The sequence below is a fragment of the Gobius niger genome (assembly GCF_951799975.1).
Source record: "Gobius niger genome assembly, chromosome: 18".
NCBI classification, from domain to species: Eukaryota; Metazoa; Chordata; class Actinopteri; order Gobiiformes; family Gobiidae; genus Gobius; species Gobius niger.
The window spans coordinates 27486962-27559050 of NC_136869.1; the positions used below are offsets into that span (position 1 = coordinate 27486962).

General features: G+C 44.1%; 1 protein-coding gene across 1 annotated transcript; it reads left to right on the forward strand.

The window, feature by feature from the left end:
* The first annotated feature begins 8759 nt into the window (after window positions 1-8759).
* LOC306977560 (polypyrimidine tract-binding protein 2-like) lies at window positions 8760-31597 on the forward strand. The gene is made up of 14 exons (XM_079575943.1): window positions 8760-8883; window positions 11043-11070; window positions 13922-13973; window positions 14989-15161; window positions 15577-15717; window positions 16399-16554; window positions 17210-17320; window positions 20392-20599; window positions 20692-20804; window positions 24895-24928; window positions 26363-26455; window positions 27106-27322; window positions 27392-27469; window positions 30683-31597. Exons 1-14 carry the CDS (start codon window positions 8876-8878, stop codon window positions 30810-30812), a joined length of 1542 nt encoding a protein of 513 aa, XP_079432069.1. The 5' UTR covers window positions 8760-8875; the 3' UTR covers window positions 30813-31597.
* The last annotated feature ends 40492 nt before the right edge of the window (window positions 31598-72089 follow it).

Here is a 72089-nt window from a genome sequence, read left to right on the forward strand (position 1 = left end):
CATCTGATGGTCTATTTGTTCCAGAAGAAACACTGGACAGCTTTGTCCTGGTTAATGTTAAAAATTAAAGAAGGTTTACTTCGCACATCTCCTTTGTTTTAAAAAGGTGCGTAAGAGAAGGCATAAAGGCCAAATATAGAAAAGGAAAAATCTCTCGCACACTGTATACTTGCAACAACAGTGTTCTTTTATTAATGCGTTTCGGCCAGTGGCCTTCGTCAGGCAAAATGTTTTTTGTGAATGAGAAGCCATCCTTAAATAGGGTGTGGCCTGCTGCATCACAGGAAGCTGTCATAATGGCCTATGGCTAAACATAGGCAGCATCTTTATACAACATACATCCAATCACAGAAAAAACAAAGCCAGGATATAGTGAACAAAGCAGTGAAAAATACATATATACATATATACAGTAAAAATATATATACAGTAAAAACGTTTTGTGGCACATGCAATACATATGGGAAATGGATATATAAGCTCAAAGATGTGCCTAAATATATACAAAACAATATGTACACCAAGGAAGTGGACGCAGCCTGTGAACATGGCATGACACTGGAATCTCTATAGAAAAACATTCAAAACCAGCTCATCATTTAATCCCTTGGGTGTAAGAGTCTGTAAAGTTTCAATCCAGTGGGCTTCTCTTTTCTTCAAAAGTTTGTCATGGTCTCCTCCTCTGTAAGGAGGAGGGACTTGTTCAATGCCACAAAAATGTAGAGCACTTACGTCCTGGTTAATGTTGAAATGCTTGATGAAGCTTTCTCCTCAGTGAGGCCCACCACATGTCTTTTAGACCCGGCCCCGCCGTTTTTTTAAACATTTTATGGATCTTTTAGAGACGAGCTTCTAAACATGACGAATTGCTCTCTTCAGACGGGGGTCTTCCCTGCTGTGTTTAAAGGGGCGGTGGTGAGGCTCCTGTTGAAGAAGAGCAATTTGGACTGTAAAGATTTTAACAATTTCAGACCAGCATCCATGGGTGTCTGGATGGAGGTGCGGTGTTGTCCGGGCACCCTGTGTTGGTCCCTGTGGCTGCAGCCGAGGCGCCGCTCCCGATGCAGACGGCTCCTTGGATGGTGTTTCCTTACCTGGTTTACCTGCACCCAGCCTTATCTTAGCCTTTTGTCCATAATCTCCACTGTTTTACCTTGAGTGTGTGTTGCGTGCTTGTGTGGTGTGTCTCTGGGGAGGTGGGTGGGAGGAGTGTGAATGCGACAATGTGTATTTTTGGAAGGAGGTGGGTGTGAGAGAATGTTTTTAAATCTGTAAAGCACTTTGTGTTACATGACATGTCTGAAAAGCGCTATACAAATAAAATTGATTTGATTTGATTTGATTTGATTACCATTTTTAAGCAAAATCTTAGAAATACTTTATCCAACTTAATGATTTTATTACTGCACATAAATTCCAGTCCGGCTTTAGGGTGAACCACAGCACCGAGACCGCCCTCCTAAAGATTTTAAATGACTTAAGATTAAATTATGACTCACAGAAGGTCACAGTGTTGGTTCTTCTGGATCTGAGCGCTGCCTTTGATACAGTCGACCACATTATTATTTTAACTCGTTTAAAACACATCGGCCTCTCTGGTGCTGTACACAAATGGTTTACTTCCTACCTCACAGACAGGACGTTCATGGTGAGTGTGGATACCTGCTCCTCTAAGGTGCATGGAATTACATGTGGTGTGCCCCAGGGTTCAGTTTTAGGCCCAGTGCTTTTTAATCTGTATATGCTCCCTCTTGGTGATGTCATCAGGAGACATGGAGTCAACTTTCACAGTTATGCTGATGATACACAGTTATACATCTCCATGTCTCCTGATGACACCAGGCCAATAGATGCACTTTTTAACTGCATTTTAGAATCAAATTCTGGATGGCAGAAAACTTTCTCCAGCTTAACCAGGACAAAACTGAAATGTTGATCATTGGCCCTGGGAGAGAAACTTCTACCCAAACTACCGTCACTGTCGTTTAATCCTTCCTCACAGGTGAAGAACCTGGGTGTGATCCTTGACTCTGAGCTGGCGTTTATTCCACACATTAAGAATATCACAAAGATAGGTTTTTACATCTAAAGAACATAGCCAGAGTCGCCCCATTCTCTCTCGGGCCAACACGGAGACGCTCATGCATGCTTTTATCACCAGTCGTATCCACCACTGTAATGCCCTGCTTTCTGCTCTTCCCAAAAAGAGGATCTCAGGTTTACAACTTTTACAAAATTCAGCAGCTCGTGTCCTGACGAAGACCAGGAGGCGGGACCACATTACACCGGTTTTAGAATCGCTGCATTGGCCCCGTGTGTTTCAGGATCGATTTTAAAGTTCTTTTAATGGTTTTTAAATGTCTTAATGGTCTTGGTCCTTCTTATCTTTCAGAGCTGCTTTTACCTTACGAACCTTCACAGCCCCTTCACTCCTCCGGCAGGGCTCTCCTAGTTATTCCTAAAGCGCAAGAGCTCCACCGCCGTGGTCATCGTCTACGGATTTCCCATCAACCAGTGCTCCTCCTGTGACCAAAACAGTGAAGATGGCGGCCGCGACACAACGATCTTTCACCAAAGAAAAAAAAGAGTGGTGCGCACTGAATGGCTGCCGGATGCTCTCTCATCAAATGCAATTTCTCCATCTGTGAGATCAATAAAGTACCATCTTATCTTATCTTAAAGTCAACAAAAAGACTCATGGTGAGGCGTCTTTCCAATATTACGGCTCTCGCCTCTGGAACGACCTGAGGAGGAGCTCAGGGCTGTAGAGAACGAAAATGTTTTTAAGAGCAGCTCAAGACCCACCTTTTTAGCTTAGCTTTTAACTGACTAATCTATTTATTTAATCCTAATATATAAAATATACATATATATTAGGGTGGTCCTTAAATTCTGACTTTCAAAATTTCATCCTCCCACCCTCCCAATAGATTCTCCCTTAGTAGAAACTAGTTGGTACCAAATATCTCCATGATTGGTCAATATTTAGGGTATGCTCAAAGCGACTCAAGTTTCAATAATAGGCAAAATTACAAACATTTTCATGTTTTCATGTTAAAATATAAATTGCTGTTAAACACAAGAATGACAATTAAAGTGCTTGTTAAAGTCATCAGTAATCAACCAATGCCGTCTATAGACGTCAATTGAAATCCGATCGCTGACTGCCAATGGCGTCTATAGACGTCAATTAGGTTTTTCAATGGGAACAGCTGCAGGAAAGCCTTGAGCATGTCTGGAGTTAAAATCTTAGTTGTGCTGCCTAAGTGGCAGCATTGCTCTTTCGTTTTCTCAGCTTTTTGGTCAGAAAACTGCATTTTGGGTGATTTCACCCATTTTCTACGGACGATTACTAAAGAATGGAAAGAGGTACAAACAAACTCTTTTTTTAGATGAAAGAAGAGAGTCGAATCTTTCTTTTGGTGGGTTTTGTTGACATAGACCCAGACCTACATTTTCTGTGGGTCTTGAAAAAACAGTCAAAATCCTGACAAACCTCTGGCAGTGAGAGCTCTCTGATTTGAAAGTGGCTGGCAGTCGATGAGTTAAAGAGCTATAGGTGTTCTCAAGGATTGGCAATGTCATGTCAGTGATAGTTCAATAGAGTGCTTGCGAGATGTTCATAGCTCCACCGCTCTATGTGTCGTTTGATGACGTGGAAGCAAGACCCTTGATCACTGTTGCCTTCATTGACTCGAGATACAGTGTGCGGTGTTTTGTGACGACCTGTAGGACAAACTGTGTCTGTTTCTCATATTTGGTCATCAAGGCATTGTTATCCTGCTTCAGTGCGACTCCTCATTCGGCAGTATCGTTGACAACGCGAAGTTCGCGGACCACTTCTTCAGATAGTCTGCGTTTGATTCCCAAATCTGGACTTGTTGCCAGGAAAGAGTTGGGGAGTAAAGAATCTCAAAGAAGTTGCATGTGTTGCTGGTACCAAAATCCCTCAAGCCTTTTATCATGGATTGTGGACTGGTCGATTGCAATTTGTTTTGCAGGGTCCTTTTGTGCACTGTGACTTAGTTGCTTAATCATAGCCCTTTTCTCAGCTGCAGCGACTTCTGGATCAAAAAAGGCAAGGGCCACCAACTCTTCGCTTAGGTACCAGAGGTGCCCACAAAGTTTCTTAAAGGCACCCAATGACAATGATGAGCCGATTTCGATGAGGAGCTTCAACAGACGCAAGTCACCTGCGGGAGCTGATTTTGGTAGTCGGGATAGGAACCATGACTTGACGTATGCTGATACTCCCAACACGCAGAAGTTGCCAAGTTCTTGTCTTTCTCTGTTGGTCAGTTTGAAGCCAGCATATCTGAAGATAAACATTTTTGGTGTGTAAATCAGCCGTGCCATGAAAGAGCACGGTGTATGGCTCCTGGCTTCATGAACGTTATACCACGTGATGGCACTCCTCCCAGAAACACTATAAACCGTCTTTTCACTTCAAAAAGTATGAAGAAAAGAAAATGCCTTGTACTCATATGTGTATTGGCAAGTACTTAGATCAAAGTACTTGTACTCATCAGTTTTAGAAAAAGTGTTATCGGTGCATCCCATGACCGACATATGCAGGGATAATAATTAAGTAAAATTTAGATTATCACACATAGACTTGACATTCATTTTAAGGCCTGTTAATACAGAGCACGTCGCGTGAAGCATCTTCGTCTTTCTGGATAGAAAGCCTCAATGCATTCCTTGACAGCTGTTTATACTGAGCGCGTACGACGCCACAACACAGTCTTCTTGCATTTCTCTGTTTCTACTAACTTCAACAGGCTTGAGCATACCCTAAATACACTCTGATCTGCAAAATAATTGGTAGGAATTAGTTTCTAATAGGGTAGTACCTGATAGGATGGTGGGAGCAACAAAAAAAACATTTTTATTTTTTTCATTGAGATAAGGACCACCCTAATATATATGGGAGGTTGTGCCAGGCGTATTGTTTTAAATTTTGTAATCTGTAAAGCACTTTGTGAAACCTTTCGGTATGAATAAATAAAGTTTCATTGATTGATTGATTGATTGATTGATTGATTGATTGATTGATTGATTGATCGATCAATGTGTTACGTTAGCATTTTTTAGTTAGTGCGTCTCATACTCCAGAGCGACTTATAGTCCGGAAAACACGGTAGTTTAAAGTTTCTATAGCTTATTTTTGATCTAAATTCTGTGTTCTATGTTTTATGATGCACATCTGCAATGAGGAAAAATCCTTTTGTGAAACTGTTGTACAAACAATGGAAATAAAAACTATTCTGATTCTGATGACATCACCATTGAACTCTACAGTCAGTGTTGGGTAGTTATGGAACACATGTTTTTAGAATATTCATCTTGAGTAACTGTTTCTGGTACAGTGACTCTTCCATTTGACAGTAATTATAATACAGTTACTTTCATTAAATCAAAGGAAATTGTGATACTTGAATGATATCAAGAGAAAAGGTCACAATGACCTGGGTAAAGTTTAGAAATCTCTGCTGATTTTCCGTTGTGCATTTGTTGTTAATTAGTGGTAAATAAGTTCATAACCAGCGGGGCAACAACACACTGTATTTATACATAAACATAATGCAAATGAATACATGTTTTACATCATATATGCCACATGTGTACATTGATCTGCTTTATATCTATGTATTAATACACTCTAGTTGGACAAAGTAATGGAATACGTTACGTTACAACACTGCCTTTAGTAACAGAACATAAGCCTTAGAATGTCAGGGACACGCTCAGTTACAGAGTGTACAGGTACAACCAGTTCTGAGAGATGTTTAAGGATTTGGAGGAGATTCCTGTTCCTGTTCTGGTGCATTTAAATGCATTTACATTTTTATTGCTGGGAATGTTGAAATACAGTTAACAGTAATCATCATAATGATCATCATCATCATACCAATGATAATTGTCATTGATACAATCATTGGTGTGATGATGATAATAATGATGATGATGATGATGATAATCATGATGATGATTCTGATCCCAATATTTGACAAGTCACTGCCCTGCAAGAGAAGTAATAAAGTAATAAAGTAATCCCTCTGGTGTCACAGAGCATCTCCTGTGACTTTGAGAAGGGAACACATTTATTTTGAGGTTGAAAATAAAACACTTTGATCTTTACGACTTAGTAAATCCGTTTTCACTGGTGCTGAAGGATTGTGGAGAGTACAGTGCTGACGCAGGGCTCGCTCCAAGCCACACAAGTCTACATTCATCCATCTATCAAGAGTTCCCCCCCTCATGCTTCAGCACCACGGACAGCAGCCCTCCTGTTCACTGTGTCACCTCTGGTACCTCTGGCCTCATTTCCTAAATGGAAATAGGCACAGGATGCCTGACTTGTTTTTCCTTGATAGTAATAACATTGTAATAAGACTTACAGGTCGTGTCACTCCCCTTTGGTCACTGGTGAACTCATTACAATAAACACACACATGTGTTTCTGAGTCTTAAAGCCGCTCTCAGCTATTCCCGACTGGGTGCTGGTAGATACACCAAAGCGAGCTGTTCCAGCGAGCTAACTTTGTCTTGCAGAAGCAGACGAGCGTCTGTTTGTTTAATAATCCAATATCCACTGGGAGCCGACAGGTCTTTCTTTAATATAAAGCACCGGGCAGTTTGTGAGGCATTCAAGGGTTTTGGGAAATAAAAGCTCTGCACTGTAAATGTAGTTGTAGTTCTTTAGTTTCTAAAGCTTTTACCATTGATGTGTGACAGGTTCATTATTGTATTATTGTATGAAGAGCCTCTGATGTGCTTCACTCCTGTGGTTTAGCCATTTGCTCACCTCAAGCTACTGTGATACTGCAGCGTCTGAAAGTTTGAAATAATAATACAGCAGCCAGATACAAAAATACACACAATTTTCTGCATGAAAGGCCCTCCCATAAATAAAACTGGAAGAAAGTTAGAAAATGTGAAAAATAAATATTATAGTGACATTTGTATTCTTTACTTAACCGTGTGGTCAATTGTATGCATTGCCCATAAGTAGAAAGATGCAGAGTTGAAAAAAAAAAATACATTTGGAACATTTTCATCAGCAGATTTCAGTGTTAATTTAAGGGTATACTTCCTGAACACATTGTGACTGCTACAAAAGCACCAAAACAGAAAATAACATAACATATGTTGTAAATTCAAGGCCTATACAAAAATCTTTTGTATAATTCTTAATTTAACCAAATAACCCATTTTTTCAACAGTGAATGGACCAGCTGAAAACATCAGCAACAAAAATGACATTAAAAGGATAATAAAGACAACGACAATATAAATTCTAAATGAGACAGTATGGATTGTACGTATTGTGCATACCCCTTTATACAAATACACATGTTTTCCCCTCTCCACTGTTCCCTCATTCTTTTCATTTGATTTACTCCATGTAGGGTTGGGCGATTCTGGAAAAAAAAAAATCACGATTATTTTTGATGATTGATATCGATTTTCAATTTGATTTGATTTTTTTCATAATAAATCAAGTACATCTTGCTGCTTCATAAAATTAGATGCATGTTTTATACAATCCTCAGCTCAAACATAAACAAATGCTTTATTAATGTCTCATTTAACACACAAAAGTCTTCCATTGTCTCGTCCAAACTCCCAACTTAGGAACTGTTTGTGCCAAAGAAATGGCTGTAAACTTGTCGATTATAAAGTCCCATGACGATTATTGAGGTTGACCAAAGTAGAGATTTCGATTAATTGCATAGCCCTTGTTCCAAGTATTAGTTTTAGTTATTGTAATTAAAAGTAAAAGTAGAAGTTAAATGGTCACATTTATGTAGCACTTTTCTGCCTTCATTAGGCTCAAAGCGTTTTCCATTCATACACCAGTGTAAATACCAAAGGGAAGGTGGGTGAAGTGTCTTGCCCAAGGACACAATGAAAGTGTGCATCTGCAGGATTCAAACCGTGGACCCTCTGGTCTCAAGTCGATCCACTCTACTCTCTGCGCCACTGTCGCCCTGTAGTTCTGTAGATATGTTTGTTTCAACTACTTTGCCAAACTCTACACTGAAAATATAGCTTCATATATGCTTTTGTTTCAAAAAGGTCATTGACTTCAGTCGGCCTTTGTGTTTAAGAGTAAGCAACACTATCATTTAGAAGAAGAAAAGTAAGAATGTAAGGGTATCTCCAGTATGAAGGTGAAATAGATCCAAATGTAGTACTACAAAGGCTGCCCTGCCGCCCTCTTTATGAGCTACCCTCGTAAAATAATGTTAAATGTTTCTATGAGGTTAATCTATTTGCTAAGAAGGGCCCCCATACAGGCTAACACTAACTATTAACATTATCTGTAATTTCACTTTCCCCAAATTAATTCAGATTTTTTTTTTAAATCAATCAAAGGCAATGAATCTGACTGACTGTCACTAGACTTCCAAAGGGGAGCGCGGGGGCTTTTCCCAGCACTCTCAGCTTCGGCTTCTTCCGCCTGCCCCCGTCACTGCTCGGCTCACTGGCACGTCTGCAGGCTGGAGCACACTGCAAGCAGATTCAGGACCACCGATTTACGGCCCTGGATCATAAACTGTACAAAGTAAATACGACAACAGGCCAAATGAGAGCGTTCAGACCTAAAGACCACTGCAGACAACCCCGTATCCCTCATCGAACCAGACTGACCACCGCGAACATGGAAGAAACGGCCCCGCTCTGTCCCCGCTCCCAAATCTGCAGCGGTCTTGAATGTGCGGCGGCTCCGGTCTGCACGTGTGTGGGTCTCCAGCCGCCTCCATTTTGCTGTTGTGTGTGTTGTGTACGTGGTGCATGCGCGCAGAGACTCTGGAAACTCGAGTCAAAACAAGACTGTACGCTACGAATTTGAGGAAATCCGCTGAATATGGACGGGTAAGGTCCGAAAGGGTTTGACTCGCATCTGTTGATCCTCTCATGGCGGACGGAGAGCGCGTCTGCCGCCGCCAGGAAGTGTTAGCGTTAGCGTTAGCATTAGCATGTGGACTCGCTTGTTCCGAAACGCGCTGCGTCTGTTCGAACGCGGATGTTGTGATATTTCTGGCTCGGTCGCTCTGTTTTCGCGCGGGGCAGGTCGTGTTGGGACAGTTTAGAACTACTTTACCCGCGTGGCTCTGGAGTATGTAGTGTTGTTGGTGCTAGCTCTGCTGCAGGCACACCGAGCAGCATGCACGCATCTCCAAACCACAAAGTCCCCGAACACCCCGAACACCCTGCACGTTTGACTCCCGAAATATAGCAAATGAAAGTTTTGAATCAGGGAACCCGAACCATCGCCGTAGTGTCAGGACAAAGGCTGGACTGTGGATCAGCACGAACACATTGTGGCGTCTCTGGTAAATAATAGAAAAGAATGTGGGGGAAATGTTTCAAGGAGGGCGCACACTTGAACTTTTTGTTAAATAGATTTCTAAACATTTCCCACTGAGGAGTCGGACTGTAGAAAACAACCAAACACCTTTGTTTGTAAGAAAAAATAAATAAATATTGTGTTATACCGTTTGTAAGGTGGCGATTATTGGCGCTCCAATGATTTCAAAGTATGTTTTCATCTGACTAGTTTCTACCATCCATGCCTGGGTTACGGGGCAGAGATGCTCAGACTTTTCTCTCCACACACACTTTTTCTTTTTTTTTTTTTTTTTTTTTTTTTTTTTTTCTCCACACACACTTCCTGCCCCTCCAGCGTTATTATGTGAGGTCACGCATGGGCAGGGGCGGATCTAGGAAACATTCCAGGTTGTTTGCTGCTACTAAACTGTCATGAAAGTCAAAACAAACAAACAGGCCAGTGAGACCCAACTTTCTACTAATGTTCTGCCATGTCAGGCCCGGTGTAAAGATTTTAAACTACCCCCCATTTCAGGCTACCCCCCGGTACTTTGAAATCAGTTTCAAGTTACCCCCGGGGGTGAGATGAACGCGATTTCAAGCTACCCCCCCTGATTTCAGACTACCCCCCTCTCAACTGTTTTCTTCATCCATAAAATACCTTACAGGAACCGCAGTTGGAGCCGTAACCTTAAGGATAGTGGAGTTTACGAACTAAAGCTAACATTACCGTAGCCCTAAACTTAAGGATAGTGGAGTTTACGAGCTAAAGCTAACCTTACCTTAGCCCTAAACTTAAGGATAGTGGAGTTTACGAGCTAAAGCTAACCTTACCTTAGCCCTAAACTTAAGGATAGTGGAGTTTACGAGCTAAAGCTAACCTTACCTTAGCCCTAACCTTAAGGATAGTGGAGTTTACGAACTAAAGCTAACCTTACCGTAGCCCAAACTTAAGGATAGTGGAGTTTACGAGCTAAAGCTAACCTTACCGTAGCCCAAACTTAAGGATAGTGGAGTTTACGAACTAAAGCTAACCTTACCGTAGCCCAAACTTAAGGATAGTGGAGTTTACGAACTAAAGCTAACCTTACCGTAGCCCAAACTTAAGGATAGTGGAGTTTACGAGCTAAAGCTAACCTTACCGTAGCCCAAACTTAAGGATAGTGGAGTTTACGAACTAAAGCTAACCTTACCGTAGCCCTAAACTTAAGGATAGTGGAGTTTACGAACTAAAGCTAACCTTACCAGATGAAAAGTTACGAGAGTTGTAGCTATTATTAGCAATTAACATCCGGGCATTTTCTATTTAACACAGCCATGCCAAACAAACAATACATATTGTGGCGGGGGTAATCTGAAATCAGGGGGGGTAACTTGAAATCAGTTTCAGGTTACCCCCCGGTAGTCTGAAATCAATTTCAAAGTACCGGGGGGTTGAATGGTGAATGGGGGGGTAGTTTGAAATCGCTACACCGGGGGCCAAAACCAGCCCTCCATCATAGAACCTCTGGCCCTTAAGATGATTTTGAGGAATATTACTGCACCACAGATTAGAGATCTAATGCCTGTTTAAGTGCTCTAGAAATGTGAAAAATACTGAAAATGTCTTGTATTTGTAGAAAGTGATTTACTTCCTTGGTCTTTTGGTGACGAAGAAAATGTATTGGACTTGTGCATTAATTGTTTTGTGTTGTGTTTTTCAGCCTGAGTGATGTTGCAGTTGGGGTAAAGGTGAGTCTCTTCATGAACCTGTTAAACATGCTCTGATAGTAACAGACAAAGGCATGCTGTGACTTATCCTGGACTGAAGCCGCACATGTGGGCTGTCTACATGCATGACATCACGAGCCGCCGTCCCCATAGGTCCTTATGTTGATTTCATTTACTTTAGCAATGACGCTAACTGTCTGAAGAGTTGGCCTCCATTGTTTGAACTCGTTGTCAGACTCTCCAATTATATTTTTAAATTGTACACAGCTAGGGCTGCCGTGTTAACCGCATTTATTGCACTTATTTTAGGGCCAGTCAAACCGCATTAAATCTCACCACATGGAGTGTTTTTATTGACATTTTACTGAGTACACTTCAATGTTTATATGCAAATACGCACCAGAGACACTGGACGGGTTCAGAGATTGGAGTCTAGCAGGAAAACACGGGAAAATGCACCTTAAAATCACCTATCGCATTAACACCAAACCGCTACCTTACAGCGTGGAGAAAGAGAAAGCAAAGACACGCGGTCTCAGCTTTTTCATTTACAGACACGCACTGCTCAGATAAACTTCCACAACGTTACTGAAACATGTCCTGCATCTGTGTCTTACATGGTTCAGTAGGCAACAACAGGCCTGGATTTTCAAAACTCTTCCCAACTGAAATGTAAAAAAAAATAAAAATATAAACAATATTATCTAAGACTTTGGCTAATTTGGGCCTGTTTCTTTCTGCTTTAATCTTCATTTCAAAACTGTGGGAAAAGAGTTGACGTATGTGCTGCACTGAGAAAGGCTCACTGTTGGCTTCAGTTACAGCACTTTTGGACTTTCTCTTTGTTGGAGATGTAGCTAATTAAAAAGCTGAAGTTGAACTTTAGATGGGACTTACCAAAACAAACCATGAAGATGTCATTGTCCACCTGTTAGAGCCTTCAACTAAGATGGTTCCGATGATGGATAAGCAACATCACGATACGAGCGATCGCTGTTATTGTTTACTTCCGCAATTTTCGCCGGATGTTTTGGTGAATGGCCGGCAACAGCTGATGCATACAGGCCTCTAACTCGGTTTTATAAAATGATAGATCTGTTACAGCGCAAGAGAAGCAATGCCCTGTTTATGGACATTGTTTTTGCTGATTATAGGATTTTAATAAAATGTTTATCAAATATGAAAATGTAAAATGCCTACCACGGCCAACGGATGTGACGACGCTTGTATGGAGAGCTGCCATCGTGATGCCACGCCCCCTCCTGTCAGAAATACACGCTTATCTTCTGGCGGCCTACTAAATCTAAAAACTTTGCAAGGATTGCACTGTAGATTAAATCATTAATATAACTAATATGCATGCTCGTTTAAATGCCTGCCAGAGACATGACGTTTTCAAATAAAGACGCAGTGCTGTTCTTGTTCTGACCACGTGGGGCTCTCTCTGTTTGACACCGCATGGTTTTGATTTTTTTGCTTTTCGAACGGAAACAGCTTTAAAGCAGTACTAAGTAACGTGTTTACCTTAATAAATCCCTTTCGTATAGTCCCTGGGGGGGTAATACAAGTGTTTATGGGATGATTCGAGGGTCTTTAATCTCCCCCGATGTCTCTGGACAGAAAACCATGTTTGCAACTTGACTGCCACCGGACCGGAGCAACCAAAGCTAACTGCGGGCTAACGTCACTTTAAACAGTATTTACAGCTAAGTTTGAGTGAAAAAAAATATTTCTATTGTATAATTGGATGTAAAATATCCCTCTCTCCCTTCGCCTTTTCTGTCAGCGTAGTATTTACTCCGCGATGTCCCCTTGCTGCTATTTTTATATAAATACTTATCCAATTTCCGTGCATTATATAATGAAATGATCTACACTGCACTTCTCCGCAAACCGTAGTATTGAGGCCCGCAATATCCACTGCAGGTAAATTCATTCACCACGGCAGCCCTAACACAGCAGGGCTCTGACAGTGCGTCTGGATGGAGGAGCATGGAGCAAGGAATGATCTGATGTTGGTGGTAGTTGTGCATGTGTTGATGGAGGTGCATGGTGCGTATGGAGTCGATCCAGTCGTATGCTATTGTTGGTTTTAGCACCTGTATCTTAAATAAATGGGATCGTGGCAGTTCTTTCGACATACAAAGGCTATCGGACAGACACGGTAGATTCTCATCCCTATTGGACAAGCATAAAGCATGTGAGGAGCATTCTCCATAGGCTCAGACTGGGTAAGACTGGATGGAGCTGTTGTACAGTGTTTGTGTAATAGGTCCCCTGCCTGGGCCCGTCACCCATCCGTCATCCTAAAGAGCTCCGAGCCACTGGGACCTGCTGCCGCTGCTGCGGTGGAAGGGGAGGATGTGACACTTGTTGACATGTTAAACTCAGATGAAAGGCTGTGCCAGCCACTCCACTGCTCTATGTCTGCTCCACAGTGTTCCATTAAAGTGTCCTTAGACAGCTCCATTTCATCACTGTCCTCAGGGCCCCTTCTGCCAATACTCTCATCTTCTACTGGTCATTACGCTCATGCACTTCATGAACGTAACATGTGGTAATAACAAAAATCAACCTCCAGCTTCACAACAGATAGATAATATAATGCATTAGTCCTACAGCACTTTTCCAGGCGCTCAAAATCACTTTACAATTTTGTGCTTTATTCATTCACTCCATACTTGGTAGTTATGAGCTACGTTTTGTAGTCACAGCTGCCCTGGGGTAGACTGACGGAAACGGGGCTGCCAATTTGCGTATCGCCTCTGACCACTAGTGAAGCGGGCCTCGAAGCGTGTCAGGGATTGTAGCATTATATATGTGGTAAACCTGGTGTATATGGACAGTGCTAACCTGTGGTTGTCTCCCACAGAGAGGGTCTGAGGAGCTGAGTATGTACAACAGTCCCTGCAGCCTGAGCAGCGGTGAGTATGACCTCTTCATACAGGGACATTTTATATCATTTTATGTAATACAGTAGTCCCTCGCTATAACGCGGTTCACCTTTCGCGGCCCCGCTGTATGAACGCCATACGCGCATTGTGTTCTGCACCCTGATTGACTAGTCGTAAAGTGAGTCTCCTCTCGAGTCACAGCAACACAGGCCAGGCATGAGCGGGTCTGACTCCGTGTTTTACAGGACTTTCTCTGCACCGCTAGCACGTGGAGCTCGCCTCAGCAAAACACTCGCCTGAAACTGCTCCAATTAAACTTTGGTCGTAGCTGCAATTGTCCCTTAGTTTGAACAACCACACATCCCCATGTCTGTAATGTGAATCCAAAAATCTTATTAGACAAAGAAAATCGCACAGGGACCACTGTGTTGAACACAGAACATTGACTTGCAAAGGCTTTTACAGAGCTTACATTCTCTAGCTGATGAGAGATGGATGTTAGAAATGTCAAAGGAACATTGCTTAAAAACTCAAACATCTGAACACACTGGAAGTGTTTTGAAAGATTACATGGTCATGTTCAGTTTTGGTCCACTTGAAGTGAATTCTAATAAATTTGCTGGGAAAGTCTGCTGTTTGTGCAGCAGGTGAGTAGAGACTGACTGCTACGCATCAACAAGTCCCAACCCTTAGGAACTGCAGGAGAAAACAAACTATAATATTGTGTACGAGACGTCAAAACAACTGGACTGTGTTTGTAAAAGTCAGCCGAAGATTAGTGCCCAAGATTAGCTATGTTTAGTCCTAGATTTATTTTGAACACCCCATCAAAAAACAATATAGGTGTCACATCACTATCCGGAGAGTGTTACCTGAGACCCCTACCTAAGACTCTCCATCAGTTTTTGTGAAAGTTGACCATACGGTCCACTTCTGTGTTTCCACCCAACACTGACACACTGCCCCCTTTTGACTAGTCGTGTTATAAGACTTGATAATGCAATAATGTAGCAGGATCTGAGTAGAGTTCTCTCTGGTGTGTCAGACGGAGCGTCCAATGGCAACGACAGTAAGAAGCTGCGAGTGGATGAGCCCACGCCCTCTCGTGTGCTGCACATCAGGAAACTACCCAGCGACGTCACCGACACAGAGGTCATCGCTCTGGGCCTGCCCTTTGGAAAGGTCACCAACATCCTCACGCTCAAGGGCAAGAACCAGGTCAGTGCTAGGTGCCGTTCAAAACAACCTCACTTTTTATTTCAGTGTGTAATAAAGCTGCATTTTATGGTCATTTTCTCATTCCTTATCAAATAATATGGCAATGCTTTATAACAACTGTACTATTACGCATTTATTAATACCTAATCAATTGAATCATTTGCTAGTCACTAGGACCTGAAATGTATAATTATTTGGAAACATAATTGATGTGAAGTTTATTGAGTAAACTCATTTCAGGCTGTTTTATTTCTCTTACTGAAGTCTAAATGATTCGCCTGGCTCAGCAGTTCTTTGTGGTTACTTGCTGTTCCAAGCTGAGGATGGTATCAGTGTTCCGCTGTACATGTGGTTAGTTAGTCATGTTGTTGTCCACTCCTGTTTCACGTGGGTGTGACGCTGCTTGTGCTCGTAGGCCTTTCTGGAGATGGGCTCAGAGGAATCGGCGGTCACCATGATGAACTACTACTCCACAGTTAGTCCTCTCGTGCGCCATTCACCCGTCTTTATCCAGTTCTCCAACCACAAAGAGCTGAAGACCGACTCAACCAATCAGGTCAGTCCACTCCGACCTTCTTTGTCAATGATAGACCAACGCAGTGGTCTGAGGTGTGTCAAGGAGGAATGAGAGGAATGCCTCATTTGAAAGCTAAGAACTACAAAACCTGTCTAAGCTTCTTCCTAGTTATGATTGTCACATGACAAAAGAAGACGTGACAAAAATTTGGCAAAAATACGACAAAAGCATGACAAAAAGCGAAAATGTGATTAAAAAAACAAACAAAGAAGAAGCTTAGATGAGTTTTGTAGGTCTTAGCTTCAAATGAGGCGTTACTCTGGCCTATAGTTTGTAAAGTCCAGTCGAGAAGCTTTAGGTAAAACTGAAGATAATGTGCTCGGTTAAAGCAGGGGTTAAGGGGTTTATAATAAGTTGATTTTGTCCAGTGTTTCTCTATTATCATCGGCCACTGCCCTGTTGGGATGATTTTCTTTTATAACATAGTAGCACTAATCACCAAAAGCAATCGTCTTTCCCAAAGAATTAGCGGAATTCTTTAGAAAGTCATGTTTTCGTAGAAATCCGGTCCATGTTTTCAGTCATATGTCGCCTTCCAAACCCAGTCCATGTTGTTTTATTGCCAGGCCATGTTTTGCACCCTACTCCAGTACACTGATACGATGTGTTGCTCCTGATGTTTGTGGTTATTGTGTTGTGTGTGTGTGTGTGTGTGCGCAGAGGACCCAGGCGGTGCTCCAGGCCGTCTCTGCTGTCCAGTCCAGCTCCTCTCCCACCACTGAGCTGTCAGAACTCCTCAGCGCCCCCTGTAGTCCTGTCCTGAGGATCATCATTGAGAACATGTTCTACCCTGTAACCCTGGACGTGCTGCAGCAGGTACAGACCACACCCACTGGCCTTCTCATCATTAGGTCACCAGTTAGATTCAACTTGATTGAAATCTGAGCATCGTTTAGGTATCGTTAAAGCACTGCTATCAAAACCCATTTACTATTTAGATCCAAGTGTTTTTTGTTTTTGTTTTTTGACAGGCTAGTTTACTTCTGCGTGTTATAATCAGAAACGTATAGAGATCAATTAAAGTTTTCAAAGTGGGGCATTAAAAAGCATGAATTTAAAGCATTAAAATGATGGCCTTAAAAGTAATTAAAAGCATTACATTGTTTCAAACTGGCATTAAATGTACAGATCCCACTCAATGACATTGCCCAACTATTTTTTCTGTACGTTCGTCAGAAATATAAATTGGACCGTTATGTCCAATTTAGTTTTGAATGTAAAAATTCCTCCTGTGTTTTATTGAACGTTTCCAAATCTTGATGAAAGTAGTATTGTTTTGTAGGCCTTAAAATGGCATTAAAAAGCATTAAAGTTGACTTGCTGCCTCCTGCAAAGTGAAAGAAATGGTTTAAAATGGCCAGAGCTGCCATCGTCCCAACAGCAGTCCGTGGTAAACGTTGCCATCTCCATGACAAAAAAGTGTGCCCTCATAGAAAAGAGTGGAGGAAATGACCCGCTCTATTCCTTTCAGATTTTCTCCAAGTTTGGGACCGTCATGAAGATCATTACATTCACCAAGAACAATCAGTTCCAGGCTCTGCTTCAGTTCAGCGAGCCCATCCAGGCCCAGCAAGCCAAACTGGTAGGTTTCTGCCTGTGGTTACGTACGAGACGAAGAAATCATCATCACTTTACATTTTTAATTTAGTAACATTTTAGCCTGTTTTATCCTGACTTGTATTTTTGAGTTTTACGTTTTTAGCTGATGCCGCTGGGCTTCTTCAGTTGGCGATTTTAAGCTGTGTTCATTTTATGAAGGGATCACACTGTAAGGAAAAATACCGTAAATTTACGATATTGCCAAAGTTCTTCAAATAATCGCTGTATAAATGTTACAGTATTCAACCATAAATATTTCTATGTTAACGGGGGTTACCGTCAGATGTTCTGGCATAATTTGAAGGTGAACTTCTCTAATCATATTCAACGGTAAACTAAACTGGTAGAAGTAATGGGGCTTTTCAAAATAAGACTTCAAATGCAATTCCTAGAATCAGTGCTTTATTTACATTTTCAGATGAACAGATATCTGAAAATCAAATGTACTATATCAAAGAAAAGATACACACTTTAACTACAAATCTGCAACTTCAAACATTTAGAAAAACAATATGTTCCAACATTACCAAATGTGTCTGTTCATTAAAAGAAAGTTAGTAAAGCACGTTTAAGAGAAAGTGGAAAATCCCCTTCTATCATCAATAAGGTTTTTAATCAGGGTTGCCACATTGGGATGGACCTTTTTTTTTTTTTATGTTTCCCAGTTTTCTTAAAAATGACATTTCCCTCGACCTGCCTTGGAGTCCTTTTCGGTGTTGATACCGATGAAACGTCTGGCGATAAGTAAACACAAAATGATGAGCAACAATTTTGTTTGATTGCGTTTATCACAGTACCACTCTGCATTTAGATTTTGATATTTTTTGCATACCTCTGAATGAATTTCAAGGTCATAGAGACTTCCTCTTGGTATTCAAAGTTGAAAAGATGCAATGCAGACAGACCACACTTGAGGCTTCGCCTTTGGCAGATCACTTGGCCTCAAGACCCCTTTCGCCAGAGACTGAAATAAAATTGATAATGTAAAAGAATGAATCAGTACTAATTTTAATTCAACCGATAGACAATGCTCCTGTCGACTAATGGAATTCAAGCCAACCACCATCCATCCAGTATTTAGCTGATGTTCGACTGCTGTCAAACAGAAACCCACAAACAATTCTTATCTGATTGGTCGGCACTGTGGCCGAGGAGCCTTTCTGTGCAGTGTTGGGTTGTTTTACCAAGAGAAGTGTACGTTCCACCGGCTACTAAGAAAGGTACAATTGGGTGTTCTTTAGTGTCAGGTGATTGTAGAAATCAGAGGGGTTGTCAATCACACACTTGTTGAACAAACCAAAAAATTAATATAAAATATAATAAAGTAGCTGGGTCAACTATACCGCTTGATTCATGTTCAACTGCCTTGGCTGTCTGAATCAAATTATCATTTCAAAAACATGTACTACATAGAGAAAACATTTACCTTATTTCTCAAGAGGAAAACAATGATCCATGTGAAAATCCCTCTCTGTCAGGTAAAGTAAACTGCAGCTCCAGATGCCTTATAATTGTCCTCAAATGAGTTGAGATCTTCAGACACGAGGAGGCTTGAGTATGTGTCTGTTGGATAGATATTGTATTATACCGTAAAATTTAAACTTAGACTTCCTGAACATACATTTGTGTCATTTCCTGTGCAAATTTATGGTTATCAGCTGTTTCTTAAGAAAATGTTTTATTACTGTAAAATAATAACCATATTTTTACGGTAATTCCTTACAGTGCATCTCATTTGGGATTCAGTAATGCATTTAAATGAGTTTTTTCCAGCTTTGAACATGGTTTATAGTATTTGTGGTGTCTTGATGTGAGGCTAAGCCCCTGTCTGAACCAAATGTCTCCCACGAGAGACGATTAACTCATTTACGCCTATAGATGTCAATTTTGGGTGATTTCACCTATTTTCCACGGACGATTACTAAAGAACGGAAAGAGGTGAAAACAAACATTTTTTTTAGATGAAAGAAGAGTCTAATCTTTCTTTTGGTGGGTTTCGTGTTGACATAGAAAAAACAGTGAAAATCCTGACAAACCTCTGGCAGTGGGGAGCTCTCTGATTTGAAAATGGCTGGCAGTCAATGAGTTATGGTAAAGTTTAGACATTTTTGTTCATATTTGATGTAGTAGACACATTTATTCCTGATCTAAGACATCGTAATGTGGACATAGTTGTACTTGGAAAGTGAAATGTATCATGAGGTGGCATTCGGTGTGAAAAGTTTGCGAATCACTTAGAATCACCGACCAGAAGAGGTTTTTGAACAAGTTAAGAGCAGCTTATTATTATAAAGATTGGTTTGGTATATATTCATCCTGCTACCAAATAAAGATTCAAGATAAAGATTTCTTCATTTGTCGAGAGGGAAACTTGTCTCGGACACAGAGGCGGCCACATACAAAAAATAAATAAATACAATGACTTGATGAGAAGAACGGTGAACCCTTGCAATTGAACACAAAACACAGTTCTGTCACACATGGTTCAGATATCTTTGTTTTTAATTACACCTCTGTTGCGTCATCTGAATGTGAAGAGCTCATGCTGAGTCAGTAACTTTTAATCTCATACCAAAGATTTTTAGTGGCTGTAGTGTTGCAGACATTTCTCTAAGTACTTCAAGTACTTTTGTCAGCAGTGGAAAAGTCCTATATGACTGAAAGCTTACACTAGCATATGATTTAAAGTCTTTTCTTTGGTGCGGTTTCCCCTAAGCCAGGCCACGTTTTCCTGTAGTTAGGACTTGGAGTGCCATTGTGTGCTCTGTCCTCCTCATGCAACAGGGCAGTGCTTTATTCACCATCGGTGGTTTTCTTCACGTTTTACATCGATGGTGACTGGTTGTGCCATAGTTTTTTATGGTATTGGAGAGGCGGGATTTGGAGGAACATATGACTCTTGTCTATTTTTAAGTTGTTCTAAGTACATTTTCTTCTTGCGATGTTTAAAGTGTTAAATAATGTTGTATGTGTGTAATATGCCTCTTTTATATTATGGCATTATTCCAGACGGTTATTGAAAATGTCCATAATCCTCTTTGGTCTGGTCTGCAGACTCTGGACGGACAGAACATATACAACTCCTGCTGTACGCTCCGTATCGACTTCTCCAAACTGGTCAACCTGAACGTCAAGTACAACAATGACAAGAGCCGGGACTACACTCGGCCTGAGCTGCCGGCGGGGGACGGGCAGCCCAGTCTCGACCCTATGGCTGCTGCCTTCACCAAGGACTCCGGCTCCCTGCTCGGTAAGATCCCAGGTATGGTCTTTCACTTTCTCTCATTAGCCAGTGTGTTCTGTTAGTACCTTCCTCTGTGGTCAGTCAGTGGTCAGCGCTGTGTGTGTTTGCAGGAGCCCTGAACCCTCTCAGTGCAGCAGCAGCAGCGGCCGCAGCTGCAGGCAGAATAGCTCTGGGACAGACTGGCTCTAGTGCCGTTCTCCTGGTCAGCAACCTCAACGACGAGGTAAGACGCACCCTGCACTCCCCGTTCTCCACACTTTACTCATGCACACACAGGTCATCCAGCCGTGTCTTTAAAATAGACCCACGTCCTCATGTCAATAACATACCTGGAGATGCATGCTCCCACATGCTTGAGTAATCTCTGAATCTTCCACGGGAAATATTTCAATCCTCTACAATGCTCCTCCTGTTTACCCCGAGTTCTCTCGCAGCCCTACGTAAGACAGAACCTGGCCTACCTTTTTCTTGCAAACGCTGACGCTGTCAGACGAAAAAAAAAAGAGGAGGGACAATTTTTCAGAGAATATGAATAACACAAAAGTTTTTTTTTTCACTCATAGTTAGTGGTTGTGTGAAGCCATTTATGGTCAAACAGAGTTTACTCTTTTTAAATCATAATGATAATTGAAACGGTCAAAATGACGCTGATCAAAAGTTTACATACCCTGGTGATCTTGGCCTGATTCTGTTTACGGTTTCTGAGTCATGATGAAAGTAAAAGATCAAAAGATCTGCAAGAAAAGGTAGTAGAACTGTATAAAATGGGAAAGGTTTATAAAAAGATATCCAAGGTACTGAAAGTATTAATCAGCTGTGTTCAAACTCGAATTAAGAAGTGGATAATGTGGGGTTCTGTTGAAACTAAACCACGGTCAGGTCGGCCAACAAACATTTCAGTAACAACTGGCAGGAAAATTATTCGGGATGCAAAGAAAAACCAACAAGTAGCTAATGCTTCAAGATGCAGAATAAGGAGGCACTTGAGGAAAAATGGGCTGCATGGCCAAGAAAATCATTACTTCTCAAATGCCATTAAGTATCCACAGCACAGAGACAAGGCTCAACATTTCTGAAACAATGTCATTTGGAATGATGGAACCAAAATGGCACTTTTTGGCCATAACCCTAAACGTCACATTTGGAGGATCAACAAGGCCTGTGATGAACGGTGACCATTCCTCCAGTGGAACACAGAGCTGGATCACTGGTGGTTTAGGGATGTGTGAGCTTCAGGGAACTTGGTCAAAATTGATTTCTGTCAATGCAGCCTGTTATTAAAGAATACTAGAGGAAAAGTGTCATCAGCCTGGAAGCTGACTTGGACGTTCCAACAAAACAACGTTCCAAAGCACAAAGCCATGTCCACCTCTCATTGGCTCCAGCAGAATACAGTGATGGTTCTGGAGCGGCCATCTCAGTCTCCTGACCGCAATATCATTGCCCTTTAAAAAGGGCAAACACAGTAGTTTGACCATAAATAGCTTTGCATAACCACTAACTACGAGTGGAAAAAGAAATGTTGTGTTATCATTCATATTCTCTGAAAAATGACCCAAAAGAATTGTCTACAGTTAAACATTTTAATGGCATATTGCAAAATTATTTGGCTCTAAGCATTGAGGCTTTTGGGCTAATATTGTCACACGTCACCTTTTATAAAACTAAAAACTGACAATTTTAGAGATGACAACATGCTGGTCCTTTTCTCTGAGCAGCAGAATTGGCAAGCATTGTTTTTAGTGGCTAATTAAATATGCACAAAATGCTGCCATTGACGCCTCATTCACACCTCTTAAACATTGCAAAGAGGGCCAGTAACATGAATACTGCCATAGCTCTTGGAGAGAATAGACTTTAGGACAAATAACCTAATTGTGATTTTGTTTTTAAGGCAGATATTGCAATTAAATTAGAAATATTAATACTAATACTTAAGTACTCATTCATTATACTTCAGCATCAGGCATTGATTATTTAAACTGCGCTTTTCTTTGCACGTTACTGCAGTTTTACTATAGAGGCCACATAGATTAGGACAATAACTAAAATAGGTGTTTTAATTAAGCTATATATCTCTCCCTGTCAACCGATTGGCTGCAGACAGTGGGTGGAGCAGGCAGTGGGTGGAGCAGACAGTGGGTGGAGCAGGCAGTGGGTGGAGCAGACAGTGGGTGGAGCAGACAGTGGATGGAGCAGACAGTGGGTGGAGCAGACAGTGGGTGGAGCAGACAGGCACCTGTTGCGCTGAGCCTTTGCTCCACATCCATGGATAAAGCACAGCCCTGATCAAGTCCCTCTGAGCAGAACAGATGATGAAACACCTGACGCCTCCACGTTAGAAGCACCAATTCACCGAATCACATGGGCGACACATCTACATTCACACACTTAGTCAGATAATATTGCCAACTTAGGGAACAAGGCCCCCTCATCATGATGAAACCCCACTGACGTGCTGCACACTAACTTTAACATGTAAAACATATTTAATTGATCCAAATCGGTCACTTTGGTTGCAGGGAAGTTGCGGAGTTAAGGAATAGCTGCTTATTGGAATAGTTGCAGGAAATGTGCAAGGCAAAAACAAAAAACAAACAAAAAAAGGTTACGGCAATAGTTAAAACCTCAATATCGACTTGATAAAATCGTGCAGCCCTAATGAGATTAGGATTATTCACCTGTAGCTTGATGAGCTCGAATCTAACTCAATCAATTCCTCTTTTGCCATTATTACCACTAACAAATGCTTTTCTAAACATAAACGGTTATAGTCCAGACCTATGTGCCGCCTGCATTTATCTTCACTGTTTAGGTACTACTTTAGCTCCAGACAGCTGCTACACTGTTGACACCGCGTACACTTTCCCACCATGCTCTATGTAAACACGGAACAAGACAGCAGCTGACCAGTGACACATTTTGAAGATGAAAGAGTGTAGTTTTATGCATATTTATTGTGTAGTGACAGAAGCTCGGACGCATCTCGCTCAGAATGAGCTCTTTGCTTTTTAATACACTTCAACAGAGGTCCCTTTGACCCACAAGCCTTCAATTATTAAAGAAATATTCAAATTATACATACATGGTGAATAAAATACATATTTAAAAAAAAAAGTTTATTAGCTACAGCATTGCGTGTAGGCATAACTTCTGAAAAGGCAGAATCCATCTGATTGTAGGTTTGTAGCTGGTTGGAAGACTGTGTTTCTGCCCATTCCAGTGGAACGTTCTGAAGGTGTGTTCACACTTGCATGTTTGGTCCACATGAAGGGAACTGTGGTGCGTCTTGTGTGCAGTTTGTGGAGCGTAAGTGTGAACCCACCTGTCAGCCCTGCGCTCCTTAAGCACATCTCCTCCTCATCGTGCTGTGGGAAGGTGTCTGTCTGCTCCTCCGGAACAGAGGGTTAGCTCCAGACGTTTGTCTGGGATAAGCCTGGCATGAGTTTAGCCTTCTGACTCAGTGCAGATGCGCTAATGTCACCTGTAGCACATTGCACCACTCATTGGGAAACACCGTCATTCCATGAGGAATCAACAGCACATTTGGGCTCTGCTTTAAGCTCATGCTACGTGTTTTTGTTGAGTAGAATAAGAGTCATTAGGGCCACATTGGGGAAAATACCTGATATCTAAATGGTCGATGAAACACAGGCGTCACGTCACTGTGTGAACATTCCCATGTGATTACAGCTGAGGTGCCTTTCACAAGCCCCAAACATTACAAACCATATTGATCAGCTGCCTTTATATCATCTCCAGTGTCTAGTATAACTAATGGCTCTCGTACGTGTGCTCCTGCTCGGACATGAATCCCAGTTCCATATGTAACAGAGCGGATGTTATTTCCACATGGAATGACCCACTGACGTACCAAATGTATGCTGTACGGCCTGTGTTTAGCCTCATGCTCTAACTCTGACTTGTTGTGATTTAAGCGGATGTCCCTTTTGCCCATGCTTGTGTCGGGGGAAAGAGCTTTTCCCTCCAGAAGCATTGATCCGGGCCATGTTCTGACCAGACTACCTGCATTACTCCAGTGTACTGACCTGTCTTTTTATTTTTGTTCCCCTCACTTTTGTTTTTGCCCCTTCCATCGCCCGGCCCATTTGCCCGCTTCCTCCATGTTGTGCCCGAAACCCCCCCTCCTCCCGACTTAACCCCGTCACCCACCACTCCATCACTCTGCTGGGGGAAACCAACCATCTCCTCCTCCCTCCGCTCTGGATGAATCTGTCCGTCTGTGCTCCGCTCCGCTGACTCTACCTCTCTACCTGTCTCACGCTGCTTGTTGCTCTTCTGTCCCTCTAAAGATGGTTACGCCCCAAAGTCTGTTTACCCTCTTCGGTATGTTAGAGTTGGCTCTCTGTGGCGTCAACTCCACACCTTCTATTCTCTTAAATGTATTGTTATTGTCCCAGAGTTTTGTATTAGCATTTATGTGTTAAGCTGAGGTACTGAGGTGTTGATGCTAGTTTTCAGAGTTTTAAAGCTTTCATTTGAAAGTGCTTGCACAGATTTTATTTTATTTTATTTTATAGCAGTGGGTGGATTAAGCCCATTCTTTGGCCAAATCAAGCTCCATATTTGGTTGTATTTGATATAAATGTTGCCCAGGACCTTGTGTTTCAGAAAAGTTGCCCAGTCAATATGGGGGGAAATGTTCAGGATTTGGTAAAAGTGGTAAAAAAAATTCCTGTTGAATCTCGTTGAGCTCGGCCTATTCCAGGTTCACTCGGCCTCATTTGGTGTTTCTGCAGGGCAGTTAAAAGCACTCAAATTCAGTCAGTCAAAAGTCACCAAAAGGAGGGTCTTAAATGTCACTGAAAAGCATTACCGCTGGCATTTAATCAAAACGTTTACTGCACAGGTTTGTTGAAAATACAAAATTTAAGGTCCAACATATATTGAGCTGCAGTTCAGCCGACATTGTACATGATTGTTTGCTGAAAAGATGCCCATTGTGTCCAATTTGCATTTGGAAAATCAAAAATTCCCTGTGTTCCTCTCTTTAATGAAATGTTTGCAAATCTTTAGAAATGTAATGCGCACACATTTAGTTGTTTGTGTTTGGTGCATTCAAATGGCATTAAAAACGTGACTTTCGGCTGCCTGTAAAAACCCAGGATCTAGAAGCTTCTTCTTTGAGCGGATGACCTTATTGTGGTTCTTTGAATAAAGCAGGTCTCAGACTTTGTCACAGATTCATGAAATTTTGTACAAAACATCCTGAGGTGACGAGGATTTCGCCATTTTTATTTATTCGTTTGGCAGCTCAAGGGCTTTTCTGAAACAGTTACGATCCAGGGAACATTCATACAAATGCTGGCACTGGTTTCACAAAATGAACAGTTTTTGGCCTAAAATGCTCCACCAATAAGTGTGTAGTTAAATCAGAGAGTCTTGAGTTAATTATTCACCAGTTCCAAACTGTAGGGCTCATTCTGATTTATGATCGGCCTGAGGCCGACAAAAAAAAAAAAAAAAAAAAATCCCTCAAAATGTTTTTTGGGACATGTAGATAATAATTTTCTGAAATAATTGAAAAAAGAAAAAAATCCTCCCCGCCATTAAAAATATAACTTGTGTAATTGAATTCCAGCCATGTGTCGTACGTTATTGGGAAGTGAAGTTGAAGTTTGACTTAGTGTTTCGTACCATGTAGTAGAATTGAGCGATCTGCCGTACTGTCTGTTGTGATATATATGTAGGCTTTGGAATTGTAACCTCTCTGTGCTCTCTCTGGGTGACTTGTGCCCTGCTGCTTTGGCTGTGACACAGGAGTGTACGGCGATGTCCAGAGGGTGAAGATCCTCTACAACAAGAAGGACAGTGCCCTGGTGCAGCTGTGCGACGGCAGCCAGGCCCAGCTCGGTCAGTCCCTCGGTCAATGATATCCACCGTGGAAACAAAGCTTTCTGACCAATATGCCCAGTGCTCAGACACATGACCTGCTAAAGTGTTGGTGCCTGTTATTTAGTCACGCTTAGAGCTGGGTACCATTACATTTTTAACATACCGGCACTTTAACCATACTTCGTTTGTGATTCCAATACAAATTTGATTTTTATAAAGATCAGACCACATTTTATGACCGATTTAGGCAGAAATGTGAGAAATTCCACACAGTGTACTCACTTTGTCCTCCCACTGTACCTTTATGTTTCTTGGTTAAGTAAAGGTATAAAAAATAATTGGGAAAGGAACGGCACACAGCCCTTGTGGATCACAGTATAGTTTATTCGAAAATAGTTTAAAGCATATCTGCTGGCATATTGTTATTATCTTTACAGTATGGTACCATGGTTACGGCCCTTCATTTTTGATGGCCTTCAAATCAATAGAAAATCAATAGACTAGGGGGTCCCTATCCTTTGTTTATTTTTGAGCTCCAAATTTTCCATACAGCAGTTGATTTGAACTGTAATGTAATACAGTTCAGCTGGTTAGAATCACTGCTGAAGACTCGACTAAATACCTCATGTTCTTCTATACTGACTCTTGTTTCCATGGTTTTGTTAAAGCGATGAGCCACTTAAATGGTCTAAAGATGAACGGGAAGGTCATCCGTGTTACCATGTCCAAACACCAGTCTGTGGCTCTGCCTCGGGACAGCCTCGACGACCATGGGCTGACCAAAGACTTCACAAACTCCCCACTTCACCGCTTCAAGAAACCAGGCTCTAAGAACTTCCAGAACATCTTTCCACCGTCAACCACGCTCCATATTTCCAACATTCCGTAAGTGGCAGCTGATATACACAATTATCTATCTCCTGTGATTTGACGGGGCTGGTGTCTCCTCCACAGACAGGACATGTCGGAGGAAGATCTGCGACTGCTCTTCTCCAACACCGGAGGCACCGTCAAAGCTTTCAAGTTTTTTCAGTAAGTTAATCCAGGGCTTAAAGCATCACTGTGTGTAAGTCACTCATGTTCCAGAAATGATGGGCAGATGATAACACTGAATGATAGCAATCCTCTTGTTCATTCGTGTTGCGAGCGCTGACTATCGTTAGGGCTGGGTTTGTTTCTGTGAGCTTTACTTTCGTGGCAAAAGCCGCTTCTTCTTCGCATGCTCGGCAAACGACATCCCCGTCACGTCTTCTTCTCATAAAACAGCAGTGGCCTTTCTCTTAATCCGTTTGCTCTGATACATCCTCCTCCATCTAAACTTTGCACCAAAGGCATCCAAACTTTCCCTCAGAGCGTCCATGTTGGTCCGCCTAATGTTGCCACGACAACAGGGTGCCTCTGGTTCACGTCTTTAACATTGTTGTTTTCTCTTACGTACTTTTTAAACGGATACACATTTGAGTCTGAGAAATGCTTTGATGTATAATATAATATATACTCTTCACCCCCACCTGAACCGAGCACACTTTCCTGAGTTTGGCTTAAAAACGCGGCAAAAAAGTGACAAAAGAAGAGACGAAAACATGTCAGACGGTTCAGAAATGGATCAAAGCCACGGCAACAACACACAAAAGAATACAGTTTTGTTTCTAATGAGGCATTACACTGTTGCTCTCTAGTCGAGAAGCTTTTAGATTTGGGTAAAGCCAACTGGAGAAAATGCACTCAGTTAAGGCGGGGGTAAGGGGTTAAAAGACTTTTTGAACTGATGTTGCCCTTATTAAGACTTGCGCTGATTAAAAACTTTCCAACCAAATAACCCTCTTAAATGAAAATGAAATGAATGACTACAGAAACGAACAAACATGCTAAATCTGTACAGGGAGGCGAGTTCAACCACTCACAACATCAGGCCTAGTTTGTTGAAGGGCGACTGTCCTGAGAGTGGATGCAGACTGAACATGTGAGGGTTTAACATTTTCACATGGTTAAATGCTTGTATAGGCTCAGTCATTTAGATCGATTAATCCCCACAAGAGGAAATTCAGCCGTTATTCAGTAGCAAACACAAATGAAAGATAGAATAAATAATTAAAAAACAACAACCCACACACATTCATTATAAAATGGAGTTGCTTATCTGTTAAAGAACCATCTGTTGTTATACCTGTAGGGAGTAAATAAGGATTTTCAAGCTCTTGTGAACAGTCATAATCTGGAAAAAGATTTCCAGATTTCTATAGGTACTTGCAATTACGCCAATACATTAATAAGGAAAGAACTTTCCCTTTAGATGTGCAGGAACCAGTGGTCAAGGAAATACTAAATTCATACAGTGCAAAATCAAAAAAGGTCTAATATCAAGATAAATGGTAGGGCGGTTGTTCATCTGAATGGAAAAGGGACCATAAAGGTCCACCCACAATCCTCCCAGCTTGAATAGTGTCAAATACGCTTGTCAAAGAACATCATCCTCATACAGTATGTCCACCAGGTCTGGTGCATCATGCACTGCAATTGCCTTCTGATAAGCAAACTGGAGTGGCTCTTGTGCATGTTGTACCTGTGGTCTGATGAGGCCTAGGACGAGCCGCTCCAGGCTGTCTTCATAATGTAGGAAGTCAAAGCCGCTGGTCTGAAGGTTTTATCTCTATGGCACGTGCTTCGTGCCTCGACATCCTTTGCTCAGGCCCTGGTTTTGTTTAGTAGAAAAGTCTAAAACTCTTCTTCAGGAGCAGATCAACGGAGCTCAAACAAACTCTTATTACTTCATGCAGCTGAGATGATTGTTTCTGTTCCCTTCACATTTCACGAGCTAAAGGCTCAGGCTTTGGTCTGACATAAAAACATTAGCGCTGTGTGATGATGTCATCAGGCCGCGCGGCTCTGTTAGACAGGTGTGAGGGCTGGCCAGCAGGGGGCAGGTGTCCCTATAGGATTAGTTTAGAAACGTGAGCATATTAAAAAAAATGCTTTTATTGTCCAAAGAAAATGTAGTCCATAATTGTTTTTTAAAATAATAATAAAAATGAATAAATAAAATAAAGATTTTTTTTTAAGGCAACAAATAATCGTTTCAATAATCGCGATTTTAATTATTACTAAAATAATCGTGATTATTATTTTTTCTATAATCGAGCAGCCCTACCTGAGGGTAATTGAGTTAAAATTATGTGTATAAAAAGTATTGTTCAGGAGGAAGTCCAAACACGGCACAACAGAAAACAGGCCACAGCAGCGTCACCTGGAACTTCATGTTTTGAGCAGAATTCCCACGAAAGCCGTGATAAAAAGAGAGAAAGGACATTATTCCCTCCTGAGCTGCAGGAACAGACCAGATCCACATCAGGACCGTTTTACTTCAGATAAACTTTTCTAAACACACTGCGCTGTTCGACAAAGTGAAAGCTCCTCACACGTCACAGATCTGTTACATAGTGAGAGCGCTCACTCTGTCACTAACAATGTCCCATAACCAAAAATGGCTAATGCAGAGTGAGCGCTCACCTTTTCCAGAAACAATCTTTGATCCCAAACGCTCTTTGCTGCCATTTGGTGCAGCTGGAGTTGTAAACAACAGCAGTAACTTCACTACCGTGTTGTCACTGCTTTTCTCTTTGTCTAAGAACTCTAGTTTCTTATTCAGTCCAGGTTTAGTCCTGGTTTTTAACCAGTTTACTGTAAGTCCTGGTTTAGTCCTGGTTTAGTCCTGCCATCTTTGATAATGACTGAAGTGTTAGCAATTTATAGCTTTGCCTCGCTTCTGCATTTGCGCTGAAGCTGCTAATGAGTTCAGGCTTTTTTAGACTCACTGTGAACCTTTAATGCAAGTGATGATTTGCATTCCTTTCCACATGTCCGTGGCCTTCAACTTTCAAGCTTTCGTTTGTAGTTCAGCTTCTTTTCACCTTCTGCTGTACCTCCTTTTGCTACCAAACGCCTCTCCTTCTCATTTAGAAGATGTTTCATTTTTGCCGTGATCCAAGGTTTATTATTGGAACAGGCAGAGCGACATCCGTGCAAAGTTTATGTAGTCTGCTGTCAATGTCTACTCCTGTTATCCTTTAAGTCCTGGATAACACTCGAGTCTATTCATTCAAAACTATTTCGCAACAAAATATAAAGTCAAGTTGATAATTGATTTGTATTGACTTCTTCAGTTTCATTAGCCTTATATTTTTAAATACTTTTTATATTTATTTTATATTACAACAATAAACATGCACACATTCCCTTTTGTTGCAGGGATCATAAAATGGCGCTGATCCAGATGTCCACGGTTGAAGAAGCCACCCAGGCTTTGATTGAGCTTCACAACCACAGCTTAGGAGGAAGCCAGTATCTGCGCGTGTCTTTCTCCAAGTCCACCATCTGAGTGTGGCGTAGTACTGTGGGGACCGTAGTGCTGTGGGGACCGCGGCGTAGTACTGTGGGGACCGCGGCCCAGGCCTCTCTGGACACTCCACCCATTCCTTCCCCAGTGGCTTATTCTCGACCTGTACCTCAGCACCTGCTGGAGTCTTCACCTCTTACTACGGAGTTTCTATTTTTGTCATGAGAAGATTGAGGATGTGCCTTACCTAACAATACATTCTTTCAACTGGGGACTCCTTAATATTAATGCTTTTGTTGGGAACAAATGTGACAAGATGTATTTTTTGTACTAAGACTTTCAGTTTGGACAGGAAGTCCAGCTCCCGGTTCTAACCAGTGGACAGAGTAAGTCACTCAGGGTTTTGACCCATTGATGGAGGTTAGGGCCGTGACCTCATGGAGAGCATGCTCCGACTATCCCAATATCAAAATGTTTTGTCTGTATTTGGAAGGTCTCGCTGAGTAGACGTGGTAAGGTGCATGTGTCAGTAGAATAAACTTTGCATGCAGTCAAATAGGGAGGTTTCCACTAGGAATTGTTTAAATGTTTGAGAGGGACTTGTTGGACCAAAGTTTGTGTGCCTTCAACAGTTTTCTAATGGAATTAAGTCAGCATTTCTATCCAGTGAAACATTGCATTGTAAGGATTTCTTAGATATATATTTAATACAGAACCTCTTTTGCCTGTATTGTTTGTGGCACATTTGATCAACAGTATCAATAAGAAGGCGAAGCGTGCCCTGAGTGGTTATTTAGTTTTGATCATTGTTTTGCTCACGTACTGCCTGTCCAATAAAAAATCTGTAGCTCAGTTTGTGTCTCACTTGTTTTTCACAATCACAATCAGAATTGTTTTTATTGGCCATTGTTAGTGCACAGGTTCACAATTAGGAATTGTTTTTGGTTCAATCGTGCAACATATAACACATAACTTAGATAAATAATAAACTATAAAACTATAATGGCATGCTTAAGAGGATTAAATTTAAATATAATGACAAGCAATTTGACAGAACAAAGGTGTGAGTGTATTCACAGACATACTGGTACATTAAGTGTTTGCAGATCTGAGTGTGGACAGACCACATAGTGCAATGGAGCTGTGCAAATGGCTGGAGCAGGTTATTGGGTCTAGTTTTTGTTCATGAGTGATGGCGGAGGGGAATAAACTGTTCATGTGGCGGGAGGTATGGGTCTGAGTGGACCATAGCCTCCTGCCTGAGGGGAGAGAGGTGAATAGTCAATGCTTGTCCCGGTCTGTAGTGCCAGGGAACCACTCGGTGAAGGAGGAGGTGATGACGGCCGTGTAGAACTGCGCCAGCATCTTGGTCGGCAGTTTCTTCAGCTGCCGCAGGAAGAACATCCTCTGCTGGGCCTGCTTGATGAGGCAGTTGATGGTTGGCTCCCATTTGAGGTCCTGGGTGATGGTGGTGCAGAAAATGGAAGTAGTCCACAATGGAAATGGGGGAGGGAGAGTCTGTCAGGGCGAGAGTTGCGTCTGACCTGACCAACGTGGTGCATGTTCCAGAGAAGTTATTTTGTTCTTTTGTTTTCTTTGTGTGGAGCCATTGTATTGTATTGAAAAATGAACAAACTAATAGGGATGGGTAAAATGATGCAGGCTCTAGTTGTGTGCATGTAATTTAAGTAGGTCTATGTTTATTATGAAAATAATACATGAAATAAAATCACAAGATTATTTTACACAGTGATGAGAAATCTCATGGCATTTTGGTCTCGCCCATCCCTAGTGGAGACATCAGAGGTTTTCAATGAAAGGCTTTTATTAAGATAAACAGGGGGGGTGAGAGACTGGAAGACTGAAGAAAAATCAAGCATAAAGCCAGCAGGAATCCATTATCCACCAGTGCTGCCATTTCAGCAGCTGTAACCGAGCTGAAATGTCCAGAAGTAAAAGGTGTTGAGAGACACTGCCAATGTGAGAAAAGTGTAAACACAACCAGTATTGTTCAAGACACATGAGCTCAAATGTTTAGACTGGTTCAGGAATGATCTAAAGACTGATCTTTCAAAGGTTTTAAGGGCTGGTGAGGTCAGACTCTCTGGTCTTTGTCCTGTAACGCCACTTGAAGAAGCTTCCTTTAAGAACTGACAGGAGGTTTGGGAGCCAAGTTTCAATTCCACTTTTCCATATAAATGGTCCAACAACCTCTTCATAAATGATACCTGACCACACCAGTGGTCATCATCGTTCTGGCCCCAAAGTGAGAGTAGAGGTTGATACCCACTAGTGAGCCCCTTCATCAGTCCTTATGATTAGCCTCATTGACAAAGGAAGAACTTGCTGCAGCCTATGAACACATTATAGACTGTAACTTACAAACCACAGTTCGAACTGTTCATATAAACACAGAAACGTAGCACAATTACTTCAATGGTCTGGCTTCTGTAAGATGTCATAAGAAAAAAAAAAATTCTTTCTTTCGTTACCAATATCAATCATTACAGATAGTCACTAGTCACCATTATAATATTAGTAGCCATTATAATATTGTATTATAAAGGCACATTAAATAGGGGAGACCGGGGCTATTTGTCACGCGGGGTAATTTGTCACATTGCTTTTTATAGCCACACTAGAGGGCGCTGTACGCTGGTGCTGATATATACTATGTGTATTGGTATTCCTCTTCATTTCCAATAATAAGTTTCTCATTTGGACTGAAGACATGAGGACAGGACATATTTGAATGGTTTTTATGCCTTCTCCCAAACTTTATTGTTTTGGGTTATTTCTGTAATGAGGGCCCTCCTTCAGTTGGTGCCTTAAATAAAAGCCAGTGATAGTATGATAGAAAAAAAGAGAGCGAAGTTTAAGTCAAGGGTTCAAGCTTTCATTTAATGTAGGTCTGACTCTTGTGGCATTTTCTGTTGATGAGCAGCAAACTGTAGAAAAATAAGTGTGACAAATAACCCAGGGCTGTTTCTCAGAGTGCAGGCTCTGTACTTGTAAACTCCGGGGAACAGACTTAGAGTATGGACTTGAGGAGTTCACAAGCTCGGCTTTTTCAGCGTTTGGAACGAGTGAACTCGATGACATCAGAGGAAGTAGCTCATGAACCTGGGGCTGTGAGCTTTCATAACATTAAACAATATGAAATTTAAAGAGTGAGACACTGCAGGCCAAGTGGAAAGATGTTTTTAAAAACATAAATTACAAACTTTTGCAGTAAACAAAAAATTAAAAAATATATTTCAGTCAATTTCACATTCTGTATTTATACATAAATAAGGCATTATGATTGATTAAAAATAAATATATTATATATCCATTGTTCTACTGGGGGACTTCAACGCCCATGTGGGTAACGACAGTGAGACCTGGATGGGAGTGACTGGGAAGAACGGTGTTAGAGAAATAACAATGGTGTTCAAGAGGATAGATGAAAAACAGGCAGCAGTCTGGATGTCTTATGCAGGAGAAGTTTATTTACCATCGGTGCGGGACCCGGAGACAGGAACTCGAGACATTGCGCTAGTCCTACCATTCAAGTCTGTCTATGCTTCCACAGAAAAGGGATAAATACCCTCTCAGAGCGTCATACTGATACGCAAGCAGTCAGTGGCTGAGAGTGGGCGCCTGAGCACCACAGTCAAGGCAATGACAGAGATAGTACGACTGTACAGCCTGACCCAGTATGATAAATGTAATTTCTCCATCTGTGGGATCAATAAAGTATCATCTATCTATCTAAATAGCGATTTAATGTTATCCTCTAACAAACGGCCTCCCCGATCTGACCCCGAGTGGTGTTCTGTTATTGGACTTCTGTGCTAGTCGCAGTTTGTCCATAACGAACACCATGGGCGAGCATAAGGGTGTCCATAAGTGCACGTGGCACCAGGACACCCTAGGCAGGAGGTCGATGATTGACTTTGTAGTTGTGTCGTCTGACCTCCGGCCGCGTGTCTCGGACACTCAGGTGAAGAGAGGGGCGGAGCTGTCAACCGATCACCACCTGGTGGAGCCGGTCAGACCTGGCAGGCCCAAACATGTTGTGAGGGTCTGTTGGGAACGCCTGGCGGATCCCTCTGTCAGTGGGGTCTTCAACTCCCACCTCCGGAAGAGCTTCACCCAGATTCCGAGGGAGGTTGAGGACATGGAGTCCGAGTGGACCCTGTTCTCCTCCTCCATTGTTGATGCGGCTGCTCGTAGTTGTGGCCGTAAGGTCTCTGGTGCCTGTCGTGGTGGCAATCCCCGAACCCGGTGGTGGCGCCCGGAAGTAAGGGATGCCGTCAAGCTGAAGAAGGAGTCCTACCTGGCCTTGTTGGCTTGTGGGACTCCGGAGGCAGCTGAGAGGTACCGGCAGGCCAAGCGTGCTGCAGCTCGTGCGGTCACATGGAGGAGGACTATCGGTCGGCCTCGAAGAGATTCTGGCAAACCATCTGGCGCCTCAGGAGGGGGAAGCAGTGCTTTACCAACACTGTGTACAGTGTGGGTGGGGGGCTGCTGACCTCGACTGGGGATGTCGTCGGACGGTGGAAGGAGTACTTCGAGGACCTCCTCAATGCCATCGTCACGTCTTCCCATGAGGAAGCAGAGGCTGAGGACTCGGAGGTGAGCTCGCCCATCACCGGGGCTGAAGTCACCGAGGTGGTGAGAAAGCTCCTTGGTGGCAAGGCTCCGGGGGTGGATGAGATTCGCCCTGAGTACCTTAAGTCTTTGGATGTTGTAGGACTGTCTTGGCTGACACGTCTCTGCAACATCGCGTGGCGGTCGGGGACAGTGCCCCTGGATTGGCAGACTGGGGTGGTGGTCCCTCTCTTTAAGAAGGGGGATCGGAGGGTGTGCTCCAATTAAAGAGGGATCACCCTCCTCAGCCTCCCCGGTAAGGTCTACTCCAGGGTGCTGGAGAGGAGGATCCGGCCGATAGTCGAACCTTGGATCCAGGAGGAACAATGCGGTTTTCATCCTGGTCGTGGCACACTGGACCAGCTCTATACCCTCCGTCAGGTACTCGAGGTTTCATGGGAGTTCGCCCAACCAGTCTGCATGTGTTTTGTGGATCTGGAGAAAGTGTTCGACCGTGTCCCTCGTGGTGCCCTGTGGGGGGTGCTCCGGGAGTATGGGGTCCGGGGCCCTCTGCTAAGGGCTGTCCGTTCCCTGTATGAGCAGCAGGAGCTTGGTTCGCATTGCCGGCAGTAAGTCAGACCTGTCTCCACCAGGGCTGTCCTTTGTCACCAGTTCTGTTCATTACCATAATGGACAGAATTTCTAGGCGCAGCCAGGGGCCGGAGGGCATTCGGTTTTGGAGCCTCAGGATCTCATCTCTGCTGTTTGCGGACGATGTTGTTCTGTTGGCTTCAACAAATCAGGACCTTCAGCTGCTCTGGGGCGGTTTGCAGCCGAGTGTGTAGCGGCCGGGATGAGGATCAGCACCTCCAAATCCAAGGCCATGGTTCTCCACCGGAAAAAGGTACCTCAAGTGGAGGAGTTCAAGTATCTCTGGGTCTTGTTCACGAGTGAGGGACGGATGGAGCGTGAGATGGACAGACGGATCGGTGCGGCGTCAGCAGTGATGCGGTCGCTGTATCGGTCTGTCGTGGTAAAGAGGGAGCTGAGTCTGGGCAAAGCTCTCGATTTACCGATCGATCTACGTTCCCTCCCTCACCTATGGTCATGAGATTTGGGTAATGACCGAAAGGACAAGATCGCGAATACAAGCGGCCGAAATTTGTTTCCTTCGCAGGGTGGCTGGGCGCACCCTCCGAGATCAGGTGAGGAGCTCTGTTACCCGGGAGGAGCTCGGAGTAGAGTCGCTGCTCCTTCTGCTCCTGGGGATGAAATGGGTCACACGGCCGTGTTTATTTACATGCTCACGATCAGCTGTGTTGATCAGCTGGAGCGACTTGGTGCGTGCGGACGAGGGGGCGCAGCAGGCGGGGGCTCACGGTGAGCCACGTGGGAAATATATCTGGCAGAGAACGCACATGTCTGTAAAACGCAAGTTCTCATCCAGGGATTTACAGTGAACTTGCTGAGAAGCGGACTTTGAATTGGAACAGGACTAGGGCCACGCGTGATGACATTTCATGAGTCCACGAGCACAAACGTCCGCACGTGTACACAGATTGAGAAACGGTCCCGGTCTTCCCTCTACATAATATACAGAATGAGTTGGATTCTTTTGACGGAAATGCAAGCTACATTCTGACTAAACAAAACGCTACAAATGTTTAAATCAACTGGTATTTCATTTCAGAGACAATCATGTGACACTTACTTGGTGTGTAACTTTTTACACTTTAGATATATACATATAATCTCAAGTGCTATATTTGACAAATCTCCCCATCTGAGTGAAGGCCTGCCTGCTCCAACATGATTAGTACTTATTTGATGGCGCGGTGCTGTCGACATCATTGTGTGTGGCTCTGTAGAAATGCTTCATTAGTGCGTGCATTGGTGACAGCACCAAATGTGCGACGCTTTCCCAGACGTCAGGGCCAAATCGTGGGCAACAGGAAATTGAAAATCAAGTCACAACACACTGAGCTAACCTTTCAAACGACAGGCCGCCTTTGATCAATCTGAGCCGCTAATATTCCCTTTGCAGCTTCATTAGCAAAGCGCGCTCTTCACGCTGTCCCCCCGCAAAGCCCCGGAGAGAGCGCCCGCCCGACCGCCCGAGCGTGTGCCTGAAATAAACTTATTAACCAGCGCCAATTAGGCCCGCGTTGTTGTTGTTTGGGATTCTCTGGCCGCGGCGAGCGTGTGAAAGCGCTGGAACAGACGGCCGGCGCTCTGTGCTGCCAGGAGCGCCAATTATTACTGACTCTTTAATACTTGTGTTACGGTAACCAAGGAGCAAACAGGGCTCCTATTTAAAGGCAGGGTGTTTTGATTGACTGACAGCAACTGCAATGTGGCTCTAATCAATCAATCCTTCAAACATTTTCGATGATGGCGAGTGTTAAGCCTCACTGTGGAGCGCCCGGCCCTATGGCTAAAACGCACATCCAAAGACCCAGGCCTTGTACGCGATCAGGTCCTAGTCAGGGCGAGTCCAGACTCCAGTCCGTAAAGTCCATGTTCTGAGCCTGAGGTCACGTCACAAACTTGTACTTGTGTCTGTGCGGCTTAGGCTCAATCCACATGGAGACTTATCATTCCAGAAACTTTCTCTGTAAACACGGAGCCCGCTCAGTTAAATGTGTGTGTCCACATGGATTGATCTGTGAAAACGCCGTGATTCATCTGCCCCGCCTGTGTGAGGCGCTGTGGCGCTACCAAAGAAAATAGGACAAGCAAAGACATATATTAAAACAAGAGATTGGACATGACGTTCGTAGACGTGGAAAGTGTGGTTAACTCCTATAGCAACCAATGCTAAACCAGGAGCAACATTTTCATTGATTTAACTGTTAGTGATTGGTTTATTACTAACCACAGGGTCCAGTGGTTAGCATTCCGGTGGTTAGCATTTTAGCTCTGTCCTATGTTCAATAAAAATTGGTCATTTTATGTTTGATATAAATACAAGTGAAGTGTTTGACAGAGGAAAATCCATGAACAAATGGAGCTAAAGAAATACAGGTGCACCTCAAGGGACAACTTTATGTCCTTTACTTTTTATAATTACACAAATGCTTTACAAATTCAAATGAATCTTTTAAACTATTTAAATGCACTGATGATACGACGTTGGTCCAAGCCCGGATCCAGAGCAAAATTTCAGAGGGTTTTTATTTATTTAAATGCATTTTCCAGCATTCTGGTGCATTCTAAACAAATACATAAAAATGATATAATAAATAAAAACTGTTATTAGTTGGCCATGCAGCTGTTGTGAACACGTCCTTGTTTAACTAGCTCCTGGTTGAGTTCAGGTTTAGAGTCTCCTCTCTTGTCCTCCGCTGTGGACAGAGGGCGTTTCCTGTGGCCCAACAAACACCCCCCGGCAGATGCTTCGAGCAGACCACATGCTTGTGTTTACACTATTTCTTTCATTTGGTTTCCGCGAGCGGTTCACACCGTTACACGATGCAAACAGTCATGTTATGATCATGCATTAAATCACACGGGAAAGGAAACAATGTACATAAACATGCAACAACGTTTATCTGTCAGCCACAGCCTAATACCATCACCTCGGTGCAGGGAGGACTTGAGAGGGGGACGGAGCAGAGCACTAGACCCGAGTCGAGCGAGAGGCCGCCCGCCTTCAGTGAGTGTGGACGGAGGCGGGCAAAACGCTATAGCCTATATGAAGAATTAGGCGAGGGCACGCGCCGCTCTGACGGTCATGACACATGACATTTATTACTTACTTATTGTATTGGCACCAAATCCAGTCATCCACCATATCCAATATTCATGTCTCAAGCCATAACATTCCCCTTTCCTCCTCCGTTACAAACCTAGGGGTCAGATTTGATCCTCATCTGTCATTTGAGAACCATATCCGCCACCTCTGCAAAGTGTCCTTCCATCACCTACGAAACATCGCCAAACTCCGCCCCTCCCTCTCACAATCAGACGCTGAGAAACTGGTCCAGGCCTTTGTCTCCTCCAGGCCGGATTACTGCAATGCCCTCCTCGTCGGGATCCCTGGTAAGAGCCTGCTGAAGCTCCAGCACATCCAGAACTGTGCAGCCAGGATCCTGACAAGGAGGCGCAAATATGACCTCATCACCCCTGTCCTCCGGTCCCTTCATTGGCTGCCCGTCCATTACAGAATCCACTACAAAATCTGCCTCCTCACATACCAGTGTGTCATGGAACAGCCCTCAGACCTCACTGAGCTCCTTACCCCACACACCACCACAAGGCGCCTACGGTCCACTTTCACCCACACCCTTCACCAGCCCGGGACCAGGCTCTCCACAATGGGTGACAGGGCCTTTAAGGCAGTTGCCCCGAGACTCTGGAATGCCCTGCCAGAGTCCCTGAGGGTCCCCAGAGTGTTGAGGCCTTTAAAAAAGGCCTAAAAACACATTTACATTTATTTTTAAAGGCCTTTTCTGACTAATTTGTTTGGTTGCTGCGTTGTTTTTACTATGTGAATGTTCTTTTTGTTTTTATCAGATTTTATTCTTCTGTTGTAGCACTTTGAGGTTTCGCTGAAATGTAAAGTGCAATATAAATAAAATTTATTATTATTATTATTGTTTTGTGCACAATATTTTAAATCTTAGGGAGAAGATGCATGAATATCGGTCGCTTTATCACAGAAGGGGACACTGTGATGGAGTCAGTATTGGAATTACTTGTTCCAACAGTGGTGAGCTTTTTAGAGATCAACATTCTTAAAACAAAGGAGCTCATTGTGCATAACAATGACGCACTGACACATGTAGAGATTCATGGTCAAAAGGTCGAAATCGCTGACAGCTTCAACTATCTCGGCACACACATGGATGGAGCCCTCGCGTTTCAAGAGAAAGACTTTATTTTTAAGAAGCGCTCGCAGCGTTTGAATCTGCTTCGCAAACTGAACCATTTTGGAGTGAGCCAGTTTATTCTTGTGTAAGGGCCTGGTGGAGAGTATCCTCCCCTTTAACAAGCTGATGTGGTCTGGTAACCTTAGCGTGAAGAATAAGAACAAACTCCAGAGGATGAACATGAGCTCAAAGATCATTGGGAGACACAGAGATCTTTGGGTTGTCTATACGAGGAGCTCCTGGGACAGAAGGCAGTGCACATCATAAACCACTCTTCCCACTGACTATTACTCAAAATATTCTGTGAAACACTTAAGTTGATTATGTCGTGCGAAAAGTGCTATGCAAATGAGCTCCCATTCCATACCCTGATATCTGGGGACAAAATGAAACTGCAGCCAAATCGGAGATGACATTTCAAGTTATAAGTTCTAAAAGTTTTCAAAATCCTGATGCATAATGTGCAGAACATGTTGTTGCTTTGGACTGGCCTTTGTTTGCCTGGATGTAAACATAAGTTTGTGAATGTAAAGTTGGCTAAAGTTCCTCGAGTCGGAGCGATGCGCCACACGTTTAATGAGTTAGTTAAGCGCGGGTCTGCGGTGCGCGGCTGTTCCTCACTGTGTCCCTGTGAATGTGATAATGGCGTGGTGTGAATGGCCCTGACCTGCTGGGGCGGTGGTAAAGCTGTCCTAATGAGGAGACACTGGTCTGTCCCTGCAGTTAATGGGCAGATGAAGTGCACAGCGCCCACATCTGGGTTCTGAAGCGCAGGCACAGTCCAATTACGGCGAGCCGAGAGGACAGATATTGTAATGTGATGGTATCAGCAACAGGCGGCAGCGGCGCCAGTGTGCTCTCTCTGGCCCTCGGCACAGGAAATGAAAGGTGCGGTGGCTCTGTGACACTTCTTCAGGAGAGGAGCTCACATGCAGCACGCTGATGGGCCCCCACGAGGCTCCGGAGCCACATGTCTTTCCTGACAATAATCAGCCCATTAAAAAGAAAGAGCGTGGACTGTACATAATCCTCAATTACCCGTCGGCGTGGAGACGGCCCCTCGGCTCACCTCTGCTGTCTGCTCTGTCCACAGAGAGCAGCATTCACACGTTCTCCAAAACAGCTCTTTACCTTTACGGCACCACAGACCTTTTATCGTTCCTTTATCCTGAGCACAAGTGCACCGGTGAGACAGCGCCCTGACACCGGAGCGACTCGGATCTGAGGAGGTGGATCTGCTGTGGCAGCCACACAGCATGACTGAGGCTCTGCTGCTGCCGCTACAGGGGCATCATGAACCAGCCCCTCCACAGCTACCTGGAGCCTTACCCCCAAGTCCAGTTCCTTGACTTCCTCGGGAGTGAACACTGAATACAAAAGTAACATAAAAGATTTGAAAGGAATTCAATAAAAACAATGTAGGTAAATGTACACTTTTCGTTTAGGCCTTTTATTAACCTGTTACCTGACAGTTTAAGGTGAGCAATTATGCATATCCAAATCTCCAAGCTGCTTTACTTTCCATCCCAATGAGCCCTGGGATGCTCCAGGATCACTTGTTTTTAGGGTTTTGGTAGGTTTTCACAGTCTCCGTAGTTACATACATTCCACCCCCAAAAAAACGGAGATAAAATTGATCCTGAAGCATCTCAGAGGTGGACAGTGAAGGCACCGAGGTAACCATAGCCACTGGGTCACTGAAAGGTTAAATGCAAATATAAAGTTGCACCTTTAAGAATGAAATCACTCCTGACAATGATGCAATGCCTCAGATGTGTTTTTTGTGTAGAATCAGTTATTCTGTTATCGTGTTATTATTCTGTTGTAGTATTGTGTTAAAGGGATGGACTGTTTAACCCCCGCTGTGGATCTTTTACAGATGCAGTATGTTCATGAATGAACATTGCCTTTGTTACCGACAGCTGTGGTCAGTCAGTAAGGGAGTCATTGTTGTCTCACTGAATCAATGCATTCAAAAGTTTCCTCCCGTGGGATAGAAAGACCGCTGTGTGGACAGTTGGAATGCGCCCACTCCCCTCTGCCCGTCCAGTCATTCCACAGGGTTTATCCATGAGGAATAAACCATGCATGTTTACATGAGTCTCATGTGTTCATCAACATGCTCTGTCCCAATCAAATAAATAACAAGTTAGAAAATGAAAGATCCCTCCATGGGCTTCATCTGCTTTGATGCACATGGACTAGGGATAGGCGGATCGATACCAACGTATCGATATATCAATACCAAACGGCTGCTTTATATGTATTGATATTGGGCAAAAAGTCTCTACTACTAATTTGCATTTGTAAAAAGAAGGCGGGGCAGCAATTATCAACAGCAAAGGACTGAACTGAGCCAGGCATATCATTTAGGTTCTGTTTGTCATTTAAGTATTAATTAAAAATGTGTTTATGTTTTTAATTTCACATTCGCATTTTTTAATTAATTAGTTAAAGTAATATAATTTTAATTGACCAATTAATTATATAAAATAACCAGTTTTAGAAATGTATATTGATTGAAATACATTCACCCATAGTAGTATAGTATCGGTATCGAGAAAAATGACCCCAAAAGCATTGGCATCGTATTCGTCTCGTATCAATTCCAAAAGTTGTGGTAACGCCCATCCCTGCCATGGGCTGAATCTGCTACAGTTCAAGTGAATAATGTCATGATCAGCACTGCATGTAATGATTCATGTCAATCTTACTGATCATTTATAGCTTTAATGATTCTTTCACATTGAGCCAAACTCCTTACACTGTTTGACTGAACTGTCGACCCCACCCTCCCTCCTTATGCGGTATGTCTGTTATAACTTCAGCTCTGATTCTTCTGCTTGAGGAGGGGGCTTCTGAAGAGCTGGGACGAGACTGAACCCCAACCTGCAGTCTCACCCCAGCGATCGTCCAATACTCACTGTTAATAAACTTACTTTAAACGCACCTTCTGTTGAGGTCAGTGTTGGGTAGTGTTACTTTTAAAAGTAACTCGTCACGCTAGCTCATTTCTCCTCTGGAAAAGTAACTTTTTACATTCCTGCGTTACTTCATCTTCTGCCCTCAGTTGAGCGTGTGGTTACTCAACCTATGCAGCGAGTTTGAAGATAGCCGAGGAGAAGGTGGCTCCAGGAACAACAGGACACAGTGGGCCAGATCTTGTGACTGGCGCAGTCCGTGCGCAACTCTAAACGCAACGTGGTGCACGCGCGATCTTGCATGTGGCGCATGGTTTGCGTTTAAGGCTGCGCCACTAGGGAGAGGGCGTTATTGAAGAAAAAGAGGCCGACTGAGGCGTGGTTCATTACAAGCAGCCCTCGCGCTGCTCTTCTATGGCAACCTTCACATTATGTTCCTCTTTACATCCCACTGCCTTGTCTTCTTCTTTAGAATCGACGTCAAATTGAAAACAGTGAAATTGCCTTGAAAAGTCTGTTTGAGCGTAGGTTACGCACGGGTTTACTTTGATACAGTAGATCAACGCGCTCACCCCCAACACCAAAACAACAACAGTTTCCCATAAATAAACCACAGATGCCTTAAGTGCCACAACACCAGGTCTGATCTGCATTTTAAGGTGACATCGTTACCATTGTGTGTCAGTGTTCACCTCCTGATGATGCTCCTTGTGTAGCGCATTTTACAGGGCGCATAGCAACTTTTTTCCCCCAATTCAGCCGCTCCAAGAATCCTGCAGCTGTAGCGCAAATGTTCCAATATGCTACAGTTTTCTTGCAACTACTACATAACTCTGCAACTCCTCCGCAGCCGATATGACAGTTTCTGATCAATTAAATCCTGTACATTTCGTAACTTTGCGCATTCGAACGGTGTCCAATGCTGAGGCTGCCTCTCTGTCCCGCCCGCTCGTCTTGATCTGCAGTGAGCGGCTGCAGCAGCGGAGGGACACTTTTATTTATTTATTTTCTTTATTAAACATTGCGCGCTGCATCGCGCATGTTACGCGTTTACAAGAGAAACCCCCCGCTACCCACCGCCTTCCGCAGGTCTGGGGAAAGCATGGGGAGGGGGCGGCACCACACATCGCAATGCGAGTCTGTCCCCCCCTCCTGTCCTGCCCACTTTTTGCGCCAGGTATGACACTGAAGATTGCAAGGAGCGCCACCGTCTGCGTATTCGTCTTCTCTACAGCCTGCGCTGTGAACCACAAGATCTGGCCCAGTGTTTCTTCTGAGGCTCTTTACTGAAGACCCGTTTTCTTCTCATTTTGACTTTGTAAAACTGCAAATACAGCAACAAATAATACAATCACAATCATTGTGCAACCCAAGAAACAAAGCCAGCAACAAAGCTTGTCTCATACAAAAAACGTGTTTCTCATTAGAGTAAAAATAACCTCATAGGTAACCAAAAAGTAACAAAACATTAAAAAATGAAGTTACACACTTGATTCTTACAGATCATGGCATGTATAGCTTCCGAAAGATGTAAGATGAGCAGAGGTGTGTAGGATGTCAACACCTTCGGACATTTTTCTCACACTACTTTATGCCTGCTGCTTACAACAAAAAACCACCGGGGGCAGTGTAGTGCACACACAATAAACAAAGAAGACTCCCAAAAACTATGGGATAATACTGACACCTAGTGGGAAAACGAAGAAATAGTAAATAAAATAATAATAGAATATGGAATGACAGAGGGACAGAATACTTTGTTAGTAAAGCGTTAGAGACTAATGCTCCACACATACTCGGTTAACCGAGTATTAACCGCTAAGGGCCTCGGCTAACGGTTAATGAAAAGGTGTAAAACGTGCAGCCCAACACTCCTCCACCTTTGCTCGGGCCGGCGTGGGCTCGGTGCTTAGCGGGCGTCAGCGGATGTGGGCTGACCTCGTCGCTGCAGTGCCTCCGGTGCCGGGACGTGCGGGTTGGCCCAGGTTGTCCTTGCCGCCGCCGCATTAGTCCGTGGCGGCTTTTATCTCCCGCCCGGCGCTTTGCTCTGTGCACTCAGCGCTAATGCTCCAAACGAAGGCTTTTCGCTCGTCTGTTCAAACGGGATCCGAGCGACCTTCCACAGTCATGCCTCTCAATAAAGGGAGCTGTTTTTTTTTTTTTTGGTCAACACTAAAGTAGAGCGAACAGAGCGGTGTGACCATGTCCACGGATCCAAGGACAAACGTATCACAGATGGACGAGATAGTAACACTGGAGTCATTTGTTTCAACAGCAGAGCACTTTGAGACACACTAGGAAACACTCTACATTCACTTGTTCTGAGGTGTTTCTGACTTGTTTCCATGTCTATATGTCTTTAATGTCATTAAAGAGCATTACATTCAATTAAAACTGGCATTAAAGCTAAATTGATTGAAACACTATGTCATTGCTCAAAGGTTTTTTCTGTATAAGGTCATTACAAAGAACTGCTGTTTTGGAGCTAACTAGTGTAAACCTGACGCTCACGTGAGGGCAGAGATCATAAGACGCTCTTCTCTCTGCTCCTTTTCATTCAAGCTGCGTTGACTGAGCAGTTTTGTTACGGTTTATTGCCAACTTTGAATTTAAAACAATACATATAGAGCCATCGGAGCCCACTGTGGTCACTGTGGTCACAGTTTGCCCACCTCTGATCTACACGGCTCACGTGAATGGTATTTTCCTCATTAATCCGGCGTCTAATCCGTGTTTCTTTTCTACTATAGATTTAGTTTGAGTTTGTTGGAGCTCGACACACTCCTTCTCTGTGACAGGGTTGTGAAGGCGTTAGTAGCTTTAGTGTTCATATTTTAGGTCAAATGAATGTGGTGTAGCCCGAGAGGACGTGACATGTGCCTGACACTGTTCCTGTGGTGGCTGCTGTGTGTGGATGGGCCCAGGCAGACTGACAGTGCACAGGGTTGTTAGGGCTGGTGTGGCTGACGTCTCTATCAGGAGCCTGAGGAGGACACGGCCTGGAGGCAGCCCCCAGCTACCCATCAGCACAGGCTCTGTTAGCCCAGGGAGACTCGGCATGTGGGACCACTGCAGGAAGGAAGGCGGATAATGGGGGCAAACTTACAATTTTAATAACACTGTACCCTTCATGAAAAACATCCCTGCCGTCATATTTCATTTCCCAAAAGTTTGTCTAATCCTGAGGTCTCCTCTTCTTCAGCAGCTGACGTGGTGCTGATGTAGAGCATTTGCATAATCATTCCATGGAAAAGATCCAAGCTGGGATTGGGATGGGAATAGTTGATAAGTGTGTTCATTGCGGCGCCAGTGCTTAGCTAACATGCCGTTGTTGTATTCACACCCACAGCTGCCTGCAGAGGGCGCTCCTTACCAAACGCAGACTTTAAAATGATCAAATGTCACATATCAGTCATAATTACACGGAACCTCTGCAGGACTCGAAGACTCCAAACACTCCAGATAAACTTGTAGACACATTGACATGACGTGCATATTTTTGTGTCCGAGTGTTTTATTTATTTTAAAAATAACTCGATCTTTTCATTACATGTATCACTTCATTCTACAAAACCAATACAACATGATGGTGTTGGATAATTGTGCAGTGATTGGATGTTTGTAGTGTGTTTGTGTATATTTGGATGGATGGACACATTTTATATTGTATTAAATGACCTGCTCAGGGACTGCAGATGGAAACAAGCTGAGATTAAGCTGTAATCTGGCATCTTTAATGAATGTTTTTGTCTCTATTAAATAAGATAATAAACTTGACTCAAATTAACGATGGAATTCAGAATTGGAACTGGGCCTTGTTTTTCAAAAAGGACTTGCAACCACACAACCACATGCATTTCCAAAAGCCATACTCACATTACCTCGGAGTTGTGAGGAATTGAATTAGCTATTAAAGTTATCCTTGCATGTCTGACAGACTGGGGGAGGCTGGAGCTCCTTATAGTCTCGTACACGCAGAGCTCTGAAAACCCTTTGTGTAAAAAAGTGAAGGAGGGGGGGTTGGTAGGGACAGCCTGGTGTTTGAACCTGTTCTCCAGTCGGGTGGACCTGGCCCATAGTATAAATTCTTACATAACATATCTCTGGTGCAGTTTTAATAGTAGTTCTTTTGACTAAAATATCATTTAATTTTAGTCCGCATTTAGTGACATGTACATTTAGTCGACTAACTGTAAGATTAACTTTGTCAACTTTACTTTAATCATTTCGACTGGCGGTTTACCTACGGAATTACCGCTCAGTTACTGTGCGCTGGCCTCATAGACCAGAGATAGCTGATTCAAATACATTATTCATTAATTCATTTTATTGCCCAAAAACACACCCTAGCCCACCGGGAAACGTCCCGCCTCTCCCGCTTACCCAGCACACCTTTGGAGACAATTGCAGACTCACCATTGTACTCCCTGAAGGCAGTGCACTGAGGAGACTGTGAGATGGGTGCTTGTCTGGGTGCTTTGTGGGTAAGATGGCAGTTAACACAGACATAAATAATAATACGTGGTCAATGGCCCCCCTCCTGGAACCGTCACCTTAACATGATGGAGGGGTTTGAGCACCTGAACGATCCTGGAGCTCTGTTGTCGGGGGCTTCGTGCCCCTGGAAGGGTCTCCCATGGCAAACAGGTCCTATGTGACTGGTCAGACAAAGAGCGGTTCAGAAGCCTCTCATGAGAGACCAACAGGCCCAGGTTGAACCATGTCCTTTTGTGGACCCACCACCTGCAGGAGGTGGAAGTTCCAACAGCTGCCCCCACAACCCGGAAACGGAAAAGTGGAAGTAAATGGATGGATGGATGGATGGATGGATGGATGGATGGATGGATGGATGGATGGATGGACGGACGGACGGACGGATGGATGGATGGATGGTGGATGGATGGACGGATGGACGGATGGATGGATGGATCTTGGGTGTAAACTCCTCCCTCACTGCGCGGGCTAAAGTTTCCAGGACTTGTCAGGTACAGGCCAAAGCTCAAACTTTATAAAAATCGACAGAACAAAACTCAGCGTGGGTTAAAATAGGATACTTCCCTCAGAGTGATCACAGGAGGAAATGCTATCTTACGAAACAATAATAATATTTAGTATAGTATAGTCAGGTTTTGACCAGTGTAAAGACTCCATAGGTTTCCATATTATAGAGTCCTTTCTGGAGTTGCCCTCGAGCCACTAGTGGGTGGTGTCGCAACAATGTCAGATCCCACCATGGAGACAAAAGAGAAGGGCCATCCTCGCCTGTAAGGAGACAGGGGCACTGATGATCTCTCTATGGGCAGGATGCAGAGCACCTGTCACTGTCACTTTCACTGAGAGCTGGTGTCAAGTTTCCAAACCAAAGTCAGTGTGTGGCTCCCTGGTTAAATGTAACACATTAAATGAGGGTTTATACAGGCAGAAGCAAGTCAAATTCAAAGCTTTTTAATTCCCTCAGCTATGCCCTCAGCTATTCCATTTTGCCAGACTGAATGGTTACATTCCCACATTCAAGATTCAAGGTTCAAGGTTCAAGGTACTTTATTTGTCATTCCAACATGCCACAAAAACATGACAGAACGAAATTCTGAAATTGCATCGCTGGATGTGCCACCTTCAAGACAAGACAAGACGAGCTCCACATCTCCCCCACCTCACAGTGCACCCCCAACACACCCGTCACCGTGTAAACACATACACCTGTAGAGATCCAAGCAGCAGACGCAGCAACAGCTAGCGGCTAAAACAGCTAGAGTGTAGCATTAGCAGCTAACACAGTCAGAGTGTAGCATTAGCGGCTAAAACAGCTAGAGTGTAGCATTAGCAGCTAACACAGTCAGAGTGTAGCATTAGCGGCTAAAACAGCTATAGTGTAGCATTAGTACCTAACACAGTCAGAGTGTAGCATTAGCAGCTAGCACAGTCAGAGTGTAGCATTAGCAGCTAACACAGTCAGAGTGTAGCATTAGCAGCTAACACGGCCAGAGTGTAGCATTAGCAGCTAACACAGTCAGAGTGTAGCATTAGCACCTAACACAGCCAGAGTGTAGCATTAGCAGCTAGCACAGTCAGAGTGTAGCATTAGAAGCTGACACAGTCAGAGTGTACCATTAGCAGCTAACACAGCCAGAGTGTAGCATTAGCAGCTAACACAGTCAGAGTGTAGCATTAGCAGCTAACACAGTCAGAGTGTAGCATTAGAAGCTAACACAGTCAGAGTGTACCATTAGCAGCTAACACAGCCAGAGTGTAGCATTAGCAGCTAACACAGCCAGAGTGTAGCATTAGCACCTAACACAGTCAGAGTGTAGCATTAGCAGCTAACACAGTCAGAGTGTAGCATTAGCACCTAACACAGTCAGAGTGTAGCATTAGCAGCTAACACAGTCAGAGTGTAGCATTAGAAGCTAACACAGTCAGAGTGTAGCATTAGCAGCTAACACAGCCAGAGTGTAGCATTAGCACCTAACACAGTCAGAGTGTAGCATTAGCACCTAACACAGTCAGAGTGTAGCATTAGCAGCTAACACAGTCAGAGTGTAGCATTAGAAGCTAACACAGTCAGAGTGTACCATTAGCAGCTAACACAGTCAGAGTGTAGCAATAGCAGCTAACACAGTCAGAGTGTAGCATTAGCAGCTAACACAGTCAGAGTGTAGCATTAGCAGCTAACACAGCCAGAGTGTAGCATTAGCACCTAACACAGTCAGAGTGTAGCATTAGCAGCTAACACAGTTAGATTGTAGCAATAGCAGCTAACACAGCCAGAGTGTAGCATTAGAAGCTAACACAGTCAGAGTGTAGCATTAGCAGCTAACACAGTCAGAGTGTAGCATTAGCAGCTAACACAGCCAGAGTGTAGCATTAGCACCTAACACAGTCAGAGTGTAGCATTAGCAGCTAACACAGTTAGATTGTAGCAATAGCAGCTAACACAGCCAGAGTGTAGCATTAGAAGCTAACACAGTCAGAGTGTAGCATTAGCAGCTAACACAGACAGAGTGTAGCATAAGCACCTAACACAGTCAGAGTGTAGCATTAGCAGCTAACACAGTCACACAAGATTAATGATATGTTCATGTATCTTTGAATGGATCATCAGAGCAGCGTGTGCAGGAGTGTGGGGAAGCGAGGGGGAGAAACTAGGGCTGTGTCCGAATGTCCACCCTCGTCCCTAACCCCTCATTCACTACATAGGCCCGCACTATATAGTCGACTATATAGTCACTGATTCTGTTGGCGATTCGAACACAAGCCACTACTTTCTCCACGCTGCGTGACGTCACGTGTGCAGATGTTTTTTTTTTTATCTGAATTTATTTATTGTTACAAAGGTTTATTTTATGAAACAGAACGACTGTTTTGGCTCTTTTATTTGACATTTAAATTAAAATTAAAACTATAATAAAAAAATAAAAGTAAAAAAAATCACTCCGTTAGCTCAAAGTCGGCCAGAGCCCGGTGTCCGAAGTGCCAGCAGATTGAGTGACTACATCTGCTAAAAGTTCGCTAAACTCCAGGAATAATATATTTCTGCGATAAAGACCAAACTCAGAGACAGTGGAATATTTATGGATAAATACGAGTCAGATACGTTTTATTTAACATGGATTTTACATGAATATCTTGGATTATTCGAGAGGAAGCTGTCGGTCATTTAACAGCTCCAGCTAAAGGTAAGCAGTTAGCGTTAGCATCTTTTCACCATAACCGTTTGTGTTGAAGTCGTTTATTCATGAGAAACACAAACACACGACTGAAACAGCTGATTTATTTCAGTCGTGTTTAGTTCAAAGACCTGTCGCTGTCAGGCTCTTCTCCGACTCTCGCAATGCATTGTGGTCTATATTGACTCGTTTAGTGATTATCGATGCTCACTACTTTTTGAGATGCATTGTGGGAAATTTCGAGTGCACTACTTTTTTCTCTCTCGACATTCGGACACCCCTGCAAAATGGCGTGACCGCTATATAGTCACTATACAGGGGATAGTGTGGACATTCGGATACAGCCTAGGTAAGGGGATGGAGGGGCAGAACAGGGGTCACTACAGCTGAGGGCAGTTTTAAAGCCACAAACACAGAAGAAAATCTTTGCTTATTTCATTTCTTAGGTTAGCAAACATTTGTCAAACAGAGGAAAAAGAATGAGAAAAACAAAAACAAAAAATGTGGTCAATTTCAGCCCAAACTGCAGCTGAATATGTTTAGGACCGTCATCTTGGTGTTTTGATGAACTTACACAGTAAAAAAATGTCATCATTTTCCAACACATTTACATTTAATGCCAGTTTGAATCTAATTCAATGCTTTCTAATGACAATTAAAGCTGAGATTTTGTACAAATGAATTGACCCTGTGAATGTTTGGCTGCACTGACCCCTGTCTGTGGCCCTTGGCTCTGCATGCACATTGTAAAGGTTTGGAGAGCGCTCAGATACAGGTCACACACGGGCAGAAAAACAGATCATATTTGGGTCATAGCGCCGCCTAAGAGTCACATATGGCGTATTAAGGCCTTTGTAACGACTGCGTCCCTCTCAGTCCTGTCAGCCGCCTGCCTCTCGCGCTCGTCTGAAGACATGTATCACTCGCCGCCGTGGCCGGGCTCCTGTGGCGAGGAGCGGCTGAAAAATGTCCCCACAATAACGCCCTGCTCGGCGCCGTAATGTGCTACACCTTGATGATCAATGTAAGTCGTAAAAAGGCGCGGTGACATGAAGAACGTGATGGATCCGCTCGGCTGCCGGTGAAGCGCGGCACATTACGGCCCGCGGTGGCTGCGTTCCGGGGCCCTTCTCCTCACCCCGGGGGCCGCCAATGCAAATAAAAAACAGATTATCAGGCGCCATCGTGTCGAGGCTCTGGGAGATGAGGAAGCGACATCTCTCTTTTGATTTGTATGTCCAGCGGCGAGACGGGAGGCAAACCGAGCGTGGATTAGATTAGCATGTCGTAAAATGTTGAGCTGTGAAGGTGGGGTGCTAACAAAATGGCGCGGGCTGCTTAATGGAGCCAGGCTGCGGGGGGAGAGCGTTATAGTTTTTCATGTGTGAAGAATCCTATTAGCAGAGAGGTGTGTGAGGACAGAGGAGCCCGAGTCGCGCTGTGGAGGGGACGTCTCCTGAAGCTGATGGAGTTTCCGTGATGGACACTCGGGGTCCATGGTGGACACCGGCCCACGGCCAGATTAGTTTTGGCTGTTCTAGGTTCGTAGTTGTTCTAGTATTCTTCAGATCTAGTGAAGTCCAGGTCCTGTCATAGTTTTTTTCAACGAGTTTAAAGGACCAGGCCACTGTTTTTGCATACTGAGATAACGTTCTTACCAATGTTCGACGTCCGCGCAGCAAAGTCCATCCATCCATCCATTTTCTTCCGCTTTATCCGGGGCCGGGTCGCGGGGGCAGCAGTCTCAGCAGAGATGCCCAAACTTCCCGATCCACACACACCTCCTCCAGCTGTTCTGGGGGGACCCCGAGGCGACACCAGGCCAGCTCGGAGACATAGTCCCACCACCGTGTCCTGGGTCTTCCACGAGGCCTTGTCCCACTAGGACATGCCTGGAACACCTCCCGTGGGAGGCGACCAGGAGGCATCCGGAACAGATGCCCGAGCCACCTCAGCTGGCTCCTTTCGACGTGAAGGAGCAGCGACTCTACTCCGAGCTCCTCCCGGGTAACTGAGCTCCTCACCCGATCTCGGAGGGTGCGCCCAGCCACCCTGCGAAGGAAACTCATTTCGGCCGCTTGTATTCGCGATCTTGTCCTTTCGGTCATGACCCAAATCTCATGACCATAGGTGAGGGTGGGAACGTTGATCGATCGGTAAATCGAGAGCTTTGCCCCGACTCAGCTCCCTCTTCACCACGACAGACCGATACAGCGACCGCATCACTGCTGACGCCGCACCGATCCGTCTGTCCATCTCACGCTCCATCCGTCCCTCACTCGTGAACAAGACCCCGAGATACTTGAACTCCTCCACTTGAGGCAAGTCGAAGCACTCCTGGTATTATTACGCCTTACAATATAGTTCCCCTTATTATCTACTTAGAAAAATGTTTCATTTTGAGTGACGAGACTTGGATCGTGCAACTACTCACGTAAACATATTTAAATGGGGAAAACGTGGAAGAGCTTGGTCGCTTCTAACTTCACCCCCGTTTGGCCCCGTAGAGGAGAGGAGGAGGCTAAATGCTAACAACATGTTTGGTGTTTTTGCGTGACTGAGGGCAAGCGTAAAGACCAGACAGTTACGCATCAACTCGTCTAAGCTCTGGTAAGAACATATTTCAGTATGGGAAAAAAAACATGGCCTGCATTTAAGCGGGTAAAGTGGGGTTTGACACATTACTAAAAATACAGTGGGGTGCAAAAGTTGAGGCACCTTGGATCCATATTGCTAATAATGCGAATAATTAAGCGAGGACGAGGCCAACATGTTCTACAGTGAGATGCAAAGGTTTTTACATTTAGACATGCCTCATGCATTTTGGAGACCATGAACAGGCTGTTGTGTGTGTGTTTTTGGCCACATTAATTTACCTTGTTGGATTCAGGTGCTTGTTTTTACCTGTAAAGCCATGAAAACAGGCGACAAACGCTAAAACTAAGCCAAAGTATCTGGACTACTCTCAAGTCTTTCAGCGGTTTTATTGCTAGGCAAACAAATACCCTGTTATCTATATTTTCGAAGGAAAATCAAGTTTTTTGTGGCTAGCTTAGCCCATAGATGAAATGCACTTTTGTTAGCATGAACTTTGAATTTTCTTTTAAGACTAGAGGCGACTGATGGATCACTTTACTCCTTCTCTTCTGTCCTCTACAGTCCTTTTTACTCCCACAAAACCCAAAAACCTCTTGTGTTTTGCGCTTCCATCAATCGTTACATATGCAAAACGTGAAAATGCACACTCGAATCAAGTGATGCCAAACTTTCAATCCCAACCCCGGCCGAAATTCTCAAAGTAAAAGATTGATCAGTTGTGCATTGTAGTGACTGATTGATTGTTTTGTCAGTTTTGGTGGTCCACACCCCTGGAGCGGGCCTGCCTGTGTGCCTGCCTGCCTGCCTGTCACCCCCTGGAGCGGCCCTGCCCGTGTGCCTGCCCACACAAATGAAATTAGAGCAGACATGATGGCGCGGTACCCCTCTCCTCCCACCGGCTCATCGCATTAACCAGGCACTAACTCCATTTGGTGCTCCTCGGCAGCCACTGGAGAGGAATTGATTTGGATTTAGTCTAACTGCCTGGGCCACATGTCCTCAGCTGACAGCATCATTTTGAAAGAGTTGGCGCAGCTCACACACGGTTTAGAATAACAATCTAACTATAGAGCAATGTGTCAATATTACAGTCAACACCCGCTGTATTCTTTCATTTCCCACAGACTCACCTTGGCTGTTTTTTTTTCATAAGGCTCTCTATGCAGATAAATATTAAAAGACGGCTGGCATTTGGAGGCACCGGCCTGATATTGAATACAGAAGTGCATAAATATCACATACACCGAGCTGGAACTGGAACATAAAGGAGGCTCGACGTTATTGCCTCGTCAGAAACAGACCTGAAGAAGTTTATGCTTCAATCCCCCAGTTTTACAGTAAACTTGTTCACTTTGGTTGGTAGTTCTCCTTATAAAAGTGCTTCGATCTGTACTTCCCGGGTTATATCGCAACATGGATGACAACACGAACTGCTGCACCTCCAGTCAACAGTCCCTGAAGCTGATCAAGTTTGTGGAGGACACCACCCTCACCTTACGGGAGAGAGGTGGACCGGCTGGCGTCCTGGTGCAGCCACAACAACCTGGAGCTGAACGCCCAGAAGACAGTGGAGATGATGGTGGATTTTTATGCATGTCCTTATAGTTTTAAAGTTTTTATTTATAGTTTTATGTTATATGTTCTATGTTCTATGTTTCATGTTGCACGTTTGCACTAAGGACAAGTCCTAGTCTGTGAACCTGTTCATGGACAATGGCAATAAAATCTATCAATCAATGAAAATGCAAACTTATCAACAGTGACTGTCTCTCACCAAGCATCGATCAAAATCTCGAGTGGAGCCCTGTCGATGTGCTTCCAAGAAGCTAAACATGTAAAACCAGAGTCCACGTTTGATCAAAGATGAGTGATTTAAGTCCCCCCTTAGTTATTCTAAAACTTTGTAATAAGAATTAGGATTCCTAGTAACGTGTTTCTCACATTGTAGACGAAGCATGAAAAGCGTAACAGGAGCCGTGAATGTCAGACCAACAGAGGTCCACACGCCGACACACCCTCTCACACCCCCTCACACAGACGTGATCAAAGTGGGGCAGGAGACAGAGGCATTGTGCAAGGCTGGAGGCTTCAAAGAGTGCTGGGGTCAGGTGGATAGAATCTTCTCATGTGAGGCCACAGCAATTACAGCCGATAAAGGCTAAGGGCTGATCTCCCACCTCCTCACCAGACCACGCCAGAGGGAACTGAAACACCACACACACTAAGTAAATGAAGAATACCTTTAGTTTGCCCAGGTGTTGTGCTAACGTGCTTACGTACTATCTTTAACTTTAAACTTTAAAGAGCCTGCATCATGCAAAAACCATCAATTTTTCCACCAATTTCTTCCTCTTATCTGGGGCCGAGTTACAGAAGCAGCAGTTTGAGTCGAGATGCCCAGACTTCCCAGGATCTCAAGGCATGTCCTGGTTCTTCCACAAGGCCTCCTCCCAATGGGACGTGTTCAGAACACCTCCCGAGGCAGGCGACCAGGAGGCATCCGAAACAGATGCCTGAGCCTCCTCCTCACTGCTCCTCTCTACATGAAGGAGCAGCAACTTTGCTCCGAGCTCCTCCCGGGTAACTGAGCTCCTCACCATATCTCAGAGGGTGCACCCAGCCACCCTGCGAAGAAAACTCATTTCAGCCAGTGGTATTCGCGATCTTGTCCTTTCGGTCATACCCAGATCTCATGACCATAGGTGAGGGTGGGAACGTAGATCGACTCAGCTCCTCTTCACCACAACAGACCGATACAGCGACCGCGACACTGCTGACGCCGCACCGATCCGTCTGTCCATCTCTCGTTCCATCCGTCCCTCAGTCGTCATTTGTTTTATTGAAAGGATCCTCATTAGCGCAGCCAAAGTCCAACGACCCCAGGAAGACCCCGAGATACTTGAACTTCTCCGCTTGAGGCAAGGACTCTCCACCGACCTGGAGAGGGGAAGCCATCTTTTACCGGTGGAGAACCATGGTCCAGCCTCCTGGCTTTGATGAAGATCAGTGACAGGAGTCTGTCACAAATACAGTGGTTTCTATCTATGGTGCCAAAAGATGTTTACTGCTACAGGAAGATCAATGTTTGTTTCCCCTTTCTGATTGCTTCGAACATGGCCATATATGGCAGTTCCTGAGATGCTGTCTGTATCTATTGTGGCGAACCTTCAACTGCCATATGTTGAAGATATAGAGGGGATGCAGGGGAGATGCAGACGGATGGGGACAAAGACAATCTTGCAAATATGTGGAGCAGAATGCAAATCTATGGAACGCTGTAATGATCAGTGCCTGCAGAGTGAGCAGTCAAACATGAGGCGTGGACGCTCTACATTTGCATGTTATCGCGCTCCTGATGTCTCTGTCTAAATGTCAGTGCAGGCCCCTGGTCTCAGAACCAGCGCAGTACAACAAGAAAGTCTTTCTTTCCTTCCCAGGGAACACACACACACACTCGGGCTGTTATCTGGCCACAGCGTCCTGAAATGTCACAACTTGCGGCTGGTGGAGCAGGTGGAGATACTCTGTCCATGTCTGGCGTCTGGGGCCATTAACTGTCAGCATCACGTGCGAGGCGGGACACATGATGCCCACGCTTGACAGGGCAGTGTTTAGCTCAGACTGGAACACTGGCAGCACGGCGGAGAGTTCATCAAATGTAAATATGAATGGACACACCTTCTGTGTTTTTGAGAAGAGGAATTCACAAATGATTCAGAGCCTAAATTCACTTCGATTCTTGATACAGAACCCACGGTTCGGTCCATCACAAAGTAATTATGACCTGAGGTCGACCACTGTGCGGTTTTCTAAGGCTGATTTTGATCGGCTGATATGCAATGCTGATATTTATGGGCTGTTTTTGTAATAAATTAATTGAATGTAGTCCTGTGTATGATGCTTATGTGTCTGTGTTGAACTGTGCTTTATAGAGGCACTGCAGGGGCCCCCAAAGCGTGTCTGGAAAACTAGTAAACTGAAAATGTTAAGTTTGAAATATTTTTAAAAATCCATATTTAGCCAGCATGTGTGCATTAAATTCTTTAAGGCTGTAAACATCACCATCCATCTGTCCTTGTTGCAGCTGTTGGAGCTGCCCAATCATTGCATCAGCCCCCAATGGCTCCTGCTGCAGGTGGTGGGTCCACAGAAGGACGGCCTCACGATTCTCAGGCCTGCTGGTCTCTCATGAGGGGCTTCTGAACTCTTTGTCTGACCCGTCACTTAGGACCTGTTTGCCCTGGGAGACCCTACCAGGGGCACGAAGCCCCCGACAACAGAGCCCCCAGGATCATTTGGATGCTCAAACCCCTCCACCATGCTAAGCTAAAGTTCCAGGAGGGGTGTGAACATTATCACTTCTTTTAATATGGGGGAATTATTATCATTGGGGGGCCACTGTGGGATATTCTGAACAATAAGGGGCCGAGACGCTCCAGATTTTGGGAATGTCTGGGTTAAGGTATGGGTTTGACCCATCCTTTGATGCCGCTGGGGCGACCCCTGAGCAGCAGTGGGCGAAGCTGAGGGTCAGAATCACCTGGCTAGATGAGTCACCTGTTGTGTATGTTTTTGGTTGACGGGGGAAACCCATCCAAATTGTTATTACATTATCAACTTAATACATTTTGAAACTGGCCAAATTAATGACGTTATCGGTCAACTGCTTGAACACACCTGATGTAACATAAGTCCTGCAGTATCATTGAGACAATCTGTTTTAATTAAATAAAAATCTTCAGCTTCTGTGTAGTGACCACAAATACATGATAGAAGAGATAATCGGTTATCCATTCAGCCCCATCTATAGTAATGATCCCAAATGGTCTGTGAAATTAACATGGCTGCTAACTCTCCTCCTTCGAAGCCTGTTCCTTAAAAGGAAAAAAAGGGGCCGACAAATCAGCTTCGAGCCTCCACAGAGCTCCAGAGCCTGTCGGCTTAACACATTTAGTGCCACAACGGAAAATTGCGGTTTTTTTTTAATTACGAAACTAGACAAATACACCTTGTGTGTGATTTTGGCAGCTCTGTGATGAACAGAAGGGAAATAGATGACGATCAAAAACTTGTGAAGAGTCACAATCTGGGCATTTTCTATATATATTATGGTGTCTTTTCTTTCTTTTTTTTGTCTGAGCAGGCGTGGTGTTGCGTAGCAACAGCTGTAAAGCCGACATTTCTCTCTCGCTCTCTGGAGCGTTTGACAAAGCAGAGCAGAGCAGAGTTTTTAAATGGTCAAAATCGGTCCAAGGACGGCTGAGAAACATCCTGTTAAAGTCATCAATCCAGAACCAGGCTGTTTAAATGCACACGCCATAAAAAGAGATCAAGAACACGCGGTGTTTCAAAAGTGTCTACATTGTTGTCGTTGAAAATTGACTTGAAACGGAGATATTTAGGCATTTGCCTCTTCACATAACGTTAGTGCCAGAGGAGAGAGGAGGAGAGAGGATTTAATCAGAAAGGAGAGTGTTTGATAAAACACTAATTATCTCTGAATCTATAGAAAAAAAACGGTGATTTTGATCCAAACTAGCCTCTGTTTGGGGGGTTGGGGGGGGGTATTACAGCAATGTCAGCTCCCCACCATGAGGACCAAAGAGAGGGGCTTTCCTCGCCCATCGGTAATGACTGACTTCCCCTTTGCCACAGAGCGGATTAGCACCTGCAGAATGTAATTGTTCTCCCAGCTCTAGCACTGTGTACTTTAAGGCGGAGGTGTTGCTCCTCTCTGCCTTGTGGACAGTAGATCGCACAGACGCAGCGCCGGCAGAAGACGGGCGGCGTGTGTGGGGAAAGGCTTAAGCTGTGGGCGGCGTCAGAGTCAATGTTAGCTCAGAGGATGTGCAGTGTGTGGAGCGGAAGAGGAACAGTGGCCACTCGAGGGGGTAAACAGAGAGGTTAATCATCAGGACGTCCCATCAGGCTCAGGTGTTTGTTTGTCCTCTGAAGGAAACACGACTGAGAGGCTCGAGGAATGACACGAGCCCAGAGCTGAAAATAAGCCTGCCATAGATAGCCTACTGTTTACGCCCAGTGTTTGAGAGGAACGGAATGTCAATCGCTGTCGGTGCGGTACGTGAGAGTTATCAACGAAGCAGACGAAAGGGCCTATCTCACCGTCATGGAGCTGGAGACTGGAGCTGGTCATGGAGATGTCCATGGAGATAAGGTGAGTCTCCAGGTAGTCTCAGTGAAAAAGAACATGTTTGATTTCAGCTGAGACTGTTAAGACTTTTTGAATCCCTTTTTAATGCCATCATGGTGAAACTGAATGCTACTATCATGGGCCAAAGAATACAATTTGTTCTCATTTTACTGACAATGTAAATAAATAAACACATCTACATGACAATAAGTTTGAAATTACCCGTTAGTAATGAAGCTTTAGTAAATTCAGCTTGGAAGGCTAATCACCTGCCTCCAGCCAATGACGGCGTCTGCAAAGGGTCACACCACCACCTCAGCCTATCAGTGCAGAGCCACACATCGACTCTGACTTCCTGTACGCCCAGTCTCCTGTGCTGTGGTTGTTGCTCCTCGTCGGCCCATATCAGGTAGAATCCATATTGTCGCTAAATTAAATAACAAAAGTTGGTTTTCCCGGCCATGCTAGTTGCTAGTGACCATGTCTGTGAAAGGCGCTATATAAATAAAGATCTTCTTCTTCTTCTTCTAGTAACACCTCTACGGATAAACTGTGGCAACTTGTGCAAACTGAAAGTACGAACTGACTCAACTAAGACACAAGTGATCTAAAGAACTGTGAACTGAACTCCGGACAAACCCGGTCTTAAAGGAATAGGCCACCGTTTTTACATACTGAGATATGTTCTTACATAACCTTAGTCGAGTTAATATATCCCCGTCTGGTCTTTGTCCGTGCGCTCTGTCAGGCAAACGGAGCACATACGCAGCCTCTCCCACATGTCATATAGCTCCAAAAAAGCTCACGATAGAAGCTACCAAGCTCTTCCACGTGTTCCCTATTTAAATAAAGTTACGTGAAGTGTTTTCATGCGAAGTATATTTACACAGAAATGTAACATGTGGATTTTATAAGCAGATAAAAAGGGGAACTATATTGTGAGGCGTAATGATGCGAGGAGCACAATGTCCGCGCAGTAACTCCTAAAGACTTCCCCCGCTCACTTCCGTCAACAGAAGCTGCGTGACTTGTAGAGCAGCAGAGAACAGTTGAAGAAGCGTGGATAACTTGTGAACAATGCCTTTTACGTGCATCGTGCCGGGCTGTGATAACAAGCAGAAAGTATATAGTGTAGTAATGTTTCACAGATTTCCAACTCACCCCGGACGACGACACAGGACTCAGGACCTCGACCATGAGGTAGGAATGCGAGAGCACTTTCTGAAAATATATTTTCTGCTTGTTGTAAAAGGCTCTGTACAAGTCACGCAGCTTCTACTGACGGAAGTGAGCGGGGGAAGTCTTTAGGAGTTACTGCGCGGACGCTGTGCTCCTCGTATCATTACGCCTCACAATATAGTTCCCCTTTTTATTTGCTTATAAAATCCACATGTTACATTTCTGTGTAAATATACTTCGCATGAAAACACTTCATGTAACTTTATTTAAATAGGGAACACGTGGAAGAGCTTGGTAGCTTTTATCGTGAGCTTTTTCGGAGCTATGTGACATGTGGGAGAGGCTGCGTATGTGCTCCGTTTGCCTGACAGAGCGCACGGACAAAGACCAGACGGGGATATATTAACTCGGCTAAGGTTAGGTAAGAACATATCTTAGTATGTAAAAACGGTGGCCTATTCCTTTAAGCTAAAAGACTTTTCTATACAGTGCCTGGCCTCTGATCTATTTACTCAACAACGAACCTACGTGCTTTACTTATTTCCTGGTGCTGGCCATCTCCAGCTGGTGATGGGCACATTTTGTGTTTTAACAGCTAAGTTAACCCTCGCATTGCCACTCATGCATTAAAAAATAATGCTTTTTTGTTAAATGTAATGCTTTTAAGGCCTTCAATTTGGCATGATCAAACGTAATACCTTTTTAATGATTTGAGAACCGCGGCTACCCTGATGTGGAACCGCGCGGTTGGTGCCGAGGCCGGACCAGTTCAGACCCACAGCTCTGGAGCTAAATGGATGTCCCTGTAATGCATCAGCGCAGACGGCCTGTGCTTTATCAGCTCAGTGATTGTTCATCCTGACACTCGCTGGTGGAGAGGACGCGCTGCTCACAGACATCCACGTTATTAATGGACTCTGATTAAGACGGGCATTCATCAGGCATTCTGTCGCTGCACACACTTTTACAAAGAGACACAGCAAACCAGCACGACTCCACTATCATCAAGTTGGGTTTGATGGAGGGCCATAATAGCAACGCTGTCTTATTCTCCAACTGCCGCAGAGCATGCTCACTGAGCTGAAGCATTTATGATGAATTCTCCCTTCACCAGTAGGGGGCGCTACGTTGGGTGGACAGACAGACAGGAAACAACAGGAAAAAGGAACATTGTCTCAAAATCTTGTGACTCCAACTTCAGAATTACCTAGGGCTCAGAGTAAAGCTGGAGAAGGCCTGGAGGGTGAAGGCATCAATGTCGCAGTGACCCCCAAACTGGAGGAGTGGAAATGTGTCCTCTGCATTTAACCCATCCTTCCATGCCGCTGGGGCGACCCGTAAGGAGCAGTGGTCGACGTTGTGCCGCGCCCGGGGACCCATCTCCATGATGTGGAGCCAGGCTGATGGTCAGAATCACCTGGCTGGAGGATTCACCTATTGCACATGTTTTTAGTGGTAGGGGAAACCGGAGTTCCCGGAGGACACCTACGCAGACACGGGGAGAACATGCAAACTCCACACAGAAAGGCAGGGGGACACGTCTGGCACTGCGGGATTTGATTCCCTGTGGTTGTAGTGTGTTACTGATGGTAACCTTTGTTACTTTGGTCCCAGCTCTCTGCAGGTCATTCACCAGGTCCCCCCGTGTGGTTCTGGGATTGTTGCTCACCATTCTCATGATCATTTTGACCCCACGGGATGAGATCTTGCGTGGAACCCCAGATCGAGGAAGATTACCAGTGGTCTTGTATGTCTTCCATTTTCTGATAATTGCTCCCACAGTTGATTTTTTCACACCAAGCTGTAGTGATGGGTCGTGCTGCGTCGGCGCTTCGGAGCGTGAGTCAAGAAATCCCGGAAGTCTTTAACGGAGCGCGGTTCGAAGCCTGTGTTGTTTTGGGTGAGTGACGTCACGAATGACGTTTGAAGCCTCGGGAGCACAGGAAATGGAGGGCTTCATGAACCTATACAAGTACAGCAATGGCTCCGCTCAAGCTTTGTGGGTTTGTGTTGGCGATAAAGTTTGTGAGTGACAGTGATATCTTGATACCTATCTGTGTCACGTCCTTTGAAAAGCACTTACATTTATTTCATTGATTTTTTTTGACTGACTTGACACTGGTAAAGTAAGCTATAATTATTAATTATGACATATTTATATACATTGTGTGTGTGTGTGACACACAGACAACTGTAACAGTAACCAGTACATTATAATTTTATTGTCATTTCAAATATATTCTTTATTAATAATTTAACACTGATATGGATCATAATCAAACAGATTCAATAATGATTCACACACAATCAAATGAAGGCGTTTTTAAGAGCCCTCTCAAACAGTTCAAATGTCAGTACAGATTTTGACCAGCAGGAGGTTTGTGTGCATATGAAGCTTCAAGAAATGAACCTTTTCTCGAACCAGATGGATGGAAAGGTTCAACGCTTCATGAAGCTTCATCAACCCATCGCTACCAAGCTGCTTGCCTATTGTAGATTCACTCTTCCCAGTCTGGTGCAGGTCTACAATTCTTTTCCTGGTGTCCTTCGACAGCTCTTTGGTCTTGGCCATAGTGGAGTTTGGAGTCTGACTGTTTGAGGCTGTGGACAGACTGTGTCTTTTATACAGATAACCAGTTCAAACAGGTGCCATTAATACAGGTAACGAGTGGAGGACAGAAGAGCTTCTTAAAGAAGAAGTTACAGGTCTGTGAGAGCCAGAGATCTTCCTTGTTTGAAGTGACCGAATACTTATTTTCCACCATAATTTACAAATACATTCTTTAAAAATCCTACAATGTGAATTCCTGGATTTTTTTTTCACATTCTGTCTCTCACAGTTGAAGTGCACCTATGATGAAAATTACAGACCTCTGTCATTATTTTAAGTGGGAGAACTTGCACAATTGGTGGCTGTATAGTTTTTTTCCCCACTACACAAGATGGTAGAACCATTCCTGCCCACTTTAAGGATGAGGGATGAGACCGGATGAGGACCAGAAGGGACGTGGAGGTGAAGAGCTGAAATAGACATTCAGCATTTCGACAATCCTTTCCTTTTTCTGTGACGATGGCACAACACTGATACATCCAGCCCTTTAATCATCACATGAAATGTCAGTTTCTAATTTTATGAAAAGGTTCCGTCGTGTCGGTCAGACCTGCATGTACAGCACTGCCCTCTCCTCTCCTGGAAAAAGCCTCATTAAAAGGCAGGATGTCTGATACGATTCATGTCTTTCCTCTCCTCTCTTATGGCTTCACCCCCCACTTTCTCCTCATTGGTTTTATTTGACGACGTCCCACGGTACTTAGCAGTTTCAGCTTGATATGTTTTGCCTCGTGCCACCTGTATATTTGTTTTATGGTTCCACACTCGGCTGCGTTTAACAGTCTCCCCACTCAGAGTCTATCAGAGGTGAGGAGAGAGATGGTCCAGCCGCTCGTATCCACGCCCGGCACACACTGTGACAAAAAGGAATGTTTGTTCAGACTGCCATGAAAAGATCCCACGCAAGTCACGCATTTGTTCAAAGAAAAAGTTTGTTATTTTTTCACCTGAGGCCACTTGCTCATATGCATTTTCTTGCGACAGTCGCCCAAATGGTAAAGCGGGACATCGAGTGACCGAAAGGTTGGCGGTTGGAATCACCTGTTCCTTTGGGTGCAGCCGGTGCACAGGGTGACACGTGTGAATGTGGTGCACGTGTGTGATGGAGGGCAGTCTACACCAGGGCACCCCTGCAACGCCGGCCTACGGGGCTGGATGTGTGGTGTGTTTGCAGCGCAGTGGACTCACACTGGATATGACCGGACAAACAGAGGACTTCTGGAGGGATATTGTTTGTGGACTTCACCAGTCAGGAGAGTGGATTCATGCGCTTTGACTCTGGCACGTGAGCTCCTGCTGCACGTGGTCCACAGCATCAGCCACATGTCTCAGGCGGAAAACCTCTTTGCATTTTACAAAACAAACTCACATATATTTTATTTTACTTATATTCTACTAAAACTATGTTTAGCTATATTAGTTTGACCAATAAATGAGCCTTCCCTTCCCACTGGTGAAATGCGTGGTTTATGGAGACGGAATGCTGCGTCATCAGTTCTGTGGACAGTTTGCCATGCGCTTGTAGAAAAGTCTGTGTTTATGGAGATATCACCAAGGGCTTTCTGGTTAAAGGGGCTAGATGCAAGTTAGCCATTTTATACTCACTACTGCCACCTCAGCTCATATGTGTAACTGCACCTTCTATATTAAGCTCGAATTAACACCTTTTTGAGTGACAGTGCAGGATTTTAGAGGCAGTTGTGGTGAACAGGTCTGAGCTCATTCTACACATTAGGACATGGCTGGAACATGTAGGGGGAGGAAAACACATCATTTTGACATTTTTAAACTCTGTATAGTCCCTTTAAAGAAGGAGGAATTTGATGGTTTACCCTTTCTCCTCCTGTCTCTGTCGAGTGCGGACATGTTTTCTCACTGCTCCTGGCTCTCGTGCTTTTTCTCTGCCTCTGCGAGTGTCTTGTCTGACTTTTTTTTTCCGTCTTGGACCACCTGCTCGCTGTCCTCCCGAACCGCTAAACTGTGGCAATGATTCACTGGGTTTTGTCTTTGCTTATTTCAAGATGATACTTGATTCATGATCATTGCAGCTGTGGATGCAGGAGTAGGGCATAGAATGAGTATTGAAAAATATGAAAAATACAACACAAAAACAAACATTGCTCAAAGAAAATGTACACGAGCGATCGCGATGTCGTCACATCCGTTGGCCGTGGTGGCATTTTACATTTTCATATTGGATAAAAATTTGATCAAAATCCTGTGATCGGCAAAAACAATGTCCATAAACAGGGCATTGCTTCTCTTGCGCTGAAGCAGATCTGTCATTTTATAAAACCGAGTTAGAGGCCTGGATGCATCAGCTGTTGCCGACCATTCACCAAAACATCCGGCGAAAATTGCGGAAGGAAACAATAACAGTGATTGCTCGTATTAATGAGAGAATTACATTGTAACATGGTGAAAAGCTCCAAAGAGTGGATTTTGCATAAACACCCCCTTTAAGAGGTGGTGGTTGAGGTTTCAGAAGCCCTGCTCCAGAGCTCCTCACATCCTCCTCTGAACTGTTCAAACCAACTCTGTTCAGGCTCACACATGAAACTTGGAGAGACCCTCCACATCAGCTACAACTGCTCGGTAATCTCCGCCTCATGGCATCTACTTTTCATTATGGGTGAAACCCAAGCACAAGCTGTAATAATTAAGCATCTATAGTTATCCTGTTATGGCCAGACGTCAACAGTTTTGATTTGCAGTGAGGCCCTCACTGCTCTTGGCTTCTGCGTCGCGTCCGGACGTCAACTAATTAGTTTGCTTCATAAGTGCCTTGTAAACAGCGTCTCCAGCCCGTCGCCCTTGTGCAGCGGGCAATAACAATCAGGAGGACCGCCGATGTTAGAGCCCATCGCCCATCCCAGTTAAATGCTCCAAAAGTCAATAAATGAGCTCTCGTACCAAGTGAGATCCACAAAGCAGGTCAGTATAACACAAAGTGTTTGTCTTAAAGGGGGGGTATTATGCAAAATGGACTTTTTCAAGCTTTACATCATGTTATTAAGTCATTCCCTCATTAAAAACATGCCTGAAGTGTTGCCTTAGCACATTCACGTATTTTCGAGTAATCTGTAGAAACTCTGATGGCGGCCATTTTAGGGATAAAACGCCTGATTCCTTCAGGAAACGCCCTCGACCTCCAGGATACGCCTCCGACCTTTCGTCACCAGCCAAGTAACCAACCACTGCTCCTCAGCAGAACCCCCTCCTCGCAGTGTCTGGCCCTAAGTTGTAAACAGAGTCATCATGGAGGATTAGCTTCATGTGTTGTGAACCGGAGCCACAGCAGACTTTTACAAAGACACACATCAGTGTTTCTGTTACCGAAACACCCAGGATTAAAACCGGTGACAAGAACACTTATTTCAGTGTCTGGTTCTGCGCTGGGCCTTGATGATGCACAGAGCCTCCGGAGAAAGCTAATGCTAAGCTAAACCTCATCACATGAAAACGAGAAATATGCACACATAAAGTCAATAAAACCACCACACACATAAAGAACCGTTTAACAATGATCACACACGGAGCCTGGCTTGTTGATTGTGTAGTTTATTGCTCACATTTCATCTACAGTGAGTCGTAGCAATGGTCGTAGCCGAGTGGTTTTCTCCCGGAGCTAACAAGCTAGCCGCGATAAGCTAACGGGAAAATTCACTGAATACAAGCAGCATATTATGCATTGAAAACGTCACTAAAACAGGCAACTGCTTGAAGCAGCCTTTATGATGATCACACACTGAGCCGGGCTTGTTGATTTCGTAGTTTATTGCTCACATTTCATCTACAGTGAGTCGTAGCCGAGTGGTTTCTCCCGGAGCTAAGGCACTATTAGCCGCGACAAGCTAACAACCTTCACAACATTCATTGAAAACAGGCAGCATATTATGCACAAATAACGTCAATAAAGCAGCAACTACTCGAAGCAGCCTTTACGATGATCACACAATGAGCCTGGCTTTACACATTTGTGGTTTATTACAGACTTTTCATCAACAATGAGCTGTAGTCGATTATAACAAGCTAACGGGTAACCTCGAAAAACCATTGTCCACCTGCACAGATAATGTCCGTCTTTTGAATCGTATGGGCTCCTGCAGATCCTGGTGTCGTCCATGGGGGTATAGTTAGAGATCCATAGGGCATGGCAGTTGCAAAGAGAGAGCCTCCAAACAGCAGTTATTTTTCAGGCAAGAGCCCCTTCCAAGCGTCCGGTGTGGAAGGTTCGTCTCCAAATAATATCCTGCGTGGCCATTGTTCACAAAGTGATAAACAGTAGCTCCTTTCCAACAATAAAAATTAAAATGCACCGATCGTAGTTTCAATACTGTTGAGACAAGCGGAGTGTTGTGATGCCACAGACAGCGTGTGGAGGGGGCGTGTCGGAAAGGGTCAGAGGTTCTTAAAGAGACAGGGGCCTATTTCAAGTCATTTGCTACCGCCATTTTGAAAGAGCAATTTTATACAAGGCAGTTATTCTAATTTACTGCATTTACAGACCAACAGAAGGTTTGGTCATCATTGTAGTGTGCTATAGACTGGTGCTATGTGGCTGAAAAAAGCATAATACCCCCTCTTTAACATGCTTCAGCTTGGTTCATAGGGTTTGTAGCTTCAGTGCTTACTTTTGTCCATCTGCGAGATGTCTCACCCGTGTAGCCTCCAGTGGGTGAATGCTTCATTGATGTTGAGAGATTTTCAGAGAGGTTTTCAGATTGATCAGGGGGCTGTGATGATGTCCCGGTCTTTGGGAATGGCTGTGGTCTTTTGAATGGTTATGTTCCAACAACCAAATCCAAAACGTCTGGAAGCCCCCCAGCCTAACTCAGCCCTGAAGAAGCTACATGTCTTGTGATGCCCAGACTCCACATGTCTGTTCACTCAGCTCCTCTCCGCTCCTGGCCGCCTCAGAACAGCAGCGCCATCAACGCCCACTGCTTCCTCTTCCATCCTGGTCCTCTCCGCTGGTGCTGCTGCCCCACAAGCAGCTCGAGGTGAGCACCGCAAAGCAACACGTTTGAGAAATGATGTGATTGATGTTTGTACGGTTATTTCCAGTCTGAAAGTCAGTGTTATGCAACATATGATCCAGAGAGCTCAGTCCTTATCTGGTTTAGCTCCATGGCTTGTCCTTGAAGGGAAGTGTTGACGGCGTAGGAGAGATAAGCGGTCCAGCTGCTTCCAAACCACCTCTCAGGAGGAAGAGAATTTCTCCAGTAATAGTTTATATATCTATAACGAATTAGCTTTTTTCTTGGTCTCAGCATGAGTTCAGTTCCCCAGAGCAGGTAGTTCCCTTCACAGTTCATCCCTTTTCCTCCCAAGATATGGTCCATCTATGGTCCGTTTCCACAGCGAGCTGCCAGGTCGTACATAACAGTCCATGGTTGTTGTGCTTTAGTTCCCGGTGTAAGTCCATCACTCCCTGCTCCCAAGTGCTTGTTAACTTCAATCAACAGCAGCATTGCAAGCTGCTGTCATTACACATTACCAATAATCCAGGGCAGTCCATCCAATAAGCAGGACTCTGTTATCAAGAGTCCAAATAAGTAAATATCTTTGATGTCTCCGACCGACAGGACCACGCGGCAAACCACATCCATCGCAAACCGAGCTGTGACAATAAATTAGAACATCGGGGTATGGATGAAGCTCAATATCAACGTAAATACAAATTAAGTATGTTCCCAGAAGAAAATAAATGCAAAATATTGACAAACGGACTCTTAAAACATTGGATTACAATGGATGACTGACCTCTTCCCAATATCAGATTTGCAAAGGGAAGAGGCAGGGTTCAAACCCGAATATATACGAGGGGCATCTCAAAAGTCAATGAAGAAGAAACAAAAGCATAGAAGAAGTGGCTGGAGGACCAAGTCTGCACAGTGTATCAAATGCCAGGTGTGGACAAAACTCAAGTAAACAAAAGGACAATTTTGTGTAATTGTACCGTTATTGCTTATGAACGGGTTACACCAGGAGCAGTGAGAAAACATGTCCGCACTCGACAGAGACAGGAAGAGAAAGGGTACAATCAAATTCCTCCTTCTTTAACCAAAAAGCCCTTGGTGATATCTCCATAAACACAGACTTTTCTACAAGCAAACTGTCCACACCACAGATTTTATGCAGAACTGATGACGCAACGTTCCATCTCCATAAACCACGCATTCCACCAGCGGGAAATGCGGGAAATACTTATGTTTTAGTAGAATAAAGTAAAATGAAATAAATGTGAGTTTGTTTTGTAAAATGCAAAGAGGTTTTCCGCCTGTGACATGTGGCTGATGCTGTGGACCACGTGCAGCAGGAGCTCACGTGCCAGAGTCAAAGCGCCTGAATCCACTCTCCTGAAGAAAAGAGTGTTTTCTGGTGAACTCCACAAACAACGTCCCTCCAAAAGTCCTCTCTTTGTCCCGTCATATCCAAAACAGTGCGAGTCCACACCACACGTCCAGCCCCGTAGGCCACTGCTCCAGAAGATTCCTGCATCAAACTGGTGTCGGTCGTATCCACACACTAAAGAAATCTGGACTCAGCTACGCAACGGGCTTTGACCAAATAAACAGAGCGACTAATGACAAACAGCGCAGTTTAGCTTAACTTATTGGAGTCTCAGAGCATTTCCAAACACCCCAGCGCGTTGTCATGGATACGTGGTGCTTGGAGAGATAAATATCCATACCTCTCTGTTTATACCATGTTTATACACATCTCCACTTTAGTATAATAATCCAAATAACGACGTCATTTATCTGGATGCAGACAAACATCGGAGTATAATAATAATAGTATAGTAATAATAATGATGCATCAGTTTTATATAGCGCTTTTCTGGACACTCAAAGACGCTTTACATTGCACTATTCATTCACTCCATACTCGGTGGTGGTAAGCCACTATTGTAGCCACAGCTGCCCTGGAGTAGACTGACGGAAGCGAGGCAACCAGTCCGCGCCATCGGCCCCTCCACCACCAACCACTCACTCACTCACTCACTCACTAGGCTTCCTGGTGTTACTAAACGGTCTCCCATCCAAGTACCGACCAGGCCCTTCCCTGCTTAGCTTCCAAGGTCTGACGGGATTGGGCAGAGCAAAGGTGGGATGGCCACATCTAAGTACGTGTGGACAGGGCCTCAGTTTACAAAATGAGGAGAGCAGGAGCAGAATTTGCAAAAGTAAAATCACTCAGCATCCTGATTGTACCTGACAGGCTGGTTCACAGGAAAAGCTCGTCTCATTGGTCAATGGAAAATAGAGTTGGTCTGTATTTTTGTAGGGGCGGGATGGAGAGGAGGATGTGGAATGTTTCGTGCTGTTTAAGACTGACCGGGCTTCACTACTATGTGCCTTTTGATGCACTTTTCTTTTTTTGTCACTGGGTTATTTGGCAGATTTCAAACGTGACGTCTGTTGTAACCAGCCACAGTACAGAGGCTGGAGCGGGAAATATGGGTGAGCTGTCTAATTGTAAAAGTAACTTCAAATACACACACACACACACACACACACACACACACACACACACACACACACACACACACACACACACACACACACACACACACACACACACACACACACACACACACACACACACACACACCAGTGTAATGGTTGGAAATGGGCCGACCACAACGATGCAGTGCTAATGGCACCGAGGTCATTCTGACCGATGCTAACAGCACACATTATGGTCAACAGCCGATCGCCAGAACATAGCGACCGCTAATGACCGCCAGTGACGCTGCTCCCTCACATCCCCCTGGCCTTTACTCTCATCCATAAACCACTCTCACCACTCTCCCGTCAGAGCGGGGCTAACACGCCGCTGACCGCTATGAGCTTGTTCTCAGCACATATCTATACCAAAGGGCCTGTATTATGAAACATTTCCAGTTTGATGACTTGATGCCTGTGGAAGACAGAAAGTATCGATACTTGCTCAAATTAAAAACACTTATTTAGGATCAAATAATCGATTTTTGACAACCCTTAACAGTGGTACCTATACGAGCACTAAGCACTGAGCAGATGTCGCCACTACAAGAAGAAGATAGTAGTAGTTGAGCATGAGCGCTACAAACCTGGGAGCCATCTTCTACATGCTCCTGGACAATTTCTTCAAATAGTCCTGGTCACTGAGTCCAGTTCCATTCGTGGAGTTTTCCTGGGTCTTTCTGTGGTGGTCTTGGCTTCAGTGTGTCATCGACGGCTCAATCTTCCCCATCTCCATTGACAGAGCGTCCTTTGCATGGTTTATGTGTGTTGGAGAAGTTTCTGAATGCAACGACAATAAAGAGAAATGAGAAACAATATTTGCAAAATGACAACCTTGTGTGTGTGTGCGTGGTCACAAGCTCAAAGCCTTAAAGTAGTTATTAAATATATAATTATGTACCATTTGTTCATGAGTAACCTTGAATGTGATCACAGAATAAAAACAGCAGCAATTTATAAAGCACATAAACTACCAATTAAAGTGTCCATTGAAAAGCATTGGAATTTAGACACATTAAAAACAACTTTAACGCCTGGTTTCAATGTTTTCAACACTAGACTAGGCTGGATATTCCTCCTGAGATAACGCTGGGTTAATCACAATATATGAAACCAGGCTGGTTTTCATAAGAAGAATTTTAGAAATCTCGTACTTAATGAGGGTCGGACTGTTAGCATTGGAGCAGCGCGAGCTACACGTCACGCAAGGGCCGAGTCTACGGTGAAGATCC

Coding starts and splice junctions, on each gene's coding strand:
- LOC306977560 (XM_079575943.1), top strand. Junction 13,974..14,988: donor TCCCTGCAGCCTGAGCAGCG/GTGAGTATGACC, acceptor CTGGTGTGTCAG/ACGGAGCGTCCAATGGCAAC. Junction 16,555..17,209: donor CCCTGGACGTGCTGCAGCAG/GTACAGACCACA, acceptor TATTCCTTTCAG/ATTTTCTCCAAGTTTGGGAC.